Source organism: Dreissena polymorpha, chromosome 5 (assembly GCF_020536995.1).
Source record: "Dreissena polymorpha isolate Duluth1 chromosome 5, UMN_Dpol_1.0, whole genome shotgun sequence".
NCBI classification, from domain to species: Eukaryota; Metazoa; Mollusca; class Bivalvia; order Myida; family Dreissenidae; genus Dreissena; species Dreissena polymorpha.
This window is the reverse complement of record NC_068359.1, coordinates 15,234,489-15,292,913: the sequence shown is the minus strand read 5'-3', so window position 1 is coordinate 15,292,913 and position 58,425 is coordinate 15,234,489. Positions and strand designations below refer to the sequence as shown.

Genomic DNA, 58,425 nt, shown 5'->3' with positions numbered 1-58,425 from the left:
AACTTACCAGAATATTGCTCATGATCACACGTTAAACTTCTTTCTGAGACATTGTGTACACACCGGTCTTACTGACAATAACGAAGTGACGTCACCATCTATGTATAGAATGCTTTCTGAGAGCGAATGGAAAATGCGTCACATATAAAACGACAAATAAACAGTAGGGTGTCGTTATTGAAATACCGCGAGAATACTGGAAGAATAGAGATGCCAACTTAAATGTTTAAAACAAAAAAAATTTTAACAAGCGTTTGTGATTTGTCAGGATAATAATAACAATAAGATATCGATATCAAAGCAAATAAATTCGACAGAAATCTGAGATTCGGCAATGTATTAAAGACGGGTTATGTTCACTTAAATTGTGTTTGGTAAAGACTGTCACTATATGTAGTGAACCAGTCTTCGGCTTATACCCACTGAAGAAGAGCATTCAGGGGAGATAATTGAGTAATGACTTAATTCTGGAACGGTTGCGAAGAAAAACAAATAATGCGAGAATATTTAGTGCGATTCGCTACACAATTATGATATCGTTGATATAACTTTTCCTGAGGTATGTATTTACATGTGATTTAGCATATGTCAACGTGTTTTTGATTTGTTCAAGGTCATAAATAGCATATATGTCGCGTGGCAAATATTTTTGAGACGTATCCATATGTGGTATTCTTATGTAATTTTATGTCTAAATTCCCATATGTATGAACGGTCAACGCCCGCTTCGCGGGCTTTTGCCCGTATTATCCGGGTTGCAGGGAGTTGGAACTGACTACACGTTTATTCATGTAAAGATGCCGCCCGGAATCCAGACGGCACTAAAATTGGAAATAATATGATAATAGGTGCTACCTATACATTTACGGGCAAAAGCTTATTTGATGTTTGTTAAAGATAACACGGGTAATATATGTCTGCACATTATCTTCTTCTTCTTCTTTTATAATAATGGCTATGTTCAATACTGATACATTATGGCCATGCGTGGGGGTTAAAAAGAAATAGATTGATAGGTTGTCCCCGAGTTACTCAATCCACTCAGGAAAATCCTATCAACAGTGGTAAAAAAAGGTGCAAAACCTAACACCTTAAGCCCTTAAGACTTAAATATATACATATACAACTGTGCATGTGGTGAGAATATTAGTCGGGTTAAAAACAGGATAAAAGCAGAATCATGTGATCTAAGGAAGGAACACTGATGTAGACAGCAATGATATAAATCCAGGGATCGTATCAGCGCTGACTACATAAGATGGAAGTGTGTTCCATTGTACAACTGTTCTTGGAAAGAACGAAAATTTGTGGTAATGATTATCAGCTGTACTTGGTGGTACATTGTATTTGGTATGCCATGTGATGGTGATGGCGTGAGTGTCTAATGTATGGAGTGAGATAGTGAAGGGGATTGACATCAACATGATTATATACTATTTTATAGAACAAAATGAGTCTAGCTTGTTGTCTTCTTGATTGCAAGGTATTCCAATTCAAATCCTGAATTTTATTTGTGATTTTTTATCATGCAACAAAACATTCAATTTCTTTACAAAACAATATGTAATTTAGCAAAGTAATAAAATATAATTTGTTTTCATCTTAAACAAGTTTATGAAGCTATGCTTTTTGTATAGTAACCCCTTGTACTGTTTTCAAACTCTTAAACATGTATTTCATTTTTTGTTTCCATTTTTCAAAACAATGTTAGAATTAAAAAAAAAATCTCGCGAAACTGTTTTATTGATGTTTTCCATATGTAGGGATGCCATTTATGTTTTAGGGCGAGATTATTTCTAAAACGATTTTATTTAACTTAAGCATAAAAAAGGAAGGTGCCGTACTTCATTATTTTGGTCCCATGTCTAAATCATCGACAACGTAAATGTATCCCCTGCATATGTAAATGAAAAAATTTTTGTACTTAATTAATGTTAATAAACATATAAATACAACAATGCTTGCGGGAGTGTCTGCGTCTATCTTGAAAGAAGTGCATAGACCTCATTCACTGCGCAAAATTACACAGAGCAGAAATATCACCTTTGGCTTTGGACACAATACTCTTTGCATATCTTCCGCACTGTTAGAGCTTATGTCATGAAATGTGGTAAACTTATTGTATTCTTCTGAATCCTCAGGAATTAACAGTTGGTAAAAACTATGGCTTATGGCATACACAGATTGAACATTACTAGGTTGGTGCTAAGGAGAAAATACTAGTAGCAAAAATTTAGGTTTATTATGAAGACCCACATCATAAGCTTACCGCTAAATATATGAGTGTACCTGTCACTTTATGTGTGAGACAAAAAATAAACAACAACATACTTATTATCACGAATTTACTGTTATCAACAAGAATTGTTTTACCAGTAAATAATTTACCAAACCATATTTAAATAAAATATAATCAAATATTTTTCACCTGAATTTAATTTCATTATTTCGTTTATTTTCATTTCATTTCATTCATTTTCATGTTTTGAAAGTAAAGATATTCAGTCAATATGGAATGTGGCATTAAACATGTAGACAGCAGCTGCGTATTGCATGTGAATGAGGCAGTTTCCACATGAATATGATTATAAAATAACAACCCGATTATTAAACTGCATGTACATCCCAATTGATTAAAGTAAAGTTTTTGTATGTTCAAGCTCATAAACAAAATAACACATTCAGTATGTTCATTTATACCCTTATCTTCTCGCCCTTGTTTCTGTGCACTCAACACATGTAGTATTAGACACACTGTTATGAGTTTGCAGATATTCGGTAAGTTCATACCAGCCGTTTGTTAGTTAAAAAACAAACACGCTTAGTCATGGCACTAAATGTCAATGAGTTGACTTTATCAAAGATGTAGAACCAAAAAAAAAAACTCCACTCATCCAGTACGCCTTCTATGAAGAAATAATAACAAGCAGTCATCAAATAAAATGAATACCGTATCCTACACGTTCGCTTCCTATATGGTCTTCAAAAAATTAATCAGAGACAGTTGACAAGACTAAACTTCTGCTTTTCGCTTATTTGCAATTTTTTCAAAGTGTCAGTATAATGTGCAAAATAATAATGGTAATACACAACATGGTCTCAGGTGTGTCAAATGAATTTTTAGGCAAGGATAATTAATTATAGGTATAAGTTCAAGTGTACAACACACTCTTTTGTAATAAAAATATTGCAAAGTGTGCTACTGGCACTGCATTATGCACATTTATATTTAAGCAAAAATTAACATTCATTTATATAATAAACAAGAAATCTGATACTTAAAAACAACCTAGTAGATATTGTTTAATGTACAATGTATTAATAAAGTCATCATCACACAATGAGACAACACAATGCTCTCTAAACAGAGTGTGCTTTTTAATTGTGGCATACATTTAATGAATTAATACTAGTAATAGAAATATAGAAAAAAACGTCTAGAGCTGCCTGGGAACTATCATTTTTAATATCAACAATTCATTTGACATGCCTGATTGCAAATTGTTAATTTCAATATTCTTTCACATTGTTTTCACACCTGATATTTGTTATGCTGTATATTCTTTTTGCTTACAGACATACAAAGTCTCTTCACAATAATTGCAGTTTCTTTACAGTCCACTAACGTTGAACATTACAGAGTCACAATTGCTAATGTTTCAGTCCCGGTCAAGCTTTATAGGTCCAGAATTGCTTCGTTGTTGAGTACAAAGCACGCAGTCAGTTGTGCTCAGCAGAATGCTGCATGGAATGTGTGAAGTCCAGCATTTGACAGAGCAGCTTCTAAAAGAAAATAAAAAAGAATCCATAAAATGTACAAATGAATTAGTCTATTTCCAATGTGTATGTAAGCACAGTTTGATTTTTTACAGTTTGAAACAGTTTGGTACGAAAATGATCGAGTATGAGTCGGAGATGCAATATTGTTTACAATCACAACGTAACTTAATACATCACAAAAGAAAGGGTCTTTAGAATAATCACGTAGAATATACTCAAGACATAACTCCAAAACTTAATAAAATGATAACTTTTATGTTCCATTAGTTTGACTGAATAATAATGACCTTAACTTTAAAATCGGCGAAATTTTGTATGTGCCGAAAACAGTTCCCATGTTATCAAAGGTAATCTTTAGCAATATAGATTGATATTTTATGTAACCAAACGCAATATTTTAATTAAATAATGACTTACCAATCGAGTGCATTCAATTAATTTATTAAATTTCAACAATGTAAACATCCACCAGAGTATGTCAGTTTCAATTTTTACTTCTTAATGACGTATGAACGAAAGCAGTGACGTCACACAGACATGTATAGTTGTCGACGAAAGAAACGCGGCCGTTCATGTTGTGAACAAATTAAACTTTTAAACAATTGTTTATTTATGTAAAGGGATAATATTAACTATAGAATATTGGGTTCATTGAAGAAGTTAATTCGAAACTAATCTTATTCGGTATTGTAAACCGGAAGTACGCAAATAATTTAGACGGGTTATCTTTTTTATGATTTTGTTAACAATATCTAGAGCAATTCTCAATTTGCAATGCATTATGGGAAACAGGATGTGTCACACAGGGAGGCAAACAGACGTATTTTGATCGTAGAAAATCATAATACAATAACATAGAGTACGATTCGCTACTTAATAATTACTGCCATGCCGTATTATTTCATGAGGAATGCATCTACGTGTCATATAGCGTTTGTCGAAGTTTCTATGTGCGCCAGCGCTCTATGATTTTCCATCGCGAAAATAGGTGACGGCAGAAATTATTTGACTTGTATCCCTATAAGGTAATGTCTCTGTATTTCAGAAAAGTGATACAAATAAACAGTCAACGCCAGCTTCGCGGGCTTTTGCCCGTATTATAGTCAACGGAGTCAACGGTTATATTCAACGGGGGACCAGTGAAGTACAAGAGACTGCTGCGAATATAAAATAAGTTTCATAAAAGCGATAATGTCGTATTTTTATTTTTATTCCAGTTATTATATACACATATTAAATTAACAAAATAAAAAAATATGCTTCAGATTCGCACATTTTCGTCATAGTTATGACAATCCCACAGGCGCGTAGGAGGAGTCGCCACAGGGGCCGCGGCCCCAATATTTTGTGGAGCTTAAACATATTTCGAAATTATGCCCTCTTTGAGGAGAAATCTTAACTGTAACACGAGGTATTTGCTCCAGTTATGCTTTGAACCTACACAGGAATATACAATATATGATTTTTTTTAATACTTGGCCATGTCAAATGATTGTATCGGAAATAAGACGTTCGAATCGTGTTCAGGTATTTCACCTCAAGTATAAACACAAACATTCAGTAATGATGGCGTCGACGACAGGTGACCATCCGCTGAAATGCGCGGAAGTGTCGAAATACTAGGTTTCCCTAACACATACTCGAGGGGGGAAATGTAAACAAACATAATAATTGACATTTTAAGATTGCAATGCAAAACCAAATGAAGTCATAAAAATTTATATGAAAAGACCAAAATTTTTAAATCGTTCACGAAATTTTAAGTTTTCAGTCTACACACGTATATCGCACACTTCCAACTAAAACGTCAAGTCCTATCAATAATCACAGAAACGGTCTTTATTCAATCGCAACGTAACCAGTCTGTCTACGATACAGTTTCTTTTCTCTAACGGTAAAAGCCTCGTAAACGCACTGTTAGTTACTCCTGCGTCTGTCCATACGTTCGCGACTCGAACTCATCCGTCCTTGCCAGTGAGAGGCGCTTATACACTGACTAATCGCCATCGTTACTGTGATCCTTAGTAGTTTGTAGTTTACCATGATCTCTTTGATTTTGATTGTCTAAATGCGCCGACCGGACATTCGCTGTTGTTCACGCAATCCGGTGAGATATTCACTTCACGGTCGATGCCAACATGGTTAAAAGGCTTTCCATTCGCTCGCGCTCGTTTTAGTGTTCTCTTTGGAACTGCCATTGATTATGCGTTTTGAGAGGGTAGAGGTCCATAAAGAAGGTAACCCAGTTTGGATTGGAGTGCGGTTATTACGTAACTCCAAACTACTCGATTGTGCATGTGTTTACACTGTGCTTCTGTGCCAATGATTACCTACATTCCGCTGTAACTTCAGCACTTGGACTGCCATGGCGTTGGTAATTTAGACGTCGATCGGGATCCGCTCCTTCCGGTCAGAGATCACGTGCGCTTATGAAGTTTTCTCGATTTTAGCATTTGTTGATGAAGTTCCACGTGTGGATAAGAATTCAGACTATGTACTAGTCATTTTAACACATAACTCATTCGCAAGTTAATCTTTCTACAACAGTTAAGTTAAAGTAATTTCTTTTGCGTTGGTGTTCTTTAGAAGCACAATGGATTTCGTCTATGTTGATTCATGCAAGTTCAGAATCAAGGTCAAATATCAATGTTAGCAAATAAGTCTCTTATATTTTTCCAGGGCATAACTGTGTCAATTATGGGTGGATTTTTAAATAAAAAGGCTGAAGCGATTATGTGCGTAGGTGTCACTCAAAAAGACCTGGTCTCTCGATAAAGAACGAACAGAACACGTCACGTGATCTAGGCGCGAAAGGTCGACTTTTTGCAGTGTAACAAAAAATCGGAATATTTATTAATTTAACCTTTCTAAGTGGAAATATATATTTTTGTAATAGTGTATAGTGTTACAATTTGCGAACATGTAATAATAAGTAAATCGAGATATAGAAAAAAGGATAGAAACAGCAGTGAAAATGATTCACATGCAGAAAAGTACACAAACAAAGATGCCCGTCTGGGGGTACTAACACAAATCTACCAGTAAGTGAAGCTTTAAATTTGACAAATTCCGTGCTATATGATGAAGACAATTTGGATTGTAGTGTTTTCACGATTGCATCAGGAAGCCAAAAAAAGGCTGAAAAGAGTGCCGAGCCAACAAACAGGGATATAGTGATCCTTCTACAAAACGTAAGTGGGCGCCTCGAAGTTATGGCAAAGAAGATGGATGCGATATAATACAAAGAATAGACAATGGGTATACTTGAACAGAACATTAATAAACTATGGTTGGCTTTTGAAGAAAGAGTTCAAAAAGTAGACCAACGAGTGACGCGCCTCGAGGACAAGGTGGACGGCGCGGACATACATGCGGCGCAGCTTTCCGAGCGGATGCAGGAGTTGGAAAAAGAAAGGGATACCTTGCGTGATAACGTGTCCCATTTGCAATCGCAGACCATGCGTAACAACCTAATTTTCACCAGGGTAGCAGAAGACAACACGACCAGAAACGAGCAGCCGGAAGTTACTGAACGGAAACTCCGCCAGCACTTACAAGACGCCTTTAAGATTACCCGCGACGTTGTGGAATGAATTAAATTTGAGACGGTGCATCGCTCTACCGGGTCTCCTACACTTGGGATAGTGCGAAACATTGTCGCAAAGTTTACTGTTTTAAGGAAAAAGAAATGGTGCGCAGACTTTGAAAAGAACTAGACGGATCAGTGTACCGTGTATTTGAACAGGTTCCTCAAGAGGTCATAGAAAAGAGACTCAAGTTCGTGCCTCAAATGAAAGAGGCGAGGCTGTTAGGCAAACGTGCATATCTGGCACATGACACTCTACATAAATGGAACCGTGGTGAGAGCATAGGGGCACACGATGGAGGTGAGGTGTCGATATTATCGTGGATCATTCATGGTTTAACTGATTTGAAAAGGTCTAGTAAAGAGTTTAGAAATATTTTAAGTTCAGTTGATATTTGTATCACTTGGCAGTCAATGATAGTTTTTAAAATATTATTATATATACCAAAGTAAATTAAAAGTAATGTTTTGTCCTTAATGCCTTTAAAATTATTATGTTTCTCGTGTTCAAAATCTTTATTGTTCTCTGTTCTTATTTTGTTAAAATTTTATTTCATTGAAGTTAGTTCTGAAATTTCATTTAACCAACTAACATATTTGCTTACCGGTAGTTATATAGATTGGTTACCTACTATAGTATACTGATACGCGAATTATTTTATTTATAATTATACGCATTAAAGACGATGTTCTTATGTATAAGTCTTAACAAACTGTATGTTCTGTTCTATGAATGTAGGTATTTAACAATCTTATTTAAGATGTTCACGACGATAATTATGTGTTAGTACACATCTGACTGTTAAATGCATAAAAACTCGGACGTTTCATTTTACTATAAGTATATAGTTTCATATTGTCCTTTGAATAATTTATGCTAACCGGCAAAATTCCCCAAAGTGTCGACAAACAACATGTCACTCGGAGGTTTTGCAATCAACCTTGCAGAGTTGTACGTGCTTTAAATAACCAATCAATGCGTACTGAATCTAACGGTGGTGTTTCAGTGGCGAATGTCCACTTCAGTGACTCAACAAAGCTCTACATCTGCATTCAATCTATGATAAGCTAATCAGGAAGTTTGGATGAAGTTCAAAGTGCAAATATAGGTCTTCGGTTTGGTAAAAGCAATATCACATATATTCTGTATACCATGAGTTAGACGCTTAGTCGGGAGCCAGGTTTAACCGCTTTTGCAATAGTGCTCGTAATTTCTTATCTTAAACCCTTGCTGGTTGTCGACGACAAGTAGAATGCGCCCGTTCGAATTTTTGAGAGCGGGTTATTTATTATTAAACCAATTAATGTTTGTTTGATTGTGAAACTCTTACAGGAGGTGATAAATTCACAAATATTACGCGTGTCGTTATCAGGACCGTATACATGCATGAACTTAAATCACTGATAAGATGATACGGGACAACTCTCACCGGATATGCATACAGATATGTGTTGTTCAAGTTATCACGCACTATTGAAATCAACATCATTTAGTGAACATTTTGCAATGTGTTCAACACGCATTTTTTAAGAGTGCGCGTGCTTTATACGCCCTCAAGAGGACTAGATAAATGACGGAACGATTACAAAAGGAAACGTTTAAACATTGCTGAGTGTTTATTATTATGCGGGCACACACAACGGTAAGATGGTATTAATTAATTATAGCTACTGCGTATGTAAAATCTTTTATGTCGTTTGATGATAGAATATGCGTTTTCAATGTACAAGTTTTAGGGTAATGCCTGAGTGCTTTGTTTTAATCGAGTAAATCTTGTGGTTTTGATAGTTAAAAACGTGTTACATTCATAACAAAATAAAAGATGTAATCGCATTTCGAGCATTTTACGTGCATTGATATATTATTAACACATGAGCTTATTTTACTTAAGCGTCTCTGTTTGTAAGCAATATATCTAAACATTTCTAAGCAAATTGATATGAGCTTTAATACAATAATTTAAAAAGGATTGACTTTTAAAGTGCACCGTCTGTCTGTTTCACGTATTGATAACATTAGCTGGGAGGGACACTGGCTCGCTACGCATACATAATGTAATTCATTAGTCGTACAACGCATGGGGGAATTAATTGTTGAAACACTATACGCACACAATATATCCACCATACGCTGTGTCACTTGTTAATCCCTAGGTTTAATAGTGGTATATTAACATATTTTGTCATTAAATATTTGGAAGTAGTCATTTGTATATTTGCGTTGTATGAAAGACCACGTGAGTTTAAGAATGTAATATGGTACGGTGTACGTGTAAGAACGATAATGCTTTAACCTTGTTCATCAACACATTTTGACTCCAAACTGTTAAAAGTAGGTATTGTTAAAGTCGGTATTGTTTAAGTGGTACACCCTATTATTATTTGAACTTTGTCGTTCAAATTATAAATTTCTGTAGTTTATTTTGCGAAAAAATCATGCATAATTCGCCATGCATATATCTGAGCATACTCTTCTCCTGTACTGTAAAATGACAATACCTTTTATTCGGCTATTACACCGAACAAAGTGGTTGAATCTTTTATGGCATATATTTCAGTTCTTCAACGACAGTCATTCACATATTAAAACATAATGTGATTATAATGTTGAATACAATAATTGTGAACTGATCACATATGGAAAATAACATACAATATAAAAAACACACTTACGTTTCCTGAAGGGAGGAATTTCCTCCATTAAAATCTTGTCGTAGTGTTACAGGTTTTCGATATTCCAGCGTCATTGATGATTGCTGATAATTTTATTTCATATAAAGTGGTTCTAGTAATTAAATTGTCACCACATTTTCTAAGCTCACACAACGTCTAAACAAGGACACGTTTTAAGATTAAGAAAGCTTTATACTAAAAACTGCCTTAAACTGAACTTTAAAGGGGCCTTTTCACGTTTTGGTACATTGACAAAATTTAAAAAAGTTGTTTCAGATTCGCAAGTTTTCGATTAAGTTATGATATTTGTGAGAAAACAGTAATACTTAACATTTACCATACTCTAATATAGCCATAATTATCATCTTTTGACGATTTAAAAACCTGAAAATCATAAAGCGTTGCAACGCGAAACGATTGAATAATTTGGAGAGTTCTGTTGCTGTCGTTATATTTTTTGAAACTACGAGGATTGCCTATACTAAAAAACATCCCTAAATGTATGCGGAAGGATGGTCGAGGGGTCTAAGTGGAAGACAAAAATTTCGTTATCAATGTTTGTATGCTACCGAAGGTCCACACGAATAATTGACCCCTTTGTTTTCGTTTTTCAATGCATGTATATTAATCATCCTATATAATCTTCAAAATATATTTTCAGACGAACAAGATGGCTTCTAACAATAGTACGATGCTTAGCAACGACACGTTTTTGTCCGACCGCGTTGCCTTAATACAGCAACTGAATGACAAGATGGCGCGCCTGATGGTTCCCGCTACGGTTTACATTTGTATTATGATGGTTCTAGGCCTCGTAGGAAACCCAATGGTGTGTTATTACTATGGCGCTAAGACGAAGCTGACAACAAATACGTTCTTCATCGTGATTTTGGCCTTATATGACGTCATCGTTTGTGCAATATCCATGCCAACTGAAATCGCTGATATTGAGTTATTTTACACGTTTGAATATAACGTCGCCTGCAAAATACTGCGGTTTGTGAACTACTTTGCCGGAATTGGGTCAATTTTGACTCTTGTTGCTATAGCAACGGATCGGTTTAAAAAGATATGTCGGTTGACTAAGCCTCAGATGGGGATTAGAACTGCAAAGTTTGTGAGCTTAGGGATTATTGGGATAGCTATTCTGTTGTCGTGGCCATCGCTTGTAATATATGGATCGATTCAAGTGCCAATACCAAATACATATGGCCTTGATCTTATGGGCGCGGACTGCACATCTACCAAAGAAGTCGCTTACCAGAAATATGTCTGGGTCTTTAATGGAGTCCACTTTCTTCTGTTTGTTGTGTTATCGGTGGTTTTGATTGTGCTGTATAGCATTATAGGGCATACAATCTTCAGCCACAAGAAAAGATTAATGATGTACACACCGAACAAAAACAGAACTCCGTCGTCTACTGAGGTTGAAACTTCCTTATCTGACTGCAGTCAAAAGATGGAAGACAAAATGAAAGGAACTGAGAAAGGCGTTATCAAACCACAAACAGCAACACAATCTCTTTTTACCAGCATTAAGCGACATTCCACTGTATCTAAGAAATCGACGGATTCACACAAACCATCAGGTATAGACAGCGAGGCAGTGAAAATAACCGTCGTTATGGTGATTGTTACCATAGTGTTTATCGTCAGTTTTCTACCGTACCTATCACTTACTGTTTGGCGCGTTGTCAAACGCCAACATGAGGCGGAGTTTCTGTCCGATGCCGGTCTCGTTTGGTTTAAAATTGGATCAAGGTCATTTCTTTTAAACAGCAGTCTCAACCCGTGGATTTACGGAATTTTCAACAGTAATTTTAGACAGTTTTTCTTTGGATGGATTTGTAAGAAGCGATGAATATATTATTACTCATAATTATTATATGACTGTTTGATTCCCTTGATTACCTTAAATGACATCGCATGGCAACGACTTCATTCATTAGAGGGCGACTATTTGTTTCCACTACCTTTCGTCTTGTCACTTGATTGACTGATAATTGAATCTCATATACATGTGTACGCACAATTCAAAGACGATGTTTCCGCTTGCAATGTATTTGTGCTATTTGTTAGTTTTAAATCTATTGTTTTGAGATTTATATATGTCATTGTTCGTATTTATTTTGCCGACTGTAAAACACTGGAAATATAGTTTAGAATTTATTTCGAAATACTTAAAAATACAGTAACAAATATATTTTTAAGATTTTTTTAAGTTTTGGAAAATAATCAATAGGTTTAAAACTTCACGACATTTGCCTTACATGCTCGTAGTTGAACAATGCTTAAGAATCTGTGAAAAAAAATCTCTCACATATACTTTAAAAAAGGAAATTTAATATAAAGTATCAATTTTCCAATTTCCAATAGTTTATCGTAAATCAAGGCCACGAACTTTAGTACCTGTTCATATTTTGTTCGTTAATAAAATCCCCTAAATATTTTACTGAACGTTATGTTGTTTTGAAATCGTATTGTTATTAAGTACTTTACAATATCTTAGCAACACAAACTGAATATAATTGTGGTATCTCAATTGCAAATAACACTTCAGCGACCCTTTCAAAGCACTTCATCCGCGTTAAACCCAGGCGACTTGTAACGGAAAATCAGGAAGTTAACTTGAACAGCGGACTTTTCGTTGCAAAATCACAAGATGTTATATGCCACCAATTAGACGGGTAATTCGGTCGCCAGACTGGCGATATTCCGCTGTCGCGAAAGTGCGCTACATTCATTTACGAAACCCTTGTTGAGAGTGGTTTATTTTTTTCCAACGTATTGATGTTGATTTTGTCTCAGGGGATGAATGTAATAAGTTATTATAAAAGGCGTGCCGTAAACAGGACAGTGTTTAATGCACTGTATAAACTATCGATCCGCGACGGCGCATTCCGCCTTCTGTTGATTTCTGTGAAGAGTGAAAAGCATCTTCAATAAATTGTATATTTTGTTTGAGATATTTAAACGAAGGTGTGCGTCGCTGATTAGCTTCCTTCAGGGATGCATTTGGAAATATTGCACATCGAATATAATGCACGTAAAACAAATTAATCAAGAAGTTATTTTTACATGATCTATTTTGAGTTTCAGGTATGCTTTATTTACGCATCACTTCCCTAGTAATTAGTAATCAGTGCGTTGAATGAAACAATGTCATGTGCGGCTTACAGAAAATTTAACTAGTCACTTACAGTTTTGACTCAAAACAGACTCAATAATCTATGCGTACTCGTCATCATACTGTCGTGTTCTCGAATAATCATCATCATTCGGTCTTGTTCTCACGTAATCGTCATCATACTGTCGTGCCATCGCGTAATTGTTTTCGCAGTGTCGTTTTCTCGCGTAATCGTCATTATACTATCATGTAATCGCGTAATCGTCTTCTTTCTGTGGTGTTCTCGCGTAATCGCCATCATACTGTCGTTGTTTCGCGTAATCGTCATCATACTGTCGTGTTCTTGCGTAATCGTCTTCGAACTGTCATGTTCTTGCGTAATCGTCTTCTTACTGTCCTGTTTTCGCGTAATCGTCTTCATACTGTTGTTGTTTCGCGTAATCATCATAATTCTGTTGTATTCTTGCGTAATCGTCTTCGTACTGTCGTGTACTTGCGTAATCATCTTCTTACTGTCCTGTTCTCGCATAATCGTCATCATACTGTCGTTGGTTCGCGTAATCGTCATCATACTGTCGTGTTCTTGCGTAATCGTCTTCTTTCTGTGGTGTTCTCGCCAAATCGTCATCATACTGTCGTGTAATCGCGTAATCGTCATCATACTGTCGTGTTCTTGCGTAATCGTCTTCGAACTGTCGTGTTATTGCGTAATCGTCTTCTTACTGTCCTGTTCTCGCGTAATCGTCATCATACTGTCGTGTTTTTGCGTAATCGTCTTCGTATTGTCGTGTTCTTGCGTAATCGTCTTCTAACTGTCCTGTTCTCGCGTAATCGTCATCATACTGTCGTTGGTTCGCGTAATCGTCATCATACTGTCGTGTTCTTGCGTAATCCTCTTCGTACTGTCGTGTTATTGCGTAATCGTCTTCTTACTGTCCTGTTCTCGCGTAATCGTCATCATACTGTCGTGTTCTTGCGTAATCGTCTTCTTATTGTCGTGTTCATGCGTAATCGTCTTCTTACTGTCCTGTTCTCGCGTAATCGTCATCATACTGTCGTTGGTTCGCGTAATCGTCATCATACTGTCGTGTAATCGCGTAATCGTCATCCTACTGTCGTGTTCTTGCGTAATTGTCTTCGTACTGTCGTGTTATTGTGTAATCGTCTTCTTACTGTCGTGTTATTGCGTACTCGTCGTCTTACTGTCGTGTTCTCGCGTAATCATCATCATACTGTCGTGTTCTCGCGTTATCCTAATCGAATCGTAGCATAATCGCCAGAGGCGCATAGATTAATTGTTTGTTGGTGTGAAATCAATATTCTTCACAGTTGGTTAAAATTCACGAACCTGCTGTCAAAACTGGCCAAACCCTGTCGATTGCATGGTTAAAATAAACTTAACTAGCAAACTATCTAAAATACAATATTTCATTATAAACCACAATGCCCATCCTTGAAACATGTGGAATGCAACATCTTATTATGAGCTGAGCTAAGTTTGTTCAAATCATGAACCTGTGGCGAAAATTGTACTATCTCAGAAATAAAATGTTTTACAGATTTGTACAGCAACAACAACTCTAAAAATCTTCACTGAAAAATATTACTGATTGAGAGCCAATCATACATGTCAAATCATGTGGCATCCGTCGCCAAGAGGAAGGTGACAATAATTTTTTATTAAATGTATTATAACAACATAAGTATCCGTCTTAGCAAGGCATTAAAACCACACCAACATGTACGTACACTATTTGTGATCATTTTAAGCGACACAAAAATACATTATTTAGTTCGGGGACATTCATGTACATTATTATTTTATCAGATGAATGCATAAATATTGGATTTTTCTGAAATTATTTAATAGAATAGTCCTCTACCGGTTTCACCGAAAGGGGGCTATAGGTTTACCCACTGTCCTTCTTTTGTTGTTTTAAATACACACGTATGTATCATTTCCCATTCCGAGCCCTCAATTCTGAAAAGGCTATTCCATTTTGCTTGACCTTTTGTATTTCATGTGTATTCACATGTTATATATACAAGGGTTATTTGTGTTGTGCAATTACATGTTTAATATATCCTTGAATGATAGGGAAATAATATTCCTCCTTCATTCTCGTGATGTTTTCGAGTTTTGGCAATCCCAAGTGTTATTAATCGCTTTTAGCATTCCTTCAAATTGTAGAAAATGTACACAAGTTTTTTTTTCAAATTCCGTTCGACAAACTTGTTTACCGGTAAGCGATTTCTTAACAAATATTGAAGAAACTTTGATGAAACTTCGTATATTAAAAAATGTGTGATAATTATGCAAAACCCTTTTTCAATCAGATGTCAAAGGTAAGGTCATTGTTACTAAAAAAAAGAACAGACTCAATAATGATATGACTCCAAAAAAACAATAGATCATCATAAAACTTATGTATTCATATATTGTTTTCATATACCTGTCTGTCAATCCATTTCCCATGTTTAACCGTCCTTCTGTCTGTCTGCAAAAACCCAAATGACTTATATCAAGATCTTGAGAATCTCTCCTACCTTTGATTTTGTTATATTAATGGTATTTTATAAGAAAACGCTCACATGATAACTAAGTCATACAAAATACATAAAAGGTGACCTTTTGAACAAAAGAACGCTACCCATACAATTCAACATACCACGAAAGAAACATTTGCAAACATTTTAGTGGATAAGACCTTGACAATCACGATTGTGACTGGCCTATATATCATGCATAATCGCAAACAGTCAAAGGCAAATACCCCTTGAAGACAACATTCAAAGGGAAACCAAGCTACATAATTACTTTTTCTAAAACATGAGCGTTCTAGCCCAGATAGATAATTTTCTAAAGCCGTTTCCTACTCACTCTTATTTTAGCATATTGAAAACACAAAGCGCGACCTTTCATTTTCCGATCAACAATCATTTGCAAACGATATTGACTTCGAAAAGAAAGATATGATGCAAGTAAATAATTTTTACAATTTTACGAATACATAAATCAAATAAAAGCAAACAATAATCAGACATTTCGTAAACCCTCTTACCACGGCAAACACAAACATCGTACTCCATTTAGATGACGAATATTGTGACTGTCGTAACTTATTATATACTATTACATTTATCAGAGCGCTTTCTACACATTTTCAAGCTGTCCGTGTATATTATTTTATGAAAGTACATCAAAAGGAAGGCACATATAGCTTGTGGGTATAGGTATCATTTCAGTTAACGTATATTATCCAGCATAACAAGGCAATATGGGGTTAGATGTAACCCTCTATCCGTATGACTGTCTGTTCATCCGTTTGTCTTCCAGTAATTCCGCCCGTCCACACAACTGCATACCACTTTTTATCAAAAGGCATTAAAGACCGCGGATTTAAGTTGGTTAACTTATGAAATTTTACGTGTGGACTATAAATGACCCATTTCACAAAACGTGAAAGATGATGTCACTGTTACTATAATAGAACAAACTTAATAATGTAGCGACTCCGAAAGCAAATTAGATATTTTATATGCAAGTCAGCCCCTTTCTTTGTTTAACCGTCCGCATGTGTGTTTGTCTGAAAATTTTTTAAATAACTAACAACTTGATCATGAGATTTCTGAGAAAGAACCATGCGTTCTCTTTAATCATGGTATATTAATTAAGAGTAATGTAAGGATAATGAATAACTTGGCTTTTCACCAGAAGTCAAAGTTCTAATCGCTGTTACTATAAATAGAATAAAACACAATATTGTAATAACTCAGCAAAAATATTTGATAATTAAACTGTGTATACACACTTGGTTATATGTTAATTTTGTCTTTTGTTAATTTCCCTAGTCCTTGTCTGTCATCACTAAAATAACTTGAAAAATATCGAAGAACACATTTTGTATTTGGGATGGCATGATTTTTAAGCACGACCCTCTATTTCTGACGAGGTCGAATGTTGAGGTTACTGTAACTAAAAATAATCAATAAAACTAAACTCTGTGAATAATCGGAATGAGATTCAAATACGATGCATATAAATATTAGGTATTGCGATTAAATACCGAAAAGGTATCATTAAAATATAAACAAATAAATCATGTTGTTTCACAGCTAAAAGAAAGCAATATCATTACTCTAATTATGTGAACCATCAAACAAATATCGGATAATTTGTATTGTTTAATGGCATGCTTATATTATGTTGGGATTCAAACGATTAACTTTGCGTAACCTTTTGCATCCGTATTTAAAACATTTCAAAAACGGAAAAAATCAGTATGAACAACACTAATATCTTGTAAACGTTTTCTTGAATTCTTAATATCTTGTAGATGGTTGGAGGTTTTTAAAAACATTTCGCTTATTTTATGATAAGGAAATAACTAAAATAAATAAGACATTCATTACAGCAAACTCTCAGTGCCAATCATGTGAAGTGTTTGCTTTAGGGTAATAGCATATGGATCAATTCGATATAAAGAAGTTATTCCATGCACCTGACTCATATGAGTAAACGAACGTGAGTGGATCCGTTAAATGCCTATTGGAAAATAATATGAAACAACATTTATGATTCTGAGTGGCGAAGAGAGGCATTTTGTCAAAAAAGCAACTTGTATCCACTACTGTATGTTTGTGTTTTGTGTTTTAACCATATTTTGTTTCAGAACGTTGCAAAAGGTTAAAAAATATTCGATTTATACATAAATACATCTCATGTCGAAAATATTGACATACGCAGATGCATGCGTGCAAATGCATGACAATATATGTTAAATGGGTCGGAACAAAAGCTTTATAAAACTAAACAATATTTTTCGTTCAGTTGTACAAGTTTTGACAATAGATATGAATATATAATCTTTCCATAAATTTATATACATTTATTGTATATACATTTATTGTATTGTATGTTTCGTTAATGACATAGTCACTAGCATTAATAATGATTGCAAACTTATATTGTACGCTGATGACAGCACAATATTGTTTAGCCATAAGGACCCTGATTTTATATCTGCCAAACTTGGTAATGTTTTAGAAAACTGTTCGGGCTGACTGGTAGATAATAAGTTATCCTTGCACTTGGGGAAAACTATTCTTTTCGGCCCAAAACGAAATTTAACTAAGCAAGGGTCTTCACAAGTCACTTGTAATGGTCATAAGATAAATAGTACTAAACAAGTAAAGTACTTCGGCCTTCCAGTATTTTTTTATCAGGAGAAGCTATTGTACAAAACATTATCTCTAAGGTCAATGGTTAATTTAAATTTTTGTATAGACGTAATAGATGTTTGGATTTTAACACAAATAAAATGTTATCATCTGCACGTTTACAGTGTCACTTCGATTATTCTTGTTCATCCTGGTACGAAGGTTGAATAAAGGTCTAAAATCTAAACTCCAAATCGTCCAGAACAAGGTAATCCGATTGATAAAAGGTTACTCTCCAAGACATTGTATGACTTGGCAGGACTATGTTCATCTGAATATGTTAAATGTTAGCAATAGAGTAAAACAGCTAAGACTAAATCACATGCACAATGTCTATTTTAAGACATGTTCTTCATACCTTAGGGAAAACTATGTTAATAGCTCTAGAGAAACCAAGTTATTTAATATTATTTAACCTAGTGTACAATGAAATTAAAATGAAAAGAACAGAAAAATTTATAAACATTATTAACGCTTTCTGCGCGCTTTCTTCTGTTTGTTGTGTTATCGGTGGTTTTGATAGTGTTGTATAGCATTATAGGGCATACAATCTTCAGCCACAAGAAAAGATTAATGATGAACACACCGAGCAAAAACAGAACTCCGTCGTCTACTGAGGTTGAAACTTCCTTATCTGACTGCAGTCAAAAGATGGAAGACAAAATGAAAGGAACCGAGGAATAGGCATTATCAAACCGCAAACAGCAATCTCTTTTAACCAGCATTCATCGACATTCCACAGTATATAAGAAATCGAGGGGCGCACATAAACAGTCAGGCATATCAGCGAGGCAGTGAACATCACCGTGGTCATGGTGATCGTTACCATAGTGTTCATCGTCAGTTTTCTACCGTACCTATCACTAACTGTTTGGCGCGTTGTCAAACGCCAACACGAGACGGAGTTTCTGCCCGATGCCGGTCTCGTTTGGTTTAAAATTGGATCAAGTTCATTTCTGCTAAACAGCAGTCTAAACCCGTGGATTTACGGAATTTTCAACAGTAATTTTAGATAATTTTTCTTTGGATGGATTTGTAAGAAGCGATGAATATACTATCATGCATCGTTATTATACATGTATTACTGTTTGGTTCTCTTGATTGTCGTAAATGACATCGCATGACAACGACTGTATTTATTTCCTGTAGGAGGGCGACGATTTGTCTCCACTACCTTTAGTCATGTCGTTCGATTGACTGATAGTTGAATCTCATATACATGTGTATGCACAATTTAAATTCGATGTGTTCGCTTGCAATGTATTTATGCTTTTTATAGTGATACATCCATTGTTTTGTGATTTATATGTGTAATTATCCGTATTCGTGTGTATCAATTTGCCGACTGTAAAACAATGAAGATATAGTTTAGACTTTTTTTTTTCGAAATAGTTAAAAATACAGTAACACATGATTTTTTAAGTTTTTAAAATTTTGGATTATAAGCAGTATGTTTAAAAACTTCACGACATTTGCATTTAATGCTCGCAGTTCAACAATGCTTAAAATTCTGTGAAAATTTTTTCTCATATAACATATACTTTTTAAAAAGGAAATTTAATATAATGTATCAATTTTCCAATTTCCAATAGTTTATCGTAAATTAAGGCCACGAATTTTAGTACTTGTTCATATTTATTCGTTTATAAAATCCCCAAAATACTTTACTGAACCGTAAGTTGTTTTGAAATCGTGTTATTGATAAACCAGACAGAGTGTAAGTACTTTACAATATCTTAGCAACATACAACAAATATAATTGTGGGTATCTCAATTTACAAATTATCACTTCAGTGATCCTTTCAAAGCACTCCATCCGCGTTAAATTGAGGCGACTAATAACGTTAAATGAGGAAGTTAACTTGAGCAGCGGACTTAGGCGTTGTAAAATCACATTAAACCTTAGCATGCTGGGAAATTTGTCGTTTATCAGATTAGCAAACAGTTTGGATCCTGATGAAATGCCACGTTCTGTGGCGTCTCATCTGGATCCAAACTGTCTGCAAAGGCCTTCAGAATTCGGTTCCAGAACTGAAAGAGTTAAGATTTTGTATGCCACTAATTAGACGGGTAATTCGGTCGCCAGACTTGCAATTTACAGCTGTCGCGAAAGTGCGCTACATTCATATATGAAACCCCTGTTGAAAGCGGTTTATTTTTCGTCCAACATATTGGTTTTGATTTTGTTTTGTTACTATCTCAGGGAATGAATGCAATAAGTTAATATAAAAGGCGTGCCCTAAGCAGGACAGTGTTTAATGCACTGTATAATCTATCGATCCGCGACGGCGCACTCCACCGCCTGTTGATTTTTGTTACGAGTAAAAAACATTGTCAACAAATTGTATATTTGGTTTCAGATGAGGTGTGCGCCGCCGCTGCACCCGCGCTGATAAGCCATTGCTAAGATCCATTTGGAAATATTGGACATCGAATATTATGTACGTAAAACAAATTAACCACAGAGTAGTTCTAACGTTGCCTATTGTGAGTTTCATGTATGCTTTATTGAAGCATCACTTCTCTAGTAATTAGTTATCAAAGCGTTAATGAAACAATGTGCGGCTTGCAAATTAAAAAAAAATGACCTATAGATTTGACTCGAGATAGACTCAAGTAAATTGGTTCTTCGTGAATACCGTTCATTAAATATTTGTGACAATTTGATATTTTAACTCTTCGAAATTTAAATAATTCGAAAATTTAATAAAATTCATTAAAGTAGATGGATCCGCTCTCGGCCGATTGTTGCGTTGTTCTGATTTGTTTGTTCTCTCCTCTTCTAACTGATATTCAAGTCAATGTAACATGCAAGTCGTTGTACAGTTTAAAACTGAAAAGCTATACACATTTTGCATTACAAAGTGCGAAATACTGATAGGGCCATCGCCAATGCATGGAATGATTTAAAGTCAATGCTCGACAGTACGAGGATAATAACGCGAGACAACCAAAGTGCTATGACGGTATTCAGCATCGTAAACTCGCCTTGAACTGCCGTGTTCTCACATTATCGTCATCATACTGTCGTGTTCTCGCGTAATCGTCATCTTACTGTCTAGTTCTCGCGTAATCATCATGATACTGTCGTGTTCTCGCGTAATCGTCACCATACTGTCGTGTTCTCGCGTAATTGTCATCATACTGTCGTGTTATCGAACAATAGTCATCATAGTGTCGTGCTCTCGCGTTGTCGTCAACATTCTTCCGTGTTCTCGCATAATCGTCATCACACTGTCGTGTTCTCGTGTAATCGTCTTTGAACTGTTGTGTTGTCGCGTAATCGTAACCTTACTATCGTGTTATCGCATAATCATCATCATACTGTCGTGTTCTCGCGTAATCGTCATCATACTCTCGTGTTCCGCGTAATCGTTATCATACTGTCGTGTTATTGCGTAATTGTCATCAGATTGTCGTGTTCTGACTTTATTCTCATCGAACTGTAGCATAATTGTCAGAGGTGCAGTGTTTTATTGTTAGTTGATGTGAAATCAATATTGCAACGTGATGCGGGAGGAATAAAATGAGTGTAATGTAGGTCCTTTCATCTGTGACAATGCCAGTCAATTTTACGTCTGTGTTCAGCACTACCATCCCTTTGTTACACTTTTTGTATAACTCCACATTAATTTTTCTACCATTTCCTATTCAAAATATCACTGACCTCACTTTGACTCTAAAGTGGACGTACAGCTAAACCAAATATTTGTCCTGCCTCTGTTACAAACATTAACATAATAAAGCAGGGTCGGATATAAACTAGTGCCCCGATGAATATAACCGTTGCCTCCGTTGACTATATAGAGAGTACGCGATAGATAAGGGGAGGTAACCAATCTAGGTCGGATAAGCTTGTTGATCTCCGGCAGTACTTCAAGTGACACAATCTCCACGAAGAGGTGTCGTTCCTTGCTCTCACATACAACTCTGCGAAATGCTCAGCTTGCCATTTTGCCTTTAAAATAGGTAAAACCGAACAAACGCATTCAATGTATATTTCATTTGATATATAAGATCGCATGCATTAAATTAAGAAATATGACTTTTAAATGAAAGATAAATCGTGCAAAAACTTGCGAGTTTTAATGCAACTCTTTGGAACTATTTTATTGCCCATTTACGCAGATGGAATCATTCCACGCGCTTCACAAATGTTAACACTTGAACATAATTTTTATTGAGTGACGTTAGGAATTGCTTCGACGTGTGTATGCATGTCCGTTTCTTAACATCAAAAAACCATATTAATTTTATAGTAATGAATTTAGACTGATATAAGATATCATGGGCCCGTATTCACCAAACAATTCTTAGACTTAAGTCTAAGAATGAAGAAAATTCTTTAAATTAGAATATTCAAGATTTTTTTTAAATTTTGAGTCAAACTCTGCAGTAAACATCTCTATCTATATTATTCTTTATATAGAATATTTTGTTAATGACAAAATCACCAGTGGAGGCCTGTATATATTCAAACACTGAACATATTTTCTTGGTTCTAAGTCTATTCTTTATTCTTAAGTCTAAGAATCGGTTTGTGAATACGGGCCCCTGGTATGAGATGGTTTTCTTTAATACAGTGAATGCAATGAAACCGTCGCAAGAGATTGTTTAGTATAATGTTACCTCAATGATGAATGCTTGGAATGATCATGACATGAATGAGGCACTTTCATAACAATAGTACGTTCTGAGCCCAACACAGAGGTGAATGTAATGTAACCGTCGTGCAAGAGATTGTGCGGTTTATTGCATTCACCTCTGTCGTGGGCTCACGGACTACTTTCCACCGGATGTCACTTTTAAGTCAGAATACACTTAATAGTTTCCCTATATAATTCAATGTGAAAGCGACAACTTTAGGCCAAAATAAATGCAACATTTTGCACATAGAGACCCAGATAACCATACCTTTTCTTAAAGGCCATTCTAAGCGGAATCGATTATGCAATAAAAAAGATATGTTATGTTCAATGCAAGAAAGAACTTGATACAAAGCAAAATCGACAGTTTTTGCAACTTTTTTTTCGGCCGTTTCTTAGTGGAGTGTAACCTTTTTCAGTGCGATGGTTTACTATAGTCTTCAAGTGTATCATATTTCAGGGATTCAGTAGTGAACCCCTATTCATGCCCTACCATTATCTCCGAAAGATAACACCCGAATACTAGAAAAAAGTGTGAAACATGCCTTCCTGTCAACTATGGTATTTTTTTAGAGAGTACAACCCTTCATGAAACGGTTATTTAGTGTACTGTAACCTTTAGTCACATGGTCACAACAAAACAACATGGCCGCCTCCACCGTTGAAATTTAATCAGGTGGATTGTTTTGTTTGTTGTGCAGTGAATACACGATCACATAAAGTAAGTTGGAGAAAATGAAAGGCTGATGGTTTTCCAGACAAACTTCAACTTCTAATAGATAATGATCAAGTATTTTCTTCATTGTTAAATAACGTTAATGCCTCCGTTTGTCGGAAATGTTGGTGCTAACAAGATTGAAAAGTCAATTCAGCGTGTAAAAGGGACAGCTGACACAATATCTGAAATATGCTCAAAATTGGATGAATGTGTTAACATTAAACCCAAAAGTGGGCACCATAGCAAACCTCTTAATGAATCCGACAAAGAGTCAGTTGCAAAGATACTACGCAAACCTTTCAAGTATTCTCCTGGGCGAAAGTGCCCTGGCTTTAACAATGTTAAACCGTTTCCTGTCAATGAGGACTAACTCCCAATGATGAAGGACAGACTGAACCAGATAATTATAAGGTTAACACGTGGACTGCATGTAACAGTTGAGCAGGAAGACAGTGATAGTGAAGATGACATTTAAGATTTGTGTCACTAGTAGTATTATTGCAGTGGTTTTTATGACCTCAGATCGAATGATCAAGAGGTGTTTTGTTTTGGCCTGTCTGTCTGTAATTGTATGTGTGTGTGTGTCCCAAAGTTGAACCTTGCTTATAAAATAAAAATTCTTGTGTCTATGTTCTTTTAACTTCAAATGTGCATAAATCTCATTGAGATCTACACACATGGTTTGACGTCACTAGGTCATAGTACATTGATCATTTCTCGCAGATGACCCCTATTGATTTTCAGGTCACTAGGTCAACGGCCAAGTTCACGGTGACCCGAAATAGTAGAATGGTTTCCGGATGATAACTCGTAAACACTTATGCCTTGGATCATGGAACTTCATAGGTACATTGAAAATGACTCGCAGATTACCCCTATTGATTTTCAGGTCACTAGGTCAAAGGTCAAGGTCACAGTGACTCGAAATAGTAAAAAGGTTTCCGGATGATAACTCAGGTCACTAGGTCAAAGGTCATGGTGACCAGAAATAGTAAAATGGTTTCTGGTTTCAAGAGTAATGTCCCCTGAATTGATTGAATTTTTTTCTGCAATGAGCTGTTTCTAAATAACACTATTAACTGAACTGTCATGCAATTTTAAATATAAGTTTAGTATTATTATATTGTTGGGGCACCCATGCAAGTTTTTTGGGTTCAGTTCTGTTAGTAATGGCACCTTAATTGATTGAACTTGAAAAAAATTCTGTCTGCACTAAATGTGTTTTTGTATTCTTCGTAGGTTCTTGCTTAAGTTTTGTCAGGGTGATTTGGTCGGTTCAGAGTACCCTTTGAAAGAGTACCTGATTGAAACTAAAAGATGTTTTAATTCGGCGGGTACACCAATTAATCGAATTTGCTTACCGGGTACGTTTATTTATGTTACTTTATTCTTGCAATAAATCTGATATATATTCTGATTACAGAACTGAATTGAAATATAACAACAATACTATTTTGGATAGTGAAATTGTATCTTGTTCAGAATTCAGGTTTTTAACATTTATAGATGTGACAGATTCAAATACTCTCAGTGCTGTTTAAACTTGACTATAATGTTTATACAGCTGTACATGAACAATAACAATTTTAATATGTTGCATAATTTGAAAGTGTCCGATGTTATGTGAATAAGTTGCTTTGTTTGACTTGCATTGTATGTTGATTTGTTAAATTTCAATTGAAAATGCTATCCATCGGGAAACACTCCACACATACACAGTTTTGCTGACAAAATGAGCAGCACTTGCAGCCTTCAATGTTATTGTCCTTTTCGAATTCAAAGGCTGACAACAGCTGTTTTCTCAGACAGGAAGAATTATTTTTACAATAAGAAATTATATATTCATTTATACCTGGTAAATTTTTGGCAATGTTTCTTGAATTACAGTATAAAGCAGGTTGACCGCGCCTTCCAGCTCTACCAATCTCCTGGAAATACTGGGAAATATTTCTTGGCGGACAAGCATGAACTATTTTAGTAACATTTTCTGGGTCAAAACCCATATCTAGAATTGAATTTGTTAGAACATGTCTTATACGTGGATTTGTTTTCTTCAATTCTTGTATTGTCCTGTCAATCACATATTCATCCTGTCCTGAGCAGATTGCACTGTACAAAGTAGTATCAATGCTTGTGGGTTGAAAAATACTATTTTAGTACATAAGAACTTGGCTCATAAAGTACACTGGAAGAAATAACAGTGTGACAGGAAACTGTTCCCTTTCCTGAAACAGCCTGTCACATATTCCATGGGTAACTGCTTCATATTCACCTTCCACATCACACGAACTTCCCTTGTCAAACTTTTCTAAGAAAAGATTTGGCTTATCCGGACTGCTTTCGATGACGGTGTAGTTACTTAAACATAGTTGCTTTGGTAAGTTTTTCTTCTGTTCAGATGTAAGTGTTCCACTTAGTGCAACAAATGGTACAGAAGGAAAGAATGCCTTTAATGTTTAAATCCTTGAAAGCAGTTCGAAACTCGTCTCCCCTGAAAATACAGATGTGTATTTGTATCATTTGAATAGTTATTAACAATATTGATAAATATATTTTATTATTCCTGCAATGAAAAAACATGTTTGTTAAAACAATAAACAGTTGACATGATAAGCATTTTTTTAAGCTATTCATTTCATAAAAGGAATCACTGGTATAACATTTTTGGTACAAGTTGTAGATGTATTGGCTGATTTTTTGGAACATTTAATCTTGGTGTAATATGCTGAAAACATAACTTAACAAACAATTCCATAAAGGTATTTAAGAATAATGGTAGTGAAGTTACTTTTTTGACAAAACCTACATTAACCTTCCAAGGAAATAAAAAGGGAAACGTCATCTAAGATTATAGTATTTTTATCTGGTAACTTTTATCAGCATACCAGTTGCATTGTAGCTTCACAAATTATTATAGTCAGTATTTCATTGTTTATTTTTATTTTATGGCTGCAAAAAAGTATTACCACTCACCATATTGTGTTGTGTATACTAATAATGCTTGAATAAATAGTAAACGCATGACTTTATTTCCTGCATTGTTTTATTTATTCAAGGGATATAAATTAGCACGAGTCCAGTAGCCAGAGCCTCTAAAATGTGTACTCCAGGGCTCATAGAATTTTGTAGAAAACATGTACATTAAAAAATATAGAAAGGAAAGTGTGCCATTGGACTAATGGGTTCAAAATATTAGTTTATATAACCCCGTATTCAAGTGTTATGTGCCGTGTATTTATGTTTAATGTGTATCTACAGTTGGCCCAAATCAATAATTCAAGACAAATCACAATTTGCTTTATCTTCTAAGCCTCTGCTGGTTATGAACCCAGACCTCTTTCCAGTTAAATGGAAAGTATTCTCAATTAAAATACAAAGGCAGATCTGAAGATTTCAGCAACTAAAATTGCACATGCCATTAAATTATTAAGTACACTTTAACAATTAAAAATTTATAAAACAAGAGCAACGCATAACGGGCTCCACGCTCGGCTGCGAAAGATGGTCAAATTTTTTTTAGAGGTCACAGTGACCTTAACCTTTGGCCTAGTGACCCAAAATGGGTGTGGCGTGAAATGATTATACATGAAATGGAAGACACAAAATGAGGTTACGTCTGTATATTTAACATATATTTTAATTCAGTAATTTGCAAGTAAATTTTCCGAAAACAATGTAATATGGAGATATAACAGTTATTAAATCTTTGATTTAATGTACATGTAATGTCAACTACATTTTTAAAGATAAATTATTTTAATTTATATATAAGCAAAAATCATATACTTAATGATAAAACACTGCAATTAACGTGTTCAACTGATTCACTGATCTGTTACCCTTTGGGTTATAAAGCTGAGAGTTGAATTACTGCAACTACTCTATAATGGTAATTCAGCAAGAAATATACAGTTAGGTCACTGGTATAGGGACTTTTGGCACAATGTGTCTTGAACAATCGTTCAGCGTTAAAAACTTAAATGAACTTCAAATAGGTTTAACTTGAAATTAATAAAATTATAGTCTTGCATAGAGTGATGTAACAGTTTTGTCTATTGAATTAAAAAGCACATACGCCATGTTGTATAACCACTTGAAACATACCATTTATCCAGAATATGACATTCATCAATGACAACTTCTACAACATGCTGTTGAAGCTGACTTCAGTATTTCTCGACCTTTGTGTGTGTTTAGTAGAGCTTCAGGATGGCACAATATAACTGAAAAATCACCCTGTATCAGATGGCCGATGTTTGCATCTGTCTTGCATTTGTACAAATGCCGGTTAATGTCCCCATCTTGTTCAAACTCACGACCATCATCTACATAAGCACTCATGTCAAGTCTACATGATGAAATGTTATGTTTTCTTTATGACACACACTGGTCTTTCTGAATAACATTCAATGGAGAAACAACCAAAACAACAGGTTTGTTGACATTTTCACCAAGAACTTTGGGTAGTAAATGATAGATGATACTCTTTCCATATCCAACTGGAAGATTGACGATAATGTCTCCTTTTCTGTTTGCTAAATGCATGAAAGCTTAACGCTGTTTATCTTTCAAAATCAGTTTCTTGTCGTAGCAATGCACGACAGCATCCAATTTCTCCATTTTGTTTACATATGGCGGAATAATTTTAGCTGCGTAAAAAGGCAGGGAAATAGTTCTCATATTTTTAATGAAACACATTGATATAATTTCAACATAAAGGATTTTAAAGTTAGATATGCATACAAGTTTATGCAGAAATACTATAAATAAGCTTAAAAGAAAGAAAAGTTATTTCTTAAAGTTTCGCCAAGCTTCTTGGCGTTGTGGCCCATGCAGAGATGTATGGTGAGGAACGAACGACAACTCTGCTAGGAGAATGAAGTTTGCGGTTCCCGCGAAATACCCGCCAACGAATCAAAACCTACGTTATTTTTCTTTATCATTTGATTAGATCCTACCATCAGGACTTTGCTCGCCCTCTTGGGGTGTTAACATGTTACTTTCTATTTGACGCGAAGTGTTAAATGTAAAAAGTTTTCATCAAATAAAATTAAAAGTGTGCTCTACAGACCTTTCTCCATCAAGACGGGAAACGATACACACTTAAAATTGTAAATTAACCGCCTAAGGTACGTGACTAAGCACTAGTTTAGTATGGCTATTTGTATTAATTAGTGCAATATGTACGAAAATCAATGAACTATATAAAACTTGTTTTAAGCTCAAAACCTGTTGATCGTGCATCGCCGTTTATGCGACTTCAAGTAATAATTGTTATTCATTTAGTAACGAGTGTACATTTAAATATATTTATATTTAATGACTGATTTTGTGAAACGATACAATGGTACATATACCAAATAAATAACATACAATTCACACTATAATGAAACATGTTCTTCATTAAGTTTGGCACATTTATAGTCGTGTATATCTCTATAAGTTGTATACTAATTTCTATGTGTTGATTTAATTGAGACACACACATGCTTAGTTGTACTTAATGTCATCCGGGTAACCAACTATTTAAACTTCTCCGACACTCATTTCTGACATGTCCATTGAACATAGTGTGTACGTTAAATAAATTATTGAATTAAGATCAATACTGTGTTTTCAATTAAGACGAAATCATTTTGTTCTCATGTATACGTTCATCGTGCTTGGTAAGAGTTTCAAATTTCAAAAGAGCTGTGAGCATCCCCATAATCAGGGTATTTATGAAACGCTTATATCACGTTGGCAACATTATTGTTGTTTTTCTGGTCCTAATGCAAAACTCTAATGAATGAACGGATGGTTGTTATTTCGCTTTGATTCGCTACTCAATCTAATCTTGAGTATGTCATCGTATTTGGAGACGTTTTCTGCTTCATTGGTTGTAAATATTGCAATATGATTTAAATCATCACTGACTGCTCATATAATGACAAAACGGCTAAATGCAATATTTAAATATTAAACCCATTTAATATTTGTGAGATCCATAATATATATTTTTAAGACGAATGTGTGTAAAACTCATCTTATGACAAATGCTCGATTTATTTCATAAGCGTCAGTAATTACTTGATCTGGCAATTAAATTATATCATTTTGTCACAAGAGAATCGACAGGTAAATTATTTGAGAATGTACCATCATAGCGTACATCAAGACCAGATTAAGAGGTACACAATACGTAGCCAATTGTGCGATATTTGAAGCCGATAAGGGCATTAACGTACTTAAGCAATCTATTTATTACGTCTCTCGACGGCGCGTGTTTCTGTGTATTTTGTTTAACATACATGTACATCATCGATATCTTTCAAATTCATTTTTGAATTTCGTCTTAATCCGAGACCAGCGTACACTTAAAGGCACCGTCAACCACAAACGACAAAAAAGTTCTAAAATAGTAAATAATACGACACATAATTCTCAGATAAGTTATTTGTTCGACTTTTGTTTAAAGCACGGATCTATTCGTCGATATTATGGCCTAATGAAACCATCTGTTCATTAAACTATGAATTGTTTCAAAGTTATTATAACTTTTGATACAATAGACAATATTGTTCGACTTGATGATATGTTGACCCGAAATAGATAAGATACATTTTCATTTCATATCAACGCCATAATGGTCATGCCTAGGTTTTAAACTATTTTTAATCAATATAAAAGTACCCATTCAATCTTACCACGAATTTTAAAGTTTATCATTGGAAAATGGTTCCTGTTTCCGGTAGTTGAGCAAACTGAAAAAATATACAAACCAAAAACTATTCATTTTATAAACGATAAGTGAAATCTCTTGCGTATGACCCGCATATGCGTGTTTAAAATAAATAACTACTGAGTATAAAACAGTAGTTTGTGTTGTGTTATCAATTATGCACGGTCAAACATGCATTAGCATGAATATTTTAATGATGTGTCGATTTGGTTCTCTAATTGTTTCTTGTAATACATGCATACTATATTTTATTTCTGCAATTTGATGATAATTGTTCCATTATTTTGTTTTTATATGTTTTGACAAATATCGATTATATTATTTTTGTGTGTTATAATAATTGTTAGTAAAGATTCAATGCATACTCGTGTTAGAAGAATTGTATCTTGTTCATGATTTATCCCATCATCTGACATGCATTGTCGAAATAAACCACTGTAGAATATATTTTCCTTTATTTCGGCAATGCTGAAATGTAGCTGTCACGCGCGGCGGACTCTTATATCAGCCATGTGTGGAGAAAGGTCATATTACTCGGAATCAACTAAAAAGTAGTCATTTTAAGTAAAATCGAACCAGATTCAACAAAACAAACAATTTGATATAACGAAGTAATACATTTTAAACACTTAATGCAACACGAAAGCAAAAAACATTTTAACAAATATTAAGTGCGTGTACTCATGACGTCATTATTAACACTTCAAACGACACAAGTCATATTCTTCCCCGCTAAAGCTGCAGTTTTTAAGTATTTTTGTCATTACTTTCTTTAAAATCGGGGACGTAAAGGTATGATAAACGGAAAAACAGGTTAGTGCCTGATTGTTTTTTATAATATATTAAGCTCGGCAAGAATAAAATAATAAAACAATAATTGCTTAAAATAACTTTGGGATTTTCCGTGTAGTTCTATTTTCTAATTATACTTTTAAAGAAATTATTGTCGACTAAGAAAAGTGATGGGATAAATCGAATACTAGGTCTGTGCCGAATAAAGTGAATTTTAACTCATATTGTAAACCGCATACAGGAAATTGATTTGAAAACTTCGAATATCTGTGAACAAGTCCCTTTAACGATCAAAATTAATAACTCCCAAAAATCATTAAGCCTATTACAGCTTTACATAATGTAGTCATTTAAATAAGATATTGGATATCTGATATTCTTTGTAAAATGCAATACAATGGTAAACATAAAGACAATACAATTTATAAATAGCTTGCATTGCCTGATCAGACATATATTGAATCATTTTCAAAAGGTGTGTATAAATGTATAAAATCAGTTCATTTAATCGATAATGGGCTTTGAGTCAAACGTATTGGCAAATTCATAGTGTATTCATAGGGTGTCGTTTCTTGAAAGGCATTGTGGTATAAATAATTCACTTTCGAAGTACTGTTTTAGAACAAGGATATTACGTTCAAAAGGTAATGCATTTTATCAATACATGAACTGAAATAAGAACTGTTATCGGTTGTGTTTGTTCACAGGAGAATCTCTTCTAAATTGTCTAAATTATTTCAAACATGCTTCTACTAAAACTACTACTACTACTACTACTACTACTACTACTACTACTACTACTACTACTACTACTACTACTACTACTGCTATACTACTTCTACTACTAATACAACAACTACTACTACTGCTACTACTACTACTACTACTACTACTACTACTACTACTACTACTACTACTACTACTACTACTACTACTACTACTACTACTACTACTACTACTACTACTACTACTACTACTACTACTACTACTACTACTACTTCTACTACTACTACTACTACTACTACTACTACTACTACTACTACTACTTCTACTACTACTACTACATCTACTACTACTGCTACTACTACTCTTACGACTACTACGACTACTACTACTTCTACTCATTATAATAATAATAATGATGCTAATAATAATAATAATAATAATAATAATAATAATAATAATAATAATAATAATAATAATAATAATAATAATAAAAACAATAATACTAATAATAATAATCAAAATGGTCCATGCCGAGTCTGACATTTTTCGCCGTTTTATACCTTTGATTACTTGTATTAATTGTTTAAATGCCGCTTACCTTCAAGCCGTATCAGAACAAATGTGAATAGCGTTGATTTTTTTTATAAATATTCGCTTTATTTCTCGACTTCACTTGCTGAGAATTTTCTTAGAAATATGACCTTATTTCAGCTCCACTAAGGACAAACGGGGTGAGGTAAGTCAATATATAAAGCGAAGTATAATTCAAAATCAACGCTAATAATCTTGTTACTGATATGGCTGGAAAGTGAGCGTCATTTAAAAATTAAACAATAGTAGTAAAGGCTATTACACGGCAAAAACACGACTGTCTCGGCATGGGCGTCGCCATTTACTATCACATGATTACACCCTCTGAAATTGATATTGGTTTAATTAAGAAACGTGTACATAAAGATCATGCTCACTCTTAATTTTCCGGGGGCCCACTGGTAGGGACTCCTGTTTTGCTTACAATACTGTCAAATACCTGTAAAAATCCGGCTTAATAGATAAAACAAAAATACTTAAATACTAATTCGTTGACGAATTTCAATTAAAAGACGTGTATTTACTCAAAAAATTAACCCCTTTAGATTGATGTACTATAGTTAAGTGGTACAAAGCATCGGTACGCTGTGAGTTGATCTACCAGTCTGAATCATTCACACTGTCAATCAAACTGATGCTGAAAATCATGTTTTAGAACCACCCTGTATCAAAACGACCAGACATGTATAATGCTTAAATATACCTGAACAATGATTTATACATATAAGACTTTTACTCAAGCACAAATCTGAATAATCACAATCCTGGATCATACATGTATGACTATGAACCATTCTATGAAATACGCCGTCAAATAAAACATATGGGTGATAAGTTGGTTCCTTTTTCCTAGTTTTTCATTCCTCATTCGAATAAGGAATAAGGAACTGTTCCTTATTCCTTATTCACGCGTAACATATTTGTCATAGGCTTTTAAAGAACACTAATGCAACCATTTCTGAAGTAAATCAATACAAAATAACGCGACTACAATTACTTTATATATTAAGTTACATATTCATGTTTCTTCTTCGCGCTTGCATAGGAGTTCTTGTTTAAATCAAACCGATATTTTCTAATTGGAATACTAACTTCACAACAACAAAACCTAAAGCATATACTATTATTTTACATGTATGTGGAAAAAAAAATCAAACTTGTACATTTAAACATGTTTTTTTTATTCATAATCCAGCTCCTTATTCGAGGCTGAATAGGGAAAAAGGAATCAGTTCCTTATTCCGTATTCAAGCCGAATAAAAAACTGGCATTGTTTTACTTAATCATCAATAAAATTGATCCAAAATTAACCACATATAAATGAACATATTATTTATATATTGGTTGTATATGTAAAATTATAATTGCAATACATCTCTACTACGTTTTAAGTGATGATTATCCAGTTCCTTATTCAGTGTGAACAAGGAATAAGGAGCTGGTTCCTTATTCCCTATTCAAATCGAATAAGGAACTGGAATTGTATTTCTTTAAATTATAAGTCAAAATGAACCAACGAGACGAATAACTCATCGATCATTATTGTAAATGTATGTCTGGTGTAACAAATATTAATTGCAGTACATTTCTACTTTTTGTATTTAATGATAACATTGTTCCTTATTCGATTTGAATATGGAATAAGGAACTGGTTTCTTATTCCTTATTCAAACCGAATTTGGAAGTGGAATTATCATATTAAACAAAATATTAAAATGAACCAAGGGGACCAACAAATCAATGAAAATCATTGTACATATAGGTTGGGTATAAAAAAAATTAATTGCAGTACATCTCTATTAAGTTTCATTAATTGATAATATAGTTCCTTATTCGGATTGAAAAAAGAATAAGGAACTGGTTCCTTATTCCTTATTCAAATCGAATAAGGAACTGGCATGTTCCTTCTAAACAAACTATTAAAATGAAACAAAGAGACCAATAAATCAATAAAAATAATTTTTAATGTAGGTTGGGTATACAACATTATTTGCAGTACATCTCTAATAAGTTTCATTCAATTATCACATAGTTCCTTATTCGTATAGAAAAATGAATAAAGAAGTGATTGACGCATTGAAATCGCTTTGAATCCTTAATCATATCCCCTTGTTACTGTTTAGGTATACGAACGGAATGGGATAGCTAAATCATGACTGGTATTCAGGTATCGGAAAGTCTTCTGGTAGTAGTTAGGGTCAGAAAAACCTTCAAGAACTGTATCATACATATAAAAAAAATATGAAAAATAGCCAATAATAACGAATATATATCTGTGCTGTTCAAGAATGATCCGGATTTAATGTCCGAAATTATGGCCTCTGAATAAGGAATTGGCGTAAAGTTAGTTCCTTATTCGGAAGCCGGCATTTCGGACAATCACTTTCGGATATGTTATATTTAAGATGTAGTGTGGGTTATTTTAGCATGATTATGTTATATGGACGTATTCTGTCACATTTCTTGTTATATTCTATGTCACTATACACGCTAAAAACAAGTATTATGAGGAGGATAATAAGAAAATGGTATTGCTTTTCTCAATCATAAATTAAAATTTACCAAATAATATAAAATGACGATGAAAATCCTGGTTTATGTAGGTTCGAAGTTAAAAATGTGTATTGCAATATATTACTACCTAGTATTGTTTAATAATAACACAGTTCCTTATTGCGAATAAGGAATATGGAACTGGTTCCTTATTCCTTATTCAAATCGAATACGGAACGGGCTTTTTCATACTAAACGAAATACTAAAATGAACCAAAGAGACCAATACATTAATGAACATCAGTGTAAATTTAGGTTGGGTATCAAAACCATTAATTGCAGTACATCTCTAATATTTTACATTAAATGATAACATAGTTCCTTATTCGGATTGAAAAAGGAATAAGGAACTTGTTCCTTATTCCTTATTCAAATCGAATAAGGAACTGGTATTTTCTTACTTAACAAATAACATCATATGAATTAAGAGACGCATAAATCGAGGAAAATCAATGTATATGTAGGTTGGGAATAAAAATTATGTATTTATTACAGTACATTTTTTTTAGTATTCTTGTGTAGTGATAACCTAGTTCCGTTTTCGCGGCTGAATAAGGAATTTTGTCGGTGCTCATGACTTTTAATAGTGCACCAATGTTGGAGGTGACCGATTGTAACGTAGGCGCCCTAGAGCGAGGAAACGTGCTTTCGAAGATAGAAAATATATTGGAAAAAAACATCCAATTACAGCTATGTAAGTTTTTGTTTTTAATTGAAAAAACAAAACAAAACAACAACAACAAGAGCAACAACGAAATACTGAGGAATTTCGGTGGAACTTTCCAGTCTAATAGAGGCACCGTGGCCGCTGCTTCCGGTACAGTCTCGTTTTATTGTGACATTAGTATTGTGACATTAGTGACGTCGCACTGATGACAACTCTGTCCGGAAAATTGGTATTCGTTTTGTGCCAAGGTTGGAAGTCGCCGAATTAACCGTCGGTCTGCATGAGCGAGAAAACGCGTCTTTGCACTAAAACATATCAGAAGAAAACACACGTTTACTGCTACTGTGCGCGCTCTTTCGTTTCAATTATAAAATAAAATAAAAAAATTGAGGCATTTCGATTAAAATTTTCAGTCTTATAGAGGAACTTAGACCGCTGCTTCCGGTGCCGTCTTTCTTTTATGGAGATGTGCTGTAATCATTTTGCATTCTTAATCATATCCCTTGGTAACAGCTTTCGTATGAAAACGGAACAAGATATATAAAACATGTTTAGATTTCAGCTTTTATATACCGGCAGTCTTGACCAATGTCCAGTGACAGATAAGACTTCAAGGACTATACCAGAGATTTAATAACAAGTTTTACACAAAACGCAAAAAATAACGAATATAAAGCTGATCCGAATTAAAGTATCCGAAATTATGGCCACTGAATAAGAAATTGGGCGTAAAGCTAGTTCCTTATTTTGGAAGCCTGTATGTCGGACGATAAATTTCGAATATGTTATATTTTAGATGGTGTGTGGGTTATTTAAGCTTGAATATGTTATATGGACGTATTATGTCAGATTTCTTTTTAAATTCAATGTAACGATACACGCTGAAACAAGTATTATGAAGACGATAATAAGGAAATGGTATTACAAACATAAATTGAAATAAACCATATAATTCTAAATGTCGATGGAATTCATGGTATATGAAGGTTAGAGGTCAAACATTTTTTAATGCAATATTTTTCTACCTATTATTATTGTCCCCTACCGGTGAAACCGGAGGGACTTATGGTTTGCGTTCCGTGTGTCAGTCTGTCAGTCTGTCAGTCTGTCTGTCAGTCTGTCAGTCCGTCACACTTTTCTGGATCCTGCGAAAACTTAAAAAGTTCTTCATATTTTTTCATGAAACTTAAAACATTAACAGATGGCAATAGGGGGATTATGCATGTCAATTCATTTTGTTCCTACGTCAAAAATTGTGGTTGCTATGGCAACAAATGTAAAAAAAAATACTGACAATGGTGGAGTTTCACCGGTAGGGCACCATATGGCAATCTCTTGTTTAATAATAATACAGCTCCTTATTCAGTGCGAAAATGGAAAAAGGAACTGGTTCCTTATTCCTTATTCAAATCGAATAAGGAACTGGCTTTTTCTTACCAAAATATTTAAATGAACCAAAGAGACAAATAATTCATTGAAAATCATTGAAAATTTAGGCTGGGTATCAAACACATTAATTGAAGTACATCTCTACTATGTTTCATTTAATCATAACCTAGTTCCTTATTCGGATTGAAAAAGGAATAAGGAACTGGTTCCTTATTCCTTATTCAAACTGAATTAGGAACTGGATAATCCTCACTTAAAACTTAGCAGAAAGGTATTGCAATTATAATTTTACATGTACAACCAATATATAAATAATATGTTCATTTATATGTGGTTAATATTGGATCCATTTCACTGATGTTTAAGTACGAAAATGCCAGTTCCTTATTCGACTTGAATGAGGAATAAGGAGCCAGTTCTTTATTCCTTTTTCAATCTGAATAAGGAACTAGGTTATTAATAAATGAAACATAGTAGAATTGCACTGCAAGTAATGTTGTTGATACCAAACATAAATTTACAATGATCTTAATTGATTTATTGGTCTCTTTGGTTCATTTTAATATTTTATTTAGTTTGAAAACGCCAGTTCCTTATTCGATTTAAATACAATCCGAATAAGGAACTAGGCTATCATTAGACGAAACTTAATAGAAATGTTATGCAATTAATGTTTTTTGATAACCAACCTGCATTTACAATGCTTTCATTCATTTATTGATCTGTTTGGTTCATTTTAATATTTTGTTAAGTATGAAAATGCCAGTTCCTTATTCGATCTGAATAAGGAATTAGGAGCCATTTCCTTATTCCTTTTTCAATCTGAATAAGGAACTAAGTTATCAATAAATGTAACATAGCAGAGATGTACTGCAATCAATGATTTTGAAATCCAACCTAAATTTACAATTATTTTCATTGATTTATTGGTCTCTTTGGTTCATTTTAATAGTTTGTATAATATGAACATGGCAGTTCCTTATTCCAGTTGAATAAGGAATAAGGAACCAGTTCCTAATTCCTTTTTAAATCCGAATAAGCAACAATGTAATCATTGAATGAAACATTGTAGAGATGTACTGCAATTAATGTTTTTGATACCCAACCTAAATTTACAATGGTTTTCATTGATGTATTAGTCTCTTTTGTTCATTTAAATGGTTTGTTTAGTATGAAAAAGCCAGTTCCATATTCGATTTGAATAAGGAATCAGGATCCAGTTCCTTATTCCTTATTCGCACTGAATAAGGAACGGCGTTATTATAATATTAAATAAAACTAGGTAGTAACATAGTGACATAGAATATAAAAAAGTGCTTAAATAGCCCACACTACATCTTAAATATAACATATCCGAAAGTGATTGACCGAAATACAGGCTTCCGAATGAGGAACTAACTTTACGCCAATTCCTTATACAGAGGCCATAATTTCGGATATTCAAATTCGGATCATTCTAGAGCAGCACAGATATATATTCGTTATAATTGGCTATTTTAATGTATGCTTTTTTTCAATTAATATATGTCTGATACAGTTTTTGAAGTTTTTTCTGACCCTAACTTCTAGAGAAGACTTTCCCATAGCTGAATACCAGCCATGATTTAGCTATCCCATTCCGTTCTTATACATAAACAGTAACTAGGGGATAGTTTAAGGATGCAAAGCGATTTCAATGCGTCAACCAGTTCCTTATTCCTTTTTCAATACGAATAAGGAACTATGCCATAATTAAATGAAATTTATTAGAGATGTACATTGTACTTCAAATAATGTTGTATACCGAACCTACATTAAAAACGTTTTTCATTGATTTATTGGTCTCTTTGGTTCATTGTAATAGTTTGTTTAGTAGGAAAATGCCAGTTCCTTATTTGATTTGAATAAGGAATAAGGAACCAGTTCCTTATTTCTTATTCAAACCGAATAAGGAACTATGTAACTATTAAATAAAACAAAGTGGAAATGGACTGCAATTAATGTTTGTTACACCCGACATATATTAACAATCATTTTCGTTGAGTTATTCGTCTCGTTGGTTCATTTTGACTTATAATTTATAGCAAAACAAATTCCAATTCCTTATTCGATTTGAATAAGGAATAAGGAAACAGTTCCTTTTTCCTTATTCACACTGAATAAGATCATCGCATTAAACTTAGTACAAATGTATTGCAATCAGGATTGTATATATACAACCCCCAAATATAAATAATATGAACATTTATATGTGGTTAATTTTGGATCAATTTAATTGAGGTTTAAGTAAAAAAAGCCAGTTCCTTATTCGGCTTGAACAAGGAATAAGGAACTGATTGCTTTTTTCTTATTCAGCCTCGAATAATAAACTGGATTATAAATAAAAAACAAACATTTTTAAATCTACAAGTTTGATTTTTTGTATCACATGAATGTAAAATAATAGCATATGCTTTAGGTTTTGATGATGCGAAGTTAATATTTTAATTAAAAAATATCGGTTCGGTTTAAACAAGAAATCCTATGCAAGCGCGAAGAAAAAACATGAATATGTTACGTTATACATAAAGTAAATGTATTCGAGTTTTTTGTTTTGATTTACTTTAGAAATGTTTGCATTATTGTTCTTTAAAACCGCATAACAAATATGTTACGCGTGAATAAGGAATAAGAAACAGTTCCTTATTCGAATGATGAATAAGGAACGAGGTAAAAGGAACCAACTTATCACCCATATAAAACATTTACTATGCTGAATGCTACTTGTACGAACCTGATTTGTTCTTGAGTTACCTGTAAGACCCTGATTCAAAACTACAGGACCCTTAATCACATCAGTATTACTCTGAATAATACCTATACGACTATGAAGCAAACACGTCTGACACCGAATCATACCTGGACGACCCTGATTTGTGCATGTACGACCCTGATTAATAAATTTACTACAAATCGCACAGTTGAAACCTCGAATATGCGTATGAACCACGCCATGCGATATTTTAAGGACGACCGCGTCTTATACTGAAAAAAAAGCTTGATGCTGAATCATTTCTGTTCAATCTCGCTTTATACCAGCTTCATAACTGAACGACTCGACTTATACGTTTTCGACCATGATTTATACTATGTAGGGCCCTGTGTCATATCGAACAAAAACGATAATTGCGCGATCCTGATTCATACCTTTCAAACCCATAATAATACAAAAACATGAAATATCCTAAATCATTCTGAATGTACAAGTATGATCTGGAATAATACCTGTCGTGCCCTGAATCATGAAAATTCCACCCTGATTAATAAATTATCTACTCTGAACTATTTCAGTGTGACTCAGAACATTAACTGTGCGACCCTTATTAGTACAAGGACGAACATAATTCATACTTGTACGACCTTGATTCGTTCCTTTACAGCCAAAGGTAGACCTTAATGATCCTTCATTTTACTATTAACGATCATGTATGATACTGTTTACGACCCTGTTTGATTCAGAAAAGAAAAAAGTAATTAACGACCTTGTATTATTTAAGACGTGTATATTTGAGTTTTAAACATTCATGTATGACCCTGAATGAAACTGAACATACATGTATAATACAAAACCTGTAATGTACAACTCTAAATACAAATACAGTACATGGCAATTGTCTAGCGCAAAAATATTAACATTTTTTAACTCTTCACAATAACATGTCAGGCATGTAGATGAAAACTTGTCGAAACTTTACTTTTTTTCACGAATTTAGTATTTTTGTTTATAAATTGCAGACTTCATATTAATCTGCAAAGTACACTCGTTTTTTGTGAAAAAATCCATATGCATGCGTTTTCAGCCTTGATATAAAACAAGTTTCATTTGGCAACACTTTAGATAATGGAGTAGATTGTTCAACCCTTTTAGACCGACAGCGGCAAGAGATCCATCAGCTAATTGTTTGGCAATCTAGGGAGGTAGAATTGTGTGTCATTTTGTGGCCATAATTTGTGCTGTCTACGAGCAAATACAAACATTGCTCTTAAGTAAACTGTTCGACGCACATGATATTGAACAGACGTGTATGATTCTGAAACAGACTTCAACGACCATCTATAATTCCCGATGAACATGCGTGGTTCTGAGTAATTTCTTTGCAATCTTAGATGATGCTGAACAGATATGTATAATTATTAAACATTCATGTACGATCCTGAATAAAACTTGACATACATCGAAGGTTCTGAAATATTCATTTACGACCCTGTTCAATACTAAACAGAAATGCATGATTCTGCAATATCTATGTAAGACCCTGAATGATACTGAACAGACATGTATGATTCTCAAATATTCATGTGCGACCATAATGGTTCAAAACAGACATGTACGATTCTACAGCAGTAATGTTAGAACCTGCATGGTATTGAACATACATGTATGCTTATTCAACAGCCATGAATGACCTACATGGTACTGGACATACATGCATTACTCTGAAGCAGTCCTGTTAAACCACCTATTAGTTTTGACAGACATGTCTGATTCTGAAACATTCATTTGGGACCTTGTATGATATTTAACGGGAAAGTATGATTTTGAAAGATTAACGTACGACCTACTTTGATTCTGTACAGTTATGTATGATGGTAAATAAGGCGCATATAACTCTGAATCATACCGGTTTGTTAATGTTCTTCTGAAACATACAAACATACCTTGACTCATGTGTATAATACGGAACAACCCTGAGTGTGAATGTATGATAATTTGTATGAGATAAAAATGATTCGTTTTAACCTGTGTCTTACATGGTTTAATAGTTACGACCCTCATAGTGCGTTATATATTGCACTCATATTTCATTTAGGAATCACCCATTAAGCTGTTATAAGCTTTAAATAAACAATTAACAGGATGCTCTGCAGGGGATTCTTATGACATTTTAAAGAATTAATATTTTTTATAAATTGTATGGCTTTCACTAGATGTTGGTTAGTGTAAATTCATGTTTAAGTTTATACATGAATATATGTGGTTTTATTTACTTCAAAATTTATGCCATCCGATTAAATATTAATATATTTATATTTGTAAAAAACTTCCAAATTTATCGATACATATATATATTCAATGAGGCCAAGCAAATGTACATAATGTGGAGTGTCGGTATTATTTTTCTTGTGCGTCGTATACAAGGAAGATTGTGACCTTATTTCAAAAAGCTTTAAAATAAGTTTAATTCATTATTTAAAGTTTGCTTCTCATATATGCGTACTTCGTTTTTTGTTTTATGAAAACAATTAAATTCGTTAAATATGAAGATAAAGTCATAAATCAGATAAAATTAATTGATATGAATCAATGGTATGTTTATTGAACTGTTCAGCGAAGATAGTTAGCGTTTAACAATGTCCAAATAAGCAATTAAACATGTTTGCAAATAATACAATGCAGAGCATACCAGGTACCTCATTTCCAACTGAAGTCTGTACAGCTCATTGTAAAAAAAACACCATAAAGCAATAATAAATACACATGAGTCATAATTACAACACAAATGTTAAGCAGGCTCTTATTTTTTTGTACAAAGTTAAGTGAATGTTTAAAATCTTAATTGAGTGTGAAAACAATATGCATATAGATATATTATACAAAATGTCAGGTCTGAATATAATCTCATATAAAGCTCTATTTTTCGGCTCTCTATAAAAAAGTTAAATATAGAAATTAGTTAAAAATATCATTATAGATATAATGCGCCCCCTCATAATTTTAGAAATATGAACATACTTGGTCTATTTCTGTAAACATTAGTTGTTAGTGTTTTTCTTAAGTTATAATATAACGGTCATATGTGAAGTTAATTATACTCTTTTTTGTGTACACAATTTACATGTTACATGAAAAAGGGATGAAGTTTCAATTACATCAGTTCGCAATTTTTAAATAAACACATCTTGCAATAAATTGATGTATAAGTATTTGCATGTACTTTTTATAATTGTTTTACCTATAATATTGTTCATTTTATCACGCATGGGGTCATTCCAATATAGATCTTAGTTGTGTCTAGCTCAACTTTAGCAGTGTATTTATTGTCTTGGTATATAGATATCATTTTTCTTCTTTTTTATTGTAGTGCCTAATGAGTGGACATTGATGTAAGTCTGCATCGGCAATACTAATATTTTAAATACAACCAAACGCAGCCGTAAATCCTAGCTTTATTGGAGACATAGTTTAATCAATAACTATTTTGTTCTAAGCATGAATCAAGAACTAAAAGATGAAGAAACAAAGAATTGGGTAAAAACATGCTTAGCACTTCGCTGTGTGAAAGAGGGCATTCTACCATTTATGAAAAGGAAATGCGATGAGCAATACGAGAAATCTATACGGTATTTAACAACATTTGTTGGTGTGACTGATTATAAATGCACTACATGTGACATTAACACACTGAAGCCATATCATGCGAGGAGCACACCTTGCAAATACGGACACATCAAACCCAAATGTTGTTGTCAAGGACAAGCAAAACTCCCATGTGCTGAGGGAACTTGTGGTTTATTGTTCGATCTTATAAAGGATGAACATGTTGCCAATAATCCAAACTGGTCGAACACTAAATCCGAGCTATGGTCGGACAAGTATTCGGGTCCATGGGAAAGGATGAAATGCTTCATTTCTACACCAGGATACGACGACAAAGCCGATGTATTTCAGGCGGATATAACTGCATGCGTTCAAATCTGTGCCAACAATAAGGATGTGAAACGCGAACTGAAAGGGAACATTAAATATTTAGACAAGGTAAGTTAAGATAAGTACGCTCATGCATCCTTTTCATTGTATCATAATAAAAACGTACGTATTACACCTCACCGTTTTGTAATAATTTATTCTAATAATTTATTCTTCTAATAGAGCTTTCAGTATTATTAATGTCACTCTACAAACTTAGTCGACGATAAATTAAAGCGACAAACAAGTTGACTAGAGTAAATATATTATGATTTCAGAAAGCAGATCAGTACCCCATTCGTTAACCAAGATTTGATTCATTCAAAGGATTCGATTTATTCTGATTACAAAGTGTAACCGTCCCTTACCTTTTGTCTATGTCATGCACGTTCGGTTAAAGGTAGCCTGCTTATCAAATTGATCCCCGATCTTTTGGCGACAGCCACTTTATACGCGAATTTTTAACAAGAGCAAGGGCCGATGAATAATTACAAGAAAGGCCAGCTTTGTTTGTTACATATTTATTTTATTGTTTTAATGTGATACCTTACGTTAACTATATATTCTTTATTTGAACAATAGAAAAACATATGAAAAGAACAATACAAAAATATAATGGAATTAAATGGCCAAATGGCGGAATATAATTTACACCAGACTAGCACTTGAGTAAATAAACCTCAGCTTTAGACTATCACTATAACTGAGCCATGTCGAGGTGGTGACCGGAAGTACTGCCCTAAAGATGGCCCCCATCCCAGTTGCACTATTGATTTAGCTTCTCGTGTAAGCAATAATCGCCAACAGACAATCCACACCATTCTATGCTATTTCGCAAATGTATGCAATTCCTATTTCAACGAACACGTTGCTGTTTCGGAAATAGATATTAAACAATCGCAAACGCTAAGGCCACCGCAACCGGCCAAATAAATTCTCGGGACGCCGTACCGTGTAACATTTTATACATCCGCAATCGCTAAGGCCACCGCAACCGGCCAAGTGCAACATAACATACATGCGCAATCGCTAAGGCCACCGCAACCGGCCAAATAAATCCTCGGTACGCCGTACCGTAGGTTTTCAAGCCAAAAAGAGCTATTCCAGGTACGCCTAAGCACGCCGTGCCATCGAGCGAGTACTAGAACACTCATACTATCCCGAAAATAATTTTGAAAGCATTCCTGCACATACGAGCACTACGTGATAGGTGACAAAAATGTTATGTTTACCTCCCCCGGACGTATGTACATTATTATATAGTTACCTATTTATACTTTTAATGATTCCGATCACCTCCAAGACATAGAATTTCCGCCTAAATGACATTTTTGAATAAAGTATGAAACAAATCAAATGAGTTAATAATGGCATATTAGCTGTTGTGTCAGATAGTCATAGATCTTAACAATTAACTGTCGTGATAAAAACAATATCTCACACAATTTTTGCAGCAACAAAATAACATTATAATACGCTTTCATTTAATTTCAAGAAGACACATATCACAGAACTTAAACATGGCGCGTTTTGTAGCCGAAACACTCCAACACACGGGGTGACACTGTGTTTCCCATAATGGCTTCACAGTTCTAAGTTCAAATCATAACTCGTTTAGCATTGGGCAAGACTTGCGATCAGTTAAGTGGCATCATACATCTACGAATATTACATTTTCGTAATATATCACAAGCAAGTACAATCGTATAATAACATGACAATAGAACTTTGATCTATAAATTTATAACACAATACAACTATGATTTGTATACATCAATTCTATTATTTTTCCTTAAATGTATTTTAGCTCCACTGGCCAGAGGCCAGCGGGGCTTATGTCATGATCCTGTGTCCGTCGTGCGTGCGTGCGTGCGTGCGTGCGTCCGTGCGTTAACTTTTTCTTTAAACATTTTCTCCTAAAGTACTGGTCCAATTATGATGAAATTTCTCAGGAATGTTTCTGGGGTGAACCTCTTTCAAATTTATTCAAATTATGCCCCTGGAGTCAAATTTGACCCTGCCCCAGGGGTCAAAAAATTGAAAATTTGCTTATATTAGGCCTATTTTGTGAAAACTTTAAAAATCTTCTCGTCCATAACCATTGGGCCTAGGGCTACCAAATTTGGTATGTAGTGACATCTTATAGTCCTCTACCAAGTTTCTTCAAATTATGCCCCTGGGATCAAATTTGACCCTGCCCCGGGGGTCAAAAAATTGAAAATTTGCTTATATAAAATCTATTTTGTGCAAACTTTAAAAATCTTCTTGTCCATAACCGTATGACATAGGGCTTTAAAATTTGGTATGTAATGACATTTAATAGTCCTCTACCAAGTTTGTTCAAATTAAGCCCCTGGGATCAAATTTGACCGTTCCTTAGGGATCACAAAATTGAACATAAGCTTATATTTGGCCCATTTTGTGCAAACAAAATCTTCTTGTCCATAACCATGGGGCCTATTTCTACCAAATTCGGTATGTAGTGACATCTAATAGTTCTCTACTTAGTTTGTTCAAATTATGCCCCTGGGGACAAATTTGACCCTGCTCTGGGGGTCACAAAAATGATGAACATATGCCTAAATAAAGCCTATTTTGCGCAAACTTTAAAATAAAAATCTTTTTGTTCATAATTATAGAACCTAGGGCTACTAAATTTGGTGTGAAGCGATAAGAAAAGTCAATGTATGATACTGCATGGTAAACTCAAACTTTGTATCCAAGACAATGTGTTGGAATTAAAGAAGTGCAATGTTCTTAGTTATCATATATGCTGCTTTTTAATAAGTAATAATTCATTGTTCCATTTGTGAATCGTGACTCATGAATTGTGGATATGATTGTCAATTGCTCAAAGATCCATATATATTTCTAACCATTTTATAATTTTCTTAATATAAGTTATGAATTGATCTTAGAAGTCAAATGTATTACTTAATTAAATACATTTATAAATATAAAGAAATAATCATTAGATTATCATAATATTCTCAGGCCTGTTGGTCTAAGGGATATGTGGGTTGTTAATTATATTTTGAGATGATTCTTTACAAAGAAACTACTATTGTATTTGTTATAAATGTGTGAAAGGCTCTAAGAAGGAACCAGGATTATTAACCCTTTATCAAACACTTATAGGATTTTACGGGTTTGTAGCTGACAACTTTATAAATAATTGTGATAAAAGGAGAAATTGCTCAAGATGAGCAATTTCTCCTTTCATCGCAATTATTTTTACCCTACCTGATCATTTCCTTCATATTCCATTCCAATTAAATTGTAGTCTGCAACCTCTTTCAAATTGGAAAAGTCCAAAATGTGTCGTTTGGTAAAGGGTAAAGACATTTTGATTTTATGGGTCTTGTGAATCTGTTTTAAATCAAATGCGTAGATTAGATCTCCAGCATCTAAAACAATTTGAAATAGAAAGAGCGACAATATCTTTTGAAGAGATAACGTAGGTACAACACGGTAGTAACTTTTTCCATATGTAAAAATGCTCACCCTTCCAACTTTTAAGCGACCAGTGGGACGAGGGATAGAAAGAGAAAGTCACATGCTTGAGTACATTTCAACCCATGCGCATTGCACGTTTTTTCGCATAAAAAACACTGGAGCGATACAGGGCCATCATGGCCCTCTTGTTCACAGCCAGACTAAAAACCAGGGATAAAACATCACCAGAAATCATCAGATGTTCAATGTAAAATTACACTTGAAAACTGTACCAGAAAACAACCAATATTAACATGTTACTGTGGACATTGTGTAACTCATACGTAACAGGTTATTTTAACCAACTTATTAATGCGGTTCGAGTTTAAAAAAGGAAAAGGTTTTTTATCGAAGTATAGCGTAAAGCTGACCAAACCATGGAAACCCCGTGCACATTACCGCCTATGTCCGCCTGAGTGACCATTACTCACGTGACAACTATACGAATGAACGAACCGCACATATACCTGTTTTGTGCAGTGCGTTATTTTTAGCCTGCGTTCTGTGCTATTCTCCGTAACGCACAGAACTAACGAGAGCGCCGATGGCGCTGAAAGAATAGTTGCAAGATACAGGGAAGTTGCTGCTGAAGTTAATGTTTAGGTCAAAATATACTAAATAGTTTCCTTATATGTTTCGATGTAAAAGCGACAACTTTGAGCGAAAATAAATACAAAATTTTGCACATAGAGGCCCTCATAACCATACCTATTTTTGACGGGCATTCTTAGCTGAATCGATTTAAGCAATAAAAAAGATATGTCATGTTCAATCCAAAAAAGAATTCGACTCAAATCAAAATCGACTGTTTTTGCGCCTTTTTTCGGCCGTTTTCTAGTGGATTGTAACCTTTTGCAGTGCCATTTTTTACTTTAATCTCCAACTAAATCCTATTTCAGGGATTTACTAGTGAACACCTATGCTTACTCTATCAATATCTCCAAACGATAAAACCAGAACAACAGTCTAAAGTGTATAACATGCCTTCGATGAAAATATGAGGATTTGTTTAGAGAGTACAGCCCTTTAGGTCATAATACACTAAATAGTTTCCCTATATAATTCAATGTAAAAGCGACAACTTTGAGCGAAAATAAATGCAACATTTTGCACATAGAGACCCCCACAACCATACCTTTTCTTAACGGCCATTCTAAGCGGAATCGATTTATGCAAAAAAAAGAAGATATGTCATGTACAATGCAAGAAAGAACTGGACACAAATCAAAATCGACTGTTTTTGCACATTTTTTTTTCGGCCGTTTCTTAGTGGAATGTAACCTTTTCTAGTGCAATGGTTTACTATAGTCTTCACGTGTATCATATTTCAGGGATTCAGTAGTGAACACCTATTCATGCCCTACCATTATCTCCGCATGATAACACCCGAATAATGGTAAAAAGTGTAAAACATGCCTTCCTGTCAACTATGATATTTTTTTAGAGAGTACAGCCCTACATGAAGCGATCATTTAGTGTATTGTAACCTATAAGACAACGTTTACTGTTAACATCGCCAAAAATAAGCACTTCTCGATACTTATAAACCTATTTTCTATGTGCATGCCAATTTTCAGACCGATCTTTCACGTAGAACTGCTTGAAAATGCATTTTATTATAACGCCTGATAAGCCATGTGGCTTTCGCGTTCGGAGCTTTGATTTATAACGGGCGTTCAGGCGTAAAACGATTACCCTAAATAATTACAATCGGTCAAAATACTGTAATATTGTTACAAGCTATGTAGAAAAAGAAGTAAACAACTATTAAAACGTGTTCATGAGCTCTTTCAGCACAAATTGTTGCGATTTGATATGCTCAAGACGAGTTTTTGTACGTTTTTTTTTGTATTTTCCTCTGGAAACGTATTTTCTTCTTAAAAACTCACGATGCTTCTTAAATTCGTGAAACAAACGCATTTATTCCGTGAAATTTGCCAAAACGCGTCATATCCCACTAAAAAAATGATGATTTTCTGTAAATACAGCTCCTTTATGACTAGGCCTGGTTTTGCGTTTAGGTCATAATACACTAAATAGTTTCCCTATATAATTCAATGTAAAAGCGACAATTTTGAGCGAAAATAAATGCAACACTTTGCACATAGAGACCCCCACAACCATACCTTCTCTTAACGGCCACTCTAAGCGGAATCGATTTATGCAATAAAAAAGATATGTCATGTACAATGCAAGAAAGAACTTGACACAAATCAAAATCGACTGTTTTTGCAACTTTTTTTTTCGGCCGTTTCTTAGTGGAATGTTACCTTTTCTAGTGCAATGGTTTACTATAGTCTTCACGTGTATCATATTTCAGGGATTCAGTAGTGAACACCTATTCATGCCCTACCATTATCTCCGCAAGATAACACCCGAATAATGGTAAAAAGTGTAAAACATGCCTTCCTGTCAACTATGATATTTTTTTTAGAGAGTACAGCCCTACATGAAGCGATCATTTAGTGTATTGTAACCTATAAATGACTCGATTATTTGACTCGATTATTTAGTATATTGTAACCTTACCGATTGCTGACATTACGAGTCGCTTCCCTTGTTGTTGCTACCAAAATGTTCTATTTTTAGAAACGGGAATTCCAAATAGTGACGAATGTGAATGGTTACAAAATGACATACCTATGAAAATAAATGCGTAGAATTACATTATTTCACGCATACCATTATGCAACCATCCGTTCTCTTTTCCGACTTGATACATTTACAGCTTTCCGTTTAATATTTTACAGACACAACACTCGTCCATAATTGGCGCGAATCCATTAAATCCGATGCAACATTTAAACCGTAAGCTCTACTCGTAACGTTTATTTCTGGCTCAAAGTGAATCATTTTAACTTCAATTAACACATCTCTATTACTTTCAAACTCTACTTCATCAAATCCATATAAAGGCAGGTCAGAATCCATGTCATAAATCAGAAAGCATTCATCATACTCCGCCATTTTTTACACATTTCCAAAGAATAAAAGCTTTATGCCCCACTTCCTGCTGAGAATATGTTTTAATTTCTATTTATAATTAACCGATGAAATGTTACATATCCTTAAACCAGGGCCTTATGAATTCAGTTATGTAAACATTTCACCTCTCACAGAACAGTAAACAAAGGAAATAGAAATTAGGTGTGAGGTCACTATCAACAAGAACAGAAATGTTTGGCGAACGAAATTTGTTTTAGTTTCTTAGAAGGTTTTTTCACGTAAAACGGTCTTAGAAAAATTCACTAAAAACGGTGTCAGCAATATTCTTGGAAGAAAACGTTAGAAAAACGTTTAAAAAAAACAATTGTAAGAATTACCATATACTAAATTAAATAGATATTTCGTCTGATTTTTGATCAGGTCGGGCTTCATAATGGTCAACCGATCGATGTGGGTTTTCGAAATGTAGCTTATACCTTAAGCATATGTGCGTTGCACCTATGCTAAAAATTCCATTCACTGATGTTGCGTCTCAGCGACAACCTGGATATTGGCCTAGTTCTGGACGATAGCGATGTATCCATGCAATGGCTGCTATCTATAGTTTGAGGCCAGACGATTAAACCGACGTCTTACCAACGAGTCGTGTACAATTGGTGAATGAAACCTGAACATTTTCCGTGTTTGCCCACAACAGATTAACAGCCCTTCTAAAAATACACTTTCATTTCGTTGCAAGAAGGCACACGTCACAGCTTTTTTACACGGTACGTTAAGTAGCAGAACCACTCAAACACATTAGTTGACACTTTGTTTCCTGTAATCTCCATTAACTGATTTTGCGTCTCAGCAATATACTGGATATGGACATAGTTCTTGACGATTGCGATGTATCCAGGTCATGGCGCCGCCGCTATCCACGGTTTGAGGCCCGACTATTTAACCTAAGTCGTGTACAGTTGGTGAATGTTACCCGAACGTTTTCCGTGGTCTCCCGCAACAGATCGACAGCCATTCTGTTATAAATATCTCGGCAATACATTTGAACATACAAAAAGGTTTAACATAATTACAAACAATATCTTTGGGCGCATGTTAGGGGTTTCGCAAAGGGCACGAGATACGTGAAACACGAGCTTATATACCGAATTAGTGACGCCAGACAGTCACTACTGAAATCGATATCACGCATGGTTTATTGTCGTCTGCTTGTATCTAATGATTTATACGAGATTTAAACCTTTATAAATCGGAGACATGTACTCGCTACTTCAAATAAAAGAAATTAATTTTTAAAGAAATTAAATTTTATCATTTCAGAAAGCAGCTCAGTACCCCATTCGTTAACCAAGATTTGATTCATTCACAGGGTTCGAGTTATTCGGATTACAAAGTGTAACCGTCCTTTACCTTTTGTCTATGTCATGCACGTTCGGTTACCGTAGCCTACTTATCAAATTGATCCCCGATCTTTTGGCGACAGCCACTTTTCTACGCGAATTTATTAACAAGAGCAAGGGCCGATGAATAATTACAAGAAACGCCAGCTTTGTTAGTTACATATTTATTTTATTGTTTTAATGTGATACCTTACGTTAACTATATATTCTTTATTTGAACAATAGAAAAACATATGAAAAGAACAATAATAGCCTACTTATCAAATTGATCCCCGATCTTTTGGCGACAGCCACTTTTCTACGCAAATTTATTAACAAGAGCAAGGGCTGATGAATAATTACAAGAAACACCAGCTTTGTTAATTACAAATGCATTATAATGTTTAAATGTGATACCTTACGTAAACACATTTTATATTCTATATTTGAACAATAGAAAAACATATGAAAAGAACAATACAAAAATATAAATGGAATTAAATGGCCAAATGGCGGAATATAATTTACACCAGACTAGAACTAGAGTATATAAACCTCAGCTTTAGACTATCACTATAACAGAGCCATGTCGAGGAGGTGACCGGATGTACTGCCCTAAAAATAGCCCCAACCCCAGTTGCACTATTGATTTAGCTTCTCGTGTATGCAATAATTGCCAACAGACAATCCACACCATTCTATGCTATTTCACAAATGTATGCAATTCCTATTTCAACGAACACGTTGCTGGTTCGGAAATAGATATTATACAAGCGCAAACGCTAAGGCCACCGCAACCGGCCAAATAAATTCTCGGAACGCCGTACCGTGCAACATTTTATACATCCGCAATCGCTAAGGCCACCCAAACCGGCCTAGTGCAACATAACATACATGCGCAATCGCTAAGGCCACCGCAACCAGCCAAATAAATCCTCGGTACGCCGTACCGTAGGTTTTCAAGCCAAAAAGAGCTATTCCAGGTACGCCTAAGTACGCCGTGCCATTGAGCTAGTACTAGAACACTCAAACTATCTCGAAAATAATTTTGAAAGCATTCCTGCCATCCTCACACATACGAGCACTACGTGATAGGTGACTACAAAATGCTATGTTTAACTCCCCCGGACGTATGTACATCATTATATAGTTACGTATTTATACTTATATTGATTCCGATCACCTAGAAGACATAGAATATTTCCGCCACAAAAATGAATTTATTTATTTTCCCCCAAATCTACGACATGTTTAAAACTAATTTTAATAAACACTCGCGCAACGAATCTAAATATACATTTGGAGTCTGACGTCTTATATGCGAACGCCATCATTTTTGAAAAAACCCTGATGTTTTTCCATATTATTATGCACGCCGGAAATGCCATTTTAATATATTTAATAAATTCTAATTCGCTAATTCTGAATAAACGATAATAAGTTGCAACGTAGAGATATTCTTGACCAATACAGATTCAAGCTTCTCATGAGCGACCATAGGCATAATCGAACATAACATAAAAATCGATATTTGGGGCTCTTTTATCCACGACAGGCCTTTTCCTGTGACCACCCTGAAGTATTTCGCTTCTCAAAACAATTCGTAGCCAAAAAAATAACATGGCCATAAAGAGCTTGCCATACTACAGCTAACCTATACAACTCCCTGAATTTATTAAATTAACATATCGCCGTAACATGTGCTAATTGCGTGTTTTTAGAAATTCCTGCAAGTACCAATTATTTAGCTCGATATTGAATACATTCAATAGATAAGCCGGCATTGGGGTTGCTGCCGTGTTCACAAACGGGTCCATTCTCCGAAAACGCTCTAACTACGCGACCATTGCATCATTGTTTAAAACGCCATTTGCAGGAATGATGAATAATAATGCCATTACAAGCCTAAACACACGCTGTCTTACACATGCACATTTCGTTTAAATAATGTTCACATTATATTGTCGCATATTGCCGATGTGATTCGTAAAAACATTCCGTTTGCTTTATGACCACATTTTATAATACTCGTATAACCCGCCCCATGTTACCTTTACTATCGACCGTTTTTTGACGATGCTGAAACAGCATCGTCCAAGGTATGATAACCATCAAACAATTCTTCACAATGGCGACCTATGTAAACGACCGAGCCAGTTCGATTGAGATAACTTGATTTTTCAGTTACTTCCCTTTTGCATTCGCCACTGCGTAGGAGATTGCTCGTTGATTTTCATTGATAACATTCTCCTAGCAGATTTGTCGTTCGTGTTCCAACATTCAACAATCGCCGCCCCCATGAGAGTCTCGATTCAAAACTTTCTTATTGCATAAATTAGCTTGTTTCGCTATTTAGAAGCTGTCATTTATGATATATGAATTATTTATTCACTAAATCTCCGCTAATGACAACAATGGATGGAATTCAAAGGATATATTCGATGTGAATGGATCACTTTCTACAACAATGGCTTCGCCCATGAGAGATTTGATAACACTCGTGTCAAAACTTTCTTACAGCTTAAATTGGCTTGTTTCGCTATTAAGTAATGCAACAATAAATGGAATTCGAAGGATATATTCAATGTGAAATGAAGCACTTACTGGATCTCGACAGATTGACAAGGCAAAACTGGCATACTGATGATACTGGTATTTTAAGTTATCAATTTAAGTCACATTTTGCTTTATAAATTTTGTTCGAGCATTTTGCGACTTATTGAATGGCTATGATACCCGATATCAACAGCTCATATGGGATTTGCATATCACCAAGCTGTCCTGAAATACAACATTGATTACAAACTCTTTACTCAAATTACTGGTTTGTATGAATTCTTTCTTCTTTCTATTTAAGTAGTTGATATCATAGTCCAAATAATTAGACGTAATTTACCGTTTAGTCCATGTATATCGACCTCATATTTATAGGATTAGATATTATGTTAAAGGGGCCTTTTCACAGATTTTAACATGTTTTGAAGTTAGTCATTAAATGCTTTATATTGGTAAATGTAAACATTGGATCTTAAAAGCTCCAGTAAAAGAATCCATAATAAAATTCTTTTAAAAAAGGTAGTCTGCCGCAGGGCTTGAACCAGTGACCCCCTTAGTCATGGAGTAAAAACGCATTAGCCTGCTCGACTTTTCTGCCAAGTATAAATGGTTGACGTATTTTATACCTAATATAAGCAATCTTCGTAGTTTCACACAATTAAACAACAACAACATAACTCTCCAAATTATTCAATCGTTTCGCGTTGCAACGCTTTATAATTTGAAATCGTTAAAAGATGCATATAATTGCTATATTAGACCATGGTAAATGTTCAGTAATACTGTTTCCTAATAATAACATAACTTAAACAAAAATTTGCGAATCCGATACAACTTTTTTCAATTTTTGTCAATTTAGCAAAACGTGTAAAGATCTCTTTAAAGTTAAATGAACTGTATCCCAGTAAAAGAGACATTAAGGCGATTGTGGCCAGTTTAGATCCAGTTCAGCCTGCAGTTGCTTGAAAGCTGTTTGCTTAAGAGCGGTTTTCTGACAATGACAAATAGTTTAATTTGATACTGATTAGACTGCCCTTTTCCTGTGACCTGGCTAATTAAATTCAGAAGCCTGGTAACAGTATAACGTTAATGTTACCAATGTGTCAGACCAGGGCCTGGATTTTGAAATCCAGGACATGCATGGTCAGAAGATGTCATTTAAGATTATACATTTTTTCAAACATATACAAATGCATACACATATAAATAGTAAAATGCACTAAGTCAGAAGGCATTTGACTTCGGCAGTGGTGCCTTGGCACACCAGTTGTTTCGGTTGCAAAAGTTTGATGGACTCACTACTTGGATGTGTAGTTATATTATTTACAGTATATCAAACAGTATTTAGCATGAACCAATGATTCAAACATAAATAATTATTGATGTAAAATGAAGAAATAATATTTAAGGTTTAAGATGGCATTTTCTTTTTGTTTTAAAGGATATCTTTGAAAATTATATTTTTTATGAATTTTTTGGCAACAAGGGGTTACGCATTTAAAAAAAATGTAATTAATTTTCGACAAAAAAAATGGTACCATGAGTAGCATGAAACAAATTTTTTTTAAAGATTTGTAATTGATGAAAAATGATTGCAAAAATAATATCTAAGGTCTAATAAAGCATGTTTTATTTTATTTTAATAGTTTACCATGAAAATTCTATTATTTATGATTTTTTTTATAACAAGGGGTTATGAAATTTAAAAAATGTTACTGGATTTTTAGACCAAAACTGTTACTATGATAATACTATAATGCACTTCGCCAAAACATTTATAATTATAAACACTTGTCTACACTTGAATTATGATTTATTTTTCAATATAGTATGCACTTAAGTTTAGCCTTTATGCTTTTTTTAGCATTTATAGACAGTGTCCCTCCCCAAAATCAAGAAATTATTACTTGTCATTCATTTGTGTAATGGTATACAATAATTTTGTGGTAGAATATTTGAGAAAAACATTAGAAACGAAACTTGTCAGTGATGAAATTTTCCATATGGTTATGGCAATTACCGATCGTCGGTTTCTGCAAAAAAATACGTCACGGTTTCCAAAAATATGATGGTTGTGCCCAAAGATTTTGGTGTTAATGATCATTACTGGTTTATATTTTAATAATTTCGATTCTCATTTGATTAATAGGTAATTTCAAGGCTGATAAACTTGAAATATGCATTCTTTCGTTTTGCGTATGTCTGTCGATACATCTGTACAATCGGTAATTTCCGTAACCATTCGTTGAATTGTAGCAGACACAAGTTTAAATGAAAAAAAAATATGTTTTACACTAATATTCTACCTCTTTCTTGCTAAAAACTAATGCATGAATGATTTAAAAGTAATATTGCATCGTTTTCAGCCAGGGACACTGTCTATGACCGCGAAAAAAACCATCACAAACTTTTTGATTTACGATATTTACTTTATAAATAGCTTGCATGCAGCATGGCATTGCATGTTCCGCAAGATAAATATCTCGACTTTATTTATTGGATGATTTCGGACTCTTTTATCCAATCAGAAAATAGCTTTTAAACGAAATTTAGACCCATGTTTAGCGAGATAATTAAGTACCACTTTTTATACACTGCCAAATTGTGACATAACAAGTTGCCTCCCTTGTTGGTTCATTCTACTGTATTATTATGCCCCCCTTCGAAGAAGAGAGGGTATATTGTTTTGCACATGTCGGTCCGTATGTCCGTCCACCAGATTGTTTCCGGATGATAACTCAAGAATGCTGGATGCCACGTTTATATTCCAATCTTCATAAAATTTGGCTAGAATATAAGTCTCAATGATATGTTGGATCAGTTCGAAAATGGTTACAATTGGTTGAAAAACATGGCTGCCAGGGGGTGGGGCATTTTTCCTTATATTGCTATAGTAAAACATTGTTAACATCCGAGGGGTCACATTTATTTTCCGATCTTCAAGAATTTTGGTCACAATATTTGTCCTAATAATATCTTGTTATCTCAGGTGAACGACTTTGGGCCTTTCAGGCCCGCTTGTTTGTTCATCTTACCATTTAAAGAAAAGATATTATTGCACAGATGTCTTTTACTTTTAGAATGTGTTATGCTGCATTTCATATGTGGCTTGTTCGGGGTATATTGTTTAGCACATGTCGCTCAGTCCGTCAGTTGGTCCGTCCACCAGATGGTTTCCGGATGATAACTCAAGAACGCTTAGGCCAAGGATCATGAAACTTCATAGGTACATTGATCATGACTGGCAGATGAACTCTATTGATTTTCAGGTCACAAGATAAAAGGGTAAGGTCGCAGTGACTATAATGCTTAGGCCTAGGATCATGAAACTACATAGGTACATTGATCATGACTGGCATATGACCCCTATTGATGTTCAGGTCACAAGTTCAAAGGTCAAGGTCACAGTGAGTCAAAACAGTTTAATGATTTCCGGATGATAACTCAAGAATGCTTACGTCTAGGATCATGAAACTTCAAACGTACATTGATCATGACTTGCAGATTACCCCTTTTGATGTTTAGGTCACTAGGTCAAAGGTCAAGGTCAAAGTGATTCAAAACAGTAAAATAGTATCCAGATGATAACTCAAAAATGCTTACGCCTAGGACCATTAAACTTCATAGGTACATAAATCAGGACTGGTATATAACCCTTATTGATTTTCAGGTCACTTGGTCAAAGGTCAAGGTCACAGTGATTCATAACAGTAAAAAGGTTTCCTGATGATAACTCAAGAATAGTTAGACCTAGGATCATGAAACTTCATAGGTAAATTGATCATGACTGGCAGATGATCCCTATTGATTTTCAGGTCACCAGGTGAAAGGTCAATGTCACAGTGACAAAAAATATATTCACACAATGGCTACCACTACAACTGACAGTCCATATGGGGGCGTGCATGTTTTAAAAACAGCCCTTATTTGTCTTATGTTGGTTAATATTCATCTCGGTAAATTCTAGGTTAAGTTTGAAAGTAGGTCATATGTGGTTCAAACTAGGTCAACAAACCAAATCACAGAAAAGGTTAGTGAACACTCCAGAGGTCACATTTTCTTCTAGATCTTCATGAAAATTAGACAGAATGTTATCTCGATGAAAAAAAGTTTCAGTTTGAAAGTTGGTAGTTTGTCGAAAACTAGGTCATTAG

The 58,425-nt window shown here is 34.4% G+C and overlaps 1 protein-coding gene and 1 pseudogene across 1 annotated transcript; one reads left to right on the top strand and one right to left on the bottom strand.

Moving 5' to 3' along the window:
- The first annotated feature begins 8,826 nt into the window (after positions 1-8,826).
- On the top strand, positions 8,827-12,491 carry LOC127882246 (5-hydroxytryptamine receptor 2B-like). Its single transcript, XM_052430784.1, has 2 exons — positions 8,827-9,009; positions 10,701-12,491. The coding sequence occupies exons 1-2, from the start codon at positions 8,992-8,994 to the stop codon at positions 11,898-11,900; spliced, it is 1,218 nt and encodes a 405-aa protein (XP_052286744.1). The 5' UTR covers positions 8,827-8,991; the 3' UTR covers positions 11,901-12,491.
- Positions 12,492-25,423: 12,932 nt separating this feature from the next.
- LOC127831056 (bifunctional 3'-5' exonuclease/ATP-dependent helicase WRN-like) lies at positions 25,424-28,370 on the bottom strand (annotated as a pseudogene).
- Positions 28,371-58,425: the final 30,055 nt, after the last annotated feature.